Genomic DNA, 72,089 nt, shown 5'->3' on the forward strand with positions numbered 1-72,089 from the left:
ACACCGCAAGGGTGTGCCAGAAAGAGGAGAGTGACCAATATCAACCAGCATTTGTCGAAGCCAAATCAACTCACGAGCTGCAAGTGATGCCGCCACATATTCTGACTCAATCGTAGAAACTGCAACACAACGTTGTTTCTTGCTGGTCCAAGAAACAAGACAACCATTTATAAAGAAGCAATTTCCACTAGTAGATCGCATAGATAAATGTGAGCTTGCCCAGTCTGCATCTGTGTAACCCAAAAGAGAAAGAGATTGCATAGAATCCGATGTGAGTTGTCGTCGATAAACTAAACCAAAATCTGTAGTGCCTTTCAAGTATTTCAATACACGCTTTGCAGCAGACCAATGCTTAAGAGAAGGACATGCAAGATGTTGGCCAAGATAGTTAGCAGCAAACAGAATATCAGGATGAGTGTTCATGCCAACAAACTGAAGACATCCAATCAAGTTAGCATAAGGTTGATTTGTGACAAGTTGACCGCCATTGTCAGAAGTATTCTTCGTAGAGCTCGCAAGACAAGGTGTGTTGGCTGAATGTGCAGATTCCATACCAAATTTTTTAATAGTATCTGCAATAAACTTTGATTGTCGAAGGAATAAAATACCTTTTGTATGGTTCCGTTGGATTTGAATGCCAAGACAAGAGTGAATCTCTCCAAGATCCACCATATCGAATGCAGAAGACAATAAATTTTTCACTTGCTGAAGAAATCCCAAATCATTGGAAACAAGGATGGTATCATCCACATAAAGAGCAAGAATCACAAAACTGCTACCTTGGCGTTTTATGTGTAAGTTGGGGTCTGACGAGCAAGAGATGAATCCTTTAGAGGTGAGAAAAAGATCAAATTTTGTATACCAGGCTCGCGAAGCTTGTTTGAGACCATATAGTGCCTTATGGAGTTGAGCAACAAGGTCTTCTTTACCTGGAATAACAAACCCTTCTGGTTGTTCCATATAAATTTCCTCTTCCAAGTCACCATTAAGAAAATCAGTTCGCACATCCATTTGATGAGCTTCTAAATCAAATTGAACAGCAAATGCCAATAAAACTCGAACACTTGTAATGCGAACAACTGGTGAAAAAGTCTCTTGATAATCAACACCAGCTACTTGGGAGTAACCTTTTGCAACTAAACGCGCCTTGAACTTGTCAAAAGATCCATCTGCTTTTATCTGCTTCCATAGCCTCTTGCCATTGATCCTTTTGTGGTGAAGAGATAGCTTCATCATAAGTAACGGGATCTTCAGAAGTAGAAAAAGCATTATCATCAATATCGTCATCATAAACATGACATGAGCCATGTTCAAAATCAATAGGCACATCAACAAAAATATCAATATCATCATTGGCAACATTTGGAATGGATGGTTGTGAGGAGGAAAGTTGCTCTATAGGAAGAGTTTCATCTTCTGAAAGAAATGGAAAAGCCTGAAGCAATGATTTAGTATCATCAGAATCATCCATGGACCATGAGCCTCCCATAAGCTGTTCATTAAAAGTAGCATCACGATTCACAATTACTTTCTTGGAGGAAGGGTCATAGAATTTGTAGCCTTTGGAAGTGTCAGAATATCCAATAAAAATAACTTTAAGACCAGGAGCATCAAGCTTTGTTCGTGTTTCTTTGGGAACATGAATATAAGAAATACATCCAAAGGTTTGAAAATGAGATACAGAAGGAATGTCACCTGTCCATGATGTGATGGGTATCTTACCAGAGGGTGCAGTAGTAGGAAGATGATTCTGAATAAATGTTGCTGTCAAAGTAGCTTCAACCCAGAAAACACGAGATAAGCCAGAATGAATCAGCGTACATCTTACAGCATTGAGAATAGTGCGATTCTTTCGTTCAGCAACACCATTCTGTTGAGGAGAATATGGAATAGTGTGTTCATGATGAATTTCTGTGTCAGCACAGTAACTCACAAAGTCTCGAGAAACATATTCGCCTCCATTGTCTCTACGAAGCTTCTTAAGGCGACGACCAGTTTGAAGTTCCACAGCCTTGTGGAATTGTTTGAAAACAGATAAGGCTTCAGATTTTTGTCTAAGTAGAAATACAGTCGTATACCTTGAGAAATCATCAATGAAAGTAATGAAGTAGCGATATTGTGATCTCGAAGAAGGTAGAGGTCCACATATATCAATATGAACAAGATCCAATATGTCATGAGAATGAGTTGTATTTGAAAGAGAAAAGGGTTTGCGATTGTGTTTCCCAAGAGCACAAAATTCACAAATTCCCATATGAGGATGGGCTTTAAGATCCATGCCATGAACAAGATCACGACGTTGAAGATCAAGGAGTTTTGAGAAATCAGCATGAACAAAACGGTGATGCCATACTTTGCAATCATGATCACCTGGAGCAGTGACAATATTTGCTACAGCATCGTTGAGAGAGAGTTCAAATAAATTACCGTTTCGAGGAGCAGTGGCTATAGTCTGTCCATCTTTCTCAATTTGGCATTTGGTATAATCAAATCCAACAAACAGACCAAGATCAACAAGTCTAGCAACTGAAAGAAGATTACGTTGAAGATCTGGTACATGTAATACTCCTCGCAAAATTCGAGTGGAAGAAGATAAGGTACCAAGATATAAGTCTCCAATACCCTTTACTTGACAAGTAGTATCATCAGCAAGATAAACAACACGTTGAACTGGCAGTGGATGATAGTTATGGAGCCCCTTAGACTGATATGTCATATTTCCTGTAGCACCAGAATCGACAATAAAAAGTGATCCATCACGTACATGAAGTATTCTGTCTGGAGCAACTGAACATAGGATGCAGCTTGTTTCTGGTACAATGTTGTTTCGAGGTTCAGTAGCATATGCTCTATTCCGATCTGTGTCGAATCGACGCTTATAGCACATATGAGTGGGATGATCAGATCGTCCACAATATTCACAAGAAGAACAAGAAGAGTCTCTAGATAAACGTGGTTGTTTTGTGGTAATATTGTGTTCTTCATCATATTGACGTGCCCAACAATCATCTTCAGTATGGCCATTTCTGTTGCAGTAAGAACATTGCTTATTAGGAATTTGAGACGAGAGAAAATATTACCGCGACGGCCACCTCTGCTGTTTCCTCGTTGAAATGGACGCCTTCGAGCATAAAAAGCACGTTCCATCTGTTGTGACTCAGTCTCCTCTTGTGAAATCATAGCTGTATCGGGACCAGCATTTCGACGTTCTTGACGTTGAGAGTATTCAATTAAAGACATGCAAGCTTGGTCGAAATCAAGACATCCTTTATTAGAGAGAATAGTAACAATGTTATCATAAGAAGAGTCCTTCACCGTATCAAGGATAAGTGTAATCAGTTGCTTTTGTGGAACAGGATCACCGGCAGCAGCAAGTTGATTAATAATAGATTTGAAAGACTCAATATGTCCCGTCATGGCAATACCAACTTCATATTGTAACTTGTTAAGCAACCCTCTCAAATAAAGTATTTCTGTAACAGATTTCTTCTGAAAGTTTGCAATAAGGTACTTCCATACGTCATGGGAAGTAGGCAGTTCATACATATCAAGCAAAAGGGAATCAGTAAGACCAGAAAGAATATACCGACGAGCTGCTTTATCACGTCGTTGCCAATCCGTATAGGCAACATTCCATCTTCAAATATAGGTCCTTCAGTGATAAGCACGTTATCATTATCCGTATCAACAGGCTAAGGCGGACAAACACGATTTCCAAGAACAACATCGGAGAGTTCATCGCCTTCAAGAATTAACAACATCTTTGCTTTCCAGCCTGGAAATCCTTGACCTTGGAAAGGAGGAACAGAACGTTGGCCAGAAGGAAAGCCGTTGACGAGAATATTCATAGCCATATCTTGTTGCGAGAAGACGTATAAGATAAGATCGCAGAATCTGCACACCATATATGGTGAAGGCCGCAATTGAGAATGAGAGAGATATGAGTACTGCGTTCTGTCAACGATAAACGTAAGAAGGATGCTCAAGGAACGTCCAAAGATGTGAGAGACGTGACCCAAAAAAGACAGGGTAAAGGAGACGTTAATAATAATTGAGTCCTCAAAATAGAGTGGCGTGAGACGCAAGATTGACGGCCACAATACGAATAGCAAAAAGCTAAATCTTCTCGAAAAAGTTAACGCCAAAATAAGAAAAACGATCGCGGACGCTTCACGAAGAAGTAGGACGAAGAAAGCTGCGTCAAGCTCTATTGTAGTAAAAACAACATAACTTTCTGCTGCGAACTCCGATTGACGCAAACCTAGAACTCAAATCGAAGAGCTCGAGGAGACGAACAAGTTTTGGATGAAAAGTGCAGAACAACAAGAAAAATTGAGATGAAGTTCAGGGTGTCATTAACAAGAAAACGTAATCAACGATTAGATTGATTATAAATAAACGCCACATAAAACACTAATCATATTCTTCTTAACACAAAACAACCACAGTTAACAAGAATCAACGCTCAAAAATAAAATTTGTAACAATTTTGAATCTTACATGCGAATCGCATACACATACTGTTGTCACCATGAATTGAATCTGCGCGTGATCGTTACCGCTCCGATACCATGTTGAGATGTAGAGAGAAAGAGAGAGAGACGAGACAAGAGACACACCATATACGCTCCCAAAGAGTGATTCATATTGAGGACAAGATACAAATATATAGGTGAGACCAAGTTCAGTAGAGTGAGCCATATATAGCTCCAACATTCTCAACATGCAGGCAAAGTTTGGATGGAGTGACACTAGCGTCACAGCGCTTTTCAGGTGATCTATTACAATTAGTTTACTTTAATAAAACTCTAAATGTATAATGATCTGATAGATTTTTACACGACTGTATCGTATTTTTATGTTTTGTAGATTGCTTAAAGAGCACATACTACCAGCTGACAATGTGATGCTAGATTCCTGAGATGAAGCAAGAAAGATTTTGCAAAAGTTGGGGATGGATTACAATTCTATCCACGCTTGTCCTAATGACCGCATTCTTTTCAGAGGGGAATACATAGACATGGAGAAGTGTCCGAAATGTGATTCCGAAAGATATCGAGTAGATCTCCACGGGACAAAAATTCCACAAAAGGTTTTGCGACATTTTCCTCTGCTTCCTCGCATCAAGCATTTCTTCGAATGTAAGTCCATGGCCGCCCTAGCATCATGGCATAAGGAGAATAAATCTTCGGATGGTGTGCTACGAATTCCTGCAGATTGCGCAGCCTGGAAACATATACATGGAACATGGTCGGATTTTGCCAGGGAAGCTCGAAATTTGCGCTTAGGCTTGGCTATGGATGGCGTAAATCCATTTGGTCAAAGATCAACATCTTACAGTGTATGACCCGATGTCATCGTCAACTACAACATTCCCCCGTGGTTGACTACGAAGAAGGGGCATCTCTGGCTAAGCTTGATTGTGCCAGGGCGATATAAAGTGGGGAATATGGATGTGTATCTTCGTCCACTATTGGAAGAGCTACAACAATTGTGGATTGGCATAGAGGTGGTGGATATGAGCCGACACACAGGACGACGGAATGCTTTGATCAGAGGCATTCTAATGTGGACCATGCATGACTATCCCGGGCTAACAGAATGCTCAGGTGATCTATTGACACTCCTCACTCAGACACTGTAAATCTTGTTTTTTCCCATAGTTGATCTATTATCATGTGTATACATGCAGGGCTTCAAACAAGCGGATACAGAGCATGTGTCACATGTGGACCTAGGCTGAATGCACGTAGGGCGCCCTCATTGAAGAAGCAAATCTACGAAGGTCATCAAGCGTATCTTCCAGAGAATCATGTGTTACACGACGGCTTTTTGGGAAGAGAGCCACCAAGGATGTCTGCACAAGCATGGTTAGAGCAGAAGAAGATGTGAGATGACGGATTGCCTCCAGGGATGAAGAGACTATCTCTATGGTACGAGTTACGATACTGGCCCCGACTCCTGATCAATCACTTGCTCGATCCAATGCACATATTCAAGAATGTGGGTAATCTACTATGGGACCATCTGACCGGCAAGAAAGATACTTTGGGAGCCAGAGTCACTCGATTGGCATAAAATGTGTTAGGTACGTTCATAGTGGACTTTAATATCATTGCATAAAATGTGGACTTTAATATCATTGCTGCACATACTTTACAGTCTATTTTACCGGTTGCCATTGAGGGATGTTTGTCTCTCGACATCCGTAACACAATCTACAAACTTGCAAAGTTGGTGCAATGGATCTCACAAAAGGAGATCAACGTAGACTCCATACCATTCGCCAAAATAAATGCTGTGGAGCTTCTGTGCATGTTTGAGAAACATTTTCCTACTACCATGCTAACCATTCAAGTACATCTTCTTGTTCACATAGTTGATGAGGTGGAAATAGCTGGCACAGTTCATTCCAGATGGATGTTCTTCTTAGAACGTTTCATGAAAACGCTTAAGGGAGATGTGCGTCAAAAGGCACGTCCGGAGGGTAGCATGGAAGAAGATTGGTTGGTATCAGAGTCCCTAGTGTACATTGGAGAGTGGCTATACGGATTTGATAAAGCCCAGGACACGCTATGGCGAACCATAGATGATGAGCGCATATCTGGGATTGTCATGTGCAATCTCGGTGTTGAGAAGAAGATGACGGAAGATCTAGAGGCTAAAATCAACCGATTTTTCATGCTTCACAATCCAGTGATGCAAAAGTGGATTTCACAATATGAGGATGCAAAGCAAGAGCGACAAAGGGCACGAATCGAGTGGAGACGGGGAAGACGACCACCGATGCACTATCCCACGGTTCTGGAGAGCCTACCAACCTTCATGATCTTAAGATGGTTGCACAACCAATTGAAAAGCGCACAACAATGCGGTGACGAAGTGACTGAGGAAGAGTGGGAGTACTCTCGGGGTTGCGCGACCAAGGTAAGTTTGCAATGTACGACTAGCTAGTGACTTTATTTCTAAACGTTTGAACGGCCACTCATAATCTTTGTTTATTGTAGTATAAGTCATATATAGCAGCATGGTGTAAAGGTCGACATTTTAGGGTGGAACGAATCGACAAAAAGCGTTTTACTCAAGATTGTGGAATCATGGCAAAATTTGAACAGTCTAGTCGATGACGTTCCTCTTATGCAGATCCTGTGGTGGCGGAACTCACTTACTTCGGCACACTGCAAGAGATTTTGAGGATCGATTACAGAGGATTTTTTGTCGACTTGTTCGACGTGCAATGGTTCAAGATAATCATGGAGGGTCGCAACGCTACTGTGCGTAGAGAAGAGTCTGGTTTTCTTGAGGTGGATTCTACTAAGAAATGGACTGACCTAAGAGACACTTTCGTACTACCCGAGCATTGTGAACAAGTAAGTATGTAAATAGTTAACATCCCCCTTTTACAAGTTATGTGCTTGAAAGCTCTCATGTAAGTTATGTGGCTCTGGCAGGTAATATTTCATCCTACAAAGTCTACATCAAACTGGTGGTACGTCATAGAGGTAGCCCCTCATAGTGCAAGGACGTATGAAGGCTACCATGTGCCAATCACAACGGCATCAATGGAGGAGATCAGAGAAGATGCTCAATCAGAAGCCGCTGTGGTGGTGCTAGACGAGCATCAAGATGCTACTACTCTATATGGGGTGCATGCAGAGGAGCTACAAAATGAAACAGAGGATATGTGTTTAAACGGAGAGCTCTATATAGATATAGGAAGTTATGCTGAGTTATGCGAGGATGAGAGAGAGATCTCTTAAAGCCACAAATATTGTATTTGAACAATTTTGCTCTGTGTTGTAAAAGATCTTGCTCTCTAAGTACCTTCCATGGTGTATAATGCTCTTTTCTACTCGCGCTCACATCTTTTGATTCAAAAATTCTGAGTTTTCGACTTGCCTCTTCTATCACTCAATTCATTGCGTCATTGTATTTATATCCGTCATTACGTCATTGTATTTAATGGTCTTTGCGTCATTGTCTACTCTATTCATTCAATATTAAGTTTAAATATTCGTGTGTTTAATGCAGGTATGGATGATGAGGAGTTTCTTTCTTCTTTGTCACCGCAGCAGAGACAGTAGTACGTGGAGCGTCATCGCTCTGGCGCATCATCGTGCGTTCCTACTCCATCCGCATCTCCCTCTCTTTCGGAGCATTCGGCGCGCTCCGAAGCTTCGGCGCCGACGAGACGAGCTTCACACTCGTCTAGACACTGGCGCTCTAGTGGTGGCGGTGGCGGTTGTTGTAGGGATTCCGCCACCGATGCCTCCACACCGCCTCGTGTTCGACGAGGATCTTTACCCTCCCCTTCTTTGCCCGCCCCCACACCAGCCACAGCATCGCCATCTACGCCAGGTTTTGCACAGCTGACTGTTCCTAGCAGCTACATACCTCTACCTACTCCGCCGGGAGCCACCCCACTCGACACTCCTTGCTTTGGGGCCTAGACGCCGGTGGAGACACCTGACGTCCGTACCCCCATCGACACGCCGCTAGAGACCCCTGCCGGGACACCCAGGTTCACGCGTCACCGGCCAGCGGGCTTGCCTTACTCCGTCGACTTCAGCGGCGATATCATCATGGATGATGACGGAAAGAATGTGATCTCGCGCATGCGTGGTCTTTGCTCTCAGCTGTTTAGACACTACATACTAAACAAATGGAGTGAAGTACCAAGTGATTTTAAAAACAGAGTCATCAACATACTTCATGATGAGTTTCCCGTTCCAACACGGGATCAGCGCTTCAATGAAGACCTGAGGAAGATTCGAATGCGCGAATACTGCAAACACAAGCGTTCCAAAGTGCAAAAAGAAATCATGCATGGGTGGAACAGACCAGATTGGCTGGCCAAAGAAGATTGGAGGAATGCGAAGAAAGCAGCGCGTGAGAATCCCGACAAGTGGAAGCAACAAAAGGATGCAGCCAGAGCGCGAGTAGAGGCAGGGAGCTCGCACCACTTGGGGAGTGGTGGATGGGCATCATTTGAGGCCGATTTTGTAAGTGTTTTCGCATTGCTCTTTATGTTCGATAGTTTAGGGTTTATGAGTTTTTTAATTCTAACATAATGAAATCGCTGTATGTTTTGACAGTGGTCGATGACAGGACGTGATCCCACACCGTACGAGCGCAATTACACAGGTAGGAAGGGCTTAAACGCCCTGATGGACATTCTCAGTTCTCGTGGCGGCATGGTTAGTATTAGGGTTTACTCTTTCTATTTTTTGTATTGTTTTATAAATGTCGTTATATGTTTATACTTACTGAAAGCTGTCTTATTGTCTTTTTTTGCAGAATCCGACAGATACGCCGCTTGGACGCGATGAGACGTCTGACTAGACGACGTCAATTTAGCCGTAGCTATATAGCATTAGTTTAGGGTTTCTCATAGCTTATGTATCATGAGACGGATTTTATACGTCTTTTTGAACCATGTATATTATTACATTTGTCACCGTAGTTCATTTTGCCAATCAATTCTTTATGACTATGATGTTGTACAATTGTCATTATTACATTTGCCAATCAATTCATTTTGCCTATGATGTGTACAATTGTCAATTTTACGCTTGTCAATTTTGCAAACAATGCGTCTTGTGGATGACTATTTTGGGTCTATTATCTACCCTTGCACTTTTTTTAAAAAGTGAATCAAGTACAATATGGTTGATGGTTGGCAGGGCATTTAATGCCCTGTCACCAAAAAAAAATTCTCTCGAGCGTCGCTATAATCGTCGCTATTTATGGCTCTGGAGCGTCGCTATAGACTTCTGTGTAAACATTGCTATAACCGTCGCTATATAGCGATGCATATAGAGACGCTCTCGTAGCGACGGTTTTAGCGACGCCGGGGGTTATAAAAACCCAGTGTATTTCCGTCGCTAACAGCGTCACAAGAGCACACAACCTCTTGTAGTGGCAACCATATGTAACCTTCTTGCGAGATATTATGCAACATGATCTTCATAGCAAAATGGCCTCCACAAGACCCCTCATTATTTTCTTCTAGGATTTTGTAAATTTCCTCTTTCCAAGGTACACGATGCAGAACGAAAGCACCTTCTTTCATGTAAAGCACATCATCAAGAATTTTGTATTTCTTGGCTTTTTAGAAGACGGTAAACCTTCAGGTAGAACACCTGTCAATACAAAATCCACTTCCTTTGACAAGATTTCCCTCCCATGATATAAATGGGTATCCGTCTTTACCACAAACACACAAGTGATCATCTCTTGGGCTGCATCATGAGCTTCTTCATTTAGAGACCTCTCAATATGCTGCACACTCCATGCTTCAAGCTTTTTGAGCACCGCTTTCACTTTGAAGCATAAATTTTTCAATTTGGGGTTTTTATTCTTCCACATTCCCAACACTTGCTTCACAACCAACAAAGCACCTCCTTTGATTTGCAAGCGTCTAATTACCAATTGTAAGCAAATATGCAAACCGCCTTCAAGAGCCATGTATTCTACTTCATTGTTACTTTTGGCATCAAGTTTCATCCCTTGCTTCCTCATAAGCTTTCCTTGTGCATCATAAATAACAATGCCTCCTGAAGCAGCATCACGACTTCTTTGATAAGAACCATCAACATATAACAATGAAGCATTAGGGATGGCGAGAGTCCCAACTTCCTTCTTTCGCACCACCTCTTCTTTAACCAAAACTGGAGTATCCTTATAAGTGAGAAGATCTACCAAGGTAGCCCTAGTACTTTCCTCCACCAGAAAGGTGAAGTGAAAATCTTCAAGCTCAATAACCCATTTCATCATTGTTTTTGATATATTTGAATTATTGAATAGTTGTAGAAGCAATGAATAACTGATGAGCAAGGTGATTGACTTTTGCAGCAAATAGTGTTTGAATTGTCTGCAAGCATAAATCATACTGGTCATCAACAATTCAATTTGAAAAAATATCATTCATAAGGAGTCTTTACTCTGCTAGCATAATGAACATGCTTTATATACTGAGATTCCTTTTCCCTTTGCAATAACATAGCCCCGATAGCATCATCTCCCACTAATGGGTTAACATAAAACTCCTTTTCCCAATCAAGAGCCTGCATAATGGGAAGAGTACTAAAAACCTCTTTAACTCTATCAAAAACTCCTCACAATCATGAGATCATTCCAAGGGATCATTTTTTATTGTTTGCTGCAACGGATATAATAGGTGGGATGCCAAGGGTATGAAGCGAGAACTTTCTATAGGAAAGTGGCCAACTGTCTGGAATCTTTTGGAGATGACAGTAATAGCAAAGCCTCCACTTTCTCTGGATCTCCTTCAATCCCATTTTCTGAAATAACAAGCCCAAGAAGCTTCACCCGTGGCTGTGCCAAATGACATTTATAGGGTTTAGCTGACCCCTGGATTCATCATGCCTTACAAAAGTCATTTCAAGATTTTGAACATGCTCCTTTCTTGAACCGTATACACAAAAATCATCTCTGAATCCTTTAACAAACTTCCTAAGGAGCGGGGTAAGGACCCAAACTACTTTTCTTTCAAAGGCTCCTGGCCCATTTGTCAATGAAAAAGTAAGGCAACAAAAGCAGAAACAAGCCCATGGCGTGATAAAAGTAGTCTCTTTCCGTTCTTTGGAGCAAGGATAAGCTGAAAGTATCCTACATACCCATCACAGACACTTATCTCTCAAAAACAACCAGTGCATCTAACAATTGATCAATAAAAGGCAAAGGGTAAGGATCTTTCTTGTTCATCGCATTTAGTGGCTTGTAATCTACACAACTCTCCAACACCCATCTTTCTTTGGGGTGACTACTATAGGGCTCACCCATTCAGCATTATCCACTGGCACAACGAACCCTGCGTCCAAAAGCTTATCCACTTATTCCTTTAAAGCATTCATTTGTTCCTTACCCATCCTTCTTAATTTTTGACTTGTTGGCTTTGGCCCTTCAACTAGCTCAATCTTCACAGGATCCCCAACAAAACCCCTTAGCTGCTAATATGAGCTAATGAAAAGAGTTGAAAACTTGTCCAACATTGCTAAGTACTCCTTTCTTTCTCCTTGTGTCAGATCAGTACTGAACATATTCTGAATCAACTCTTTCTAGTCATAACCTGAAGAGCACAACTCCAATTGGGGCACTTTAAAGCTTGAAAGAATGCTTGGAAAATGACTGCCAAGAATCTGGAGATGACCAAATTTGAATCTACACACCGCTACATGAAAAATTAATGCGAACAAGGAGCTGTCCCAACATGACTACGTGTAGAGTAGGCAAGGTGGGGGCAAAAAATGCAACAAAAACCATCAAGGAGGCACAACAAGCTCAAAACTGCAAAATTCTGGAGTTTGGCTGAACGTTTTTTAGGTTGTATATGAGTTTTATTTATATACAAGGCTCACTTCAAAAAACTCACGCACGGGCACTTACAGTAGCCTGACAACTGTCACTAGACTAGCGACTTGCACTGCATGTACATGTTCTTGCTAAATCAAGATAAAAACCCACAAAAAGAAATCCACACACCTTTTTGACATCGGACGTCATGTTTGTATGTACAAATTTACAAAAAATAGGGTGTAAGAAATGCGCCCAACATAGTTTGCCACACCCTAGCCTGCTAGATCATTCATGATCATCAGCACAAAAGAAATCCTGTAAACCACATGAGGGGGTCTTCACTTCATCTTCATCATTAGCCACATGATCAGAAAATTCTTCAAAAGAAGGCTCATCCTCATGTTAGGAAATAAGACGTAGCTAAATAGATAATTGAGTAGATTACTTAATGGAGAGAGACAGATTTATATACACGAGATTATAGAGGAGAGAGAGAGAGAGAGTACACATGATATACGTGGTTTACCCAATGTGGGCTACGTCCACGGGAAAGCAGCCACTCAATGGCTTTAGTACTTCAAAACAAGAAGTAGTTTACAAAGGGATTATACCCTTAATGGAGCTCCCGCCTTGCTTCACTCTCACCACCTCACACTCACCCTGTTGCATCAACCTCACACTATGAAATGTGTGTAGAAATGGCCTCCTTTTATAGGCCAAAAGGGCTTCCCGCTCTTATGAGAGACAGCCATGTGTAGCCGCCCTTGTGCGAATAAGTCCAAATCGGACCCTCCAATCCGCCCATGTGTGGCCGCCCTTGAGAAGACAAGTCCGCTTTTGAATTCGGCCACCGGCCATTGACTTCCGACCACCGGCCACCGGCCATTGACTTCCAACCACTGGCCATCGGCCATTGACTACCGGCCACCGGCCAACCGACCGGTTGTTTTCCAAACACTTTCCGGCCGCCGTCCGGCCATAATATTCCGTCGAAAAAGAATATTCCGGCGAAACAAAAAGTCTCGAGGGCCTCCGCCCCCGAGGCCTTTAAAGTTGCCCCTGATTCTTGTCTGTGAAAATTTTGGTTTCCGGTGAGTGATTTTCCTTCACGCACGATGGCTTCTCCTCATAATGGTGGCCTTACAAATGTGCGCTTTTACCACAGAAAATTACAAGGGTAAATCAGGCTCCATACTTAACAATCTCCCACTTGGAGACTGATCTCCAAACCAAACCTGTGACTGCTTTCCATTCTGGCTTCTTATCCTTGAATGCCGATTGAAGATGAGCAAAAGCTCAACTTCTCCTTGTTGACCACCTTTGTAAACATGTCTGCAGGATTTTCACTTGTATGCACCTTTCCTAGCTTTAGTTGTCCCTCTTCCAAAAGAGTGCGTATGAAGTGATATCTCACCTCAATGTGCTTTGTCCTTGAATAAAAGGTTGAGTTCTTCGCAAGATGGATAGCGCTTTGGCTATCACTATACAAGACACAATTGTCTTGTTTGAATCCAAGCTCTTCTAAGAATCTGTGAAGCCACATAATTTCTTTGCTTGCCTCCGTCATTGCTACATACTCTGCTTCCGTGGTAGAAAGTGAAACCACTTTCTGCAGCTTTGAAGCCCAGCTTACTGCTGTGCCTCCAACCGTGAACACATAGCCAGTAGTGCTCCTTCGAGTATCTTTGTCACGTGCCATATCTGCATCAGCATACCCTTCTAGAAAAATATCAGTTCCTCCAAAATACAAAGCATTTGTTGTTGTCCCTTTTGGATACCTAAGTATCCACTTCACAGCTTGTCAATGCTCTTTACCTGGGTTGTCCATGAACCTACTCACAACTCCTAGTGCATGTGCAATGTGTGGCCTTGTCCAGACCATAGCTTACATTAGAGAACCTACCACTGCAGCATATGGAACTTTAGACATATAGGCTATCTCCTATTGTGTCTTTGGACACATATCCTTCGTTAGTTTAAAATGACCAGCCAAAGGTGTAGAAACTGGTTTTGCATTTTGCATTGCAAACCTTTCTAGTACCTTCTTGATGTAATCTTCTTGAGATAGATTTATTGTCTTCTTCGTCCTGTCCCTTGATATTTTCATACCAAGTATCCTCTTTGCAACACCTAAATCTTTCATTGAAAAAGATTTGGACAGCTCCTCTTTTAGGTATTTGATGTCTTGCATGTTAGCACTTGCAATCAACATGTCATCAACATACAACATTAGGATGATGAATTTCCCATCTCCCAAATTCTCCGTGTAGACGCAGTGATCCGAGTTGCATCTTGTGAATCCATGATCCAACATCCATCGATCAAACTTCAAGTACCATTGTCTTGATGCTTGCTTTAAACCATACAAGCTCTTCTTTAATCTGCAAACCATTTTCTCCTTACCTTTTACTTCATACCCCTTTGGTTGAAGCATGTAGATTTCCTCCTCTAAGTCACCGTGAGGGAATGCCGTATTTACATCCATTTGCTAGAGATTTAGATCATGAGCAGCCACAAGGCTTAAGACAAGCCTAATTGAGTTCATTTTTACAACAGGAGAAAATATTTCATTGAAGTCAATACCTTTCTTTTGAGAAAAACCTTTTACCACACGCCTAGACTTGTACCTTTTCTTCCCACCTTCTTCTTCTTTTAGCTTGTACACCCATTTGTTTTGAAGTGCCCGCTTACCTTTAGGCAACTCAACCAACTCCCATGTTTGGTTGCGATGTAGTGAGTCCATCTCCACTTGCATGCTCTTCGTCCATTCTTCTTTGGATTCATGTTGCATAGCTTCTTCATATGATTCCGGCTCTCCAGAATCTAAGATCAAGAGATGGTTGAAGGAAGGAACAAACCTTTCTGGAGGTCTACTTGCTCTTGTAGATCTTCGGGGAATAGGTTGAGGCTCCTCATTTGGTTGACGTTGTTGCACATTGTCACCGTTTGCAGTCCTTGAGTCTTCACCGTCCTCAAGCTCCATGTACTCATCACCTATTTCTTTTGTTTGTTTTCTTTCCAAGTAATCTTTGTACATATTTTGTTCGTTAAAAATTACATCCCTACTCCTTAAGATTTTACCATGTTCAGGATTCCATAGGCGATACCCAAAGTCTCCTTCTCCATAGACAATGAAGAAACACTTTTTGGACTTTGCATCTAACTTTGATCTTAGGCTTCTATCTATGTGCATGAAAGCCTCACACCCAAACACTTTGAGAAATGCATAATTCATCGGTTTACCTGTCCATGTCTGTTGTGGAACTCCCCCATCCAATGCCGTTGAGGGTGACCGATTGATTAAGTACACAGACGTACTTACAGCTTCCGCCCAAAGCTCAAGCGGTAGGCCTGCATGTAGCCGCATGCTTCGTGCTCGTTCCATGATTGTCCTGTTCATCCTTTCCGAAATCCCATTTTGTTGAGGTGTCCATGGGGTTGTCCTTTGCCTCCAAATGCCATTGCTAGCACAAAAGCTTTCAAAAGCTTGGCTGCAATATTCGCCTCCATTGTCGGATCTGAGGCATTTAACCTTGGTACCTATTTCATTCTCCACAAAGGCTTTCCACCTTTGAAATATGGAAAATACATCGGATTTATTCTTCATGACATAAACCCATGTTTTTCTAGTCGCATCGTCTATGAATGTTACATAGTACAATGAGCCACCATGTGATGGTGTACTTGCAGGACCCCAAACATCAGAATGAACCAACTCAAGTTTTTTATTTTTTCTTTCATTTCCTGATTTTTGAAATTTTACCCTCTTTTGTTTACCATAAACACAATCTTCACAGAACTCTAAGTCAACTTCTGTAGTTGCCGCACAAGCTGAAGGTTGCGTGCTAACAGTACACAAGTAAAGTGTACCGACTTTTTCACCCTTGGCAACCACCAAAGATCCCTTTGAGATCTTCCACCGTTTGTTTCCGAATGCAATGTTGTGACCTTCATCGTCCAATTGTCCTGTAGAGATCAAATTTTTGCGAAGAGAAGGAACATGCCTAACATCTTTAAGCTTCCATTCATTTCCTTTTAGCAGTTTTGACAGAAACTGTACCTTTGCCGACAATTTCACAAGCTTCATCATCTCCCAAGTATACATACCCAAAATTATCTTTGGTGTAGTCTTGGAAATGTTGCTTGTGTGGTGTCGCATGGAATGAAGCCCCGGAATCTACTTTCCAGGAATTAGACACATTGTCTAATGAGAGAATTAGAGCATCTTGCTCTACTTTACTTGCCACATTGGCCTCCGATGTTGGCTTGTTGTCTTGAGACTCTGTCTCCTTCTTCTTCTTGGACCAGCAATCCTTCTTGACGTGGCCCTTCTTGCCGCAGTTCCAACATTCAAGAAATGACTTTGTGCGTGACTTGCTCCGCCTTGAGCGATCACGACCCTTTTGGTTTTTGAACCTCTCCTTAAGCCTTCCTCTTGTTTCCACTGATAGTGCAGCACTTGATGATTCTCCTGTGCTTCTCCTTCGCATTTCCTTGCTTAGGAGAACACCCACAACATCATCAAACTTAAGAGTATTTGTGCCAGAGATAGAATTACTTACAACCATCACAAGGCTGTCCCAACTATCCGGTAGAGATGATAGTATAAGGAGAGCTCGCACTTCGTCATCGAAATTGATTTTCACTGATCGAAGTTGACTTATGTTTGTGTTAAAGTCGTTTAGGTGTTCTGCAATTGAACCATTCTCTGCCATCTTTAGATTGAACAAGCGCTTCATAAGAAATACCTTATTGGACGCCGATGGTTTCTCGTAGAAGTTGTCAAGTGACTTCATCAAGTCCTCCGTGGTCTTCATCTCCGAAACATTGAAGGCCACCGTTGACGCCAAGCTTAACCGGATTGTTCCCAGTGCCTTTCGATCAAGGACAATCCATGCTTTATCTGCCATTGTTGCGGGCTTCTTTGCAAGACCGCCTAGTGGCAAATAGAGGTCCTTCTGGTAGAGATAGTCTTCAATCTGCATCTTCCAATGTTGATCGTTTTTGACGTTGAACTTCTCAATCTTGAGCTTCCCTTCCTCCGCAGTAACTCCCACTCAATTCAAGGAATTCTTTCCTTGAGATAATTTAGCTACGAGAAAACCTTGATCTGATACCAGTTGTTAGGAAATAAGACGTAGCTAAATAGATAATTGAGTAGATTACTTAATGGAGAGAGACAGATTTATATACACGAGATTATAGAGTAGAGAGAGAGAGAGAGAGAGAGTACACACGATATACGTGGTTCACCCAATGTGGGCTACGTCCACGGGAAAGCAACCACTCAATGGCTTTAGTTCTTCAAAACAAGAAGTAGTTTACAAAGGGATTATACCCTTAATGGAGCTCCCGCCTTGCTTCACTCTCACCACCTCACACTCACCTTGTTGCATCCACTTCACACTATGAAATGTGTGTAGAAATGGCCTCCTTTTATAGGCCAAAAGGGCTACCCTCTCTTATGAGAGACAGCCATGTGTAGCCGCCCTTGTGCGAATAAGTCCAAATCGGACCCTCCAATCCGCCCATGTGTGGCCGCCCTTGAGAAGACAAGTCCGCTTTTGAATTCGGCCACCGGCCATTGAATTCGGCCACCGGCCACCGACCATTGACTTCCGACCACCGGCCATCGGCCATTGACTACCGGCCACCGGCCAACCGACCGGTTTTTTTCCGACCACTTTCCGGCCGCCGTCCGGCCATAATATTCCAGCGAAAAGGAATATTCCGGCGAAAAAAAAAGTCTCAGGGGCCTCCGCCCCCGAGGCCTTTAAAGTTGCCCCTGATTCTTGTCCGTGAAAATTTTGATTTCCGGTGAGTGATTTTCCTTCACGCACGATGGATTCTCCTCATAATGGGGGCCTTACAAATGTGCGCTTTTACCACAGAAAATTACAAGGGTAAATCACGCTCCATACTTAACACCTCAATGACAATCATCAACCTTGTAATATACTTCTTCAACCTATAGCCATTCATAGGTGCTTTATGTTGGGTACCATCCATGTCAGGAAGCTGATATGTGCCATTTGGAAACCTGTTTAAGACCAATAAAGGACCTTTCCACTTGATTTGAAATTTCTTTTGAAAAGTTCTATCAAGCTTACTATTGTAACGCAACACCATGTCACCCTTTTTGATGTCCTTGTCCTTCTCCTTCTCATTTTCCTTTGCTTGATTCTTCTTCAACGCCTTCTCATAATGCTCAAAATCCAACAACCTATCCAACTGTACACATTGCAAATATAGAAGCCTTTCCTTGAATGCATCATTGGGATCTTCTTCAAGATTTATCATCATCTTCAAATCTAGTATCTCCACCTCAATAGGAAATAAAGCCTCTTTTCCAAAAACTAGATGGAAGGGAGAGAAACCAGTACTTGATTTGATGCCAATCCTGTAAGCCCATAGAGCACAAGGTATCTCTAAATCTCAAGTCTTCACATTGTTTCTTGTCATCTTTGTAAGCATCCATATGAGCTCTCCATTAAACCTTTCATTCATGCCATTGCATTGGGGATAATATGGATTAGTAAACCTACGATGCACATGAAGCTTCCACATAGATAATCCACCAGCTCTCCCCTAAAACCTGGACCCTTGTCAAGAAGTAACTCCAATTGCATGCCAAATTTGCAGAAAATATATTCATATATAAATAAGGAAACATCTTTACTCATGATGTGCTTAACAGCTTTGGCTTCGGCCCACTTGGATAGATAGTCAAGAACATTAAGTAGTAACATTTGCCTCTAGCTATCATAGGTAGAGTACCTATTGCATCAATACCCCACTTCTCAGACACATCATGAGCCACAATGGTGCCTCTAATTTATGATTTGAGAACCCTATTTTCCATGCTTTGACACTCCTTACAAGACTTGCACCAATGATGAACATCACGTTGAATGCTTGGCCACACATACCCCTCCTGCAAGACTTTCTGCAAAGTGATCTTTGAAGCAAAGTGACCACCATAAAAACCCTCATGATTGACCTCTAAAACTTTGTAGATTTCCTCTTTACAAGGCACTTTTCTCATCACAAGATCAGCCCCCTTCATATACAGGGCATCAACAAGTAGCGCATACATTTTGGTACGGCGTAGGAAGGCATATTTTTTTGACTTCTCCAACTCAAATGGAAGCATACCTGTTTGTAGAAATTTTTTCCTCCCTCTCTAAATATTCCCTTCCCAATTAAAGAGGAGAATCAACCCTTACCACATACAATTTCCCAATTCAAGCTTGTGCTTCTTCATTTTGAGACTTGTCCACATGCCTTAAACTCCAAGCTTCAAAATGCTTAAGCAGATTCTTCACTTGAAAACACATATTTTTCATCCTTGGATTCTTACTTTGCCACACCACAAGTACTTGCTTAACCACCAAAAGAGCATCACCTCTTACCCTCACACAATGAATGCCAAGCTCAAGGCAAAGGTTGAGACCTTTCTCCAAAGTAGCATACTCAACTTCATTGTTTCTTCGTGTTGTAAGCTCGAATCTCCTTTTAGTTACCAAAGCACCTTGAGGATCATAAATTACAACACCTCCTGAAGCTCCACTATGCGCTTTCCTGTAAGAGCCATCAAAAAACAATAGATAGGCATTGTCTATGTCAAGAGCTTCCGTGTGTTGCTTCTTCACTGCATCCTCCTTAAGAAGAAGAGGGATTTCCTTATAAGTAAGAAAATCAGCCAATGTAGCCCTTGTACTCTCCTCAAAAAAAAAGAGAATTGGAAATCGTGTAGCTCCACAATCCACTTCATGATCCTCTTTGACAAAGTAGGGCTATTCACCAATTGAGGTAGAAGAGTGTAGCTAGTGAGGAATGTGAATTTTTTAGGGAGAAGGTAGTGCCTAAACCTTTTACATGCATAAATCACACATTTCACTAGAGTGTAGCTAGTGAGGAATGTGAATGTTTTAGGGAGAAGGTTGCTTTGTATCTTTAGGTCATGGGAGGAGGAGACAAGCCTTTACTTTGTCACGATCCGCTTCAAATCCCATTCTCTGAGATCAGATGCCCCAAAAACTTCACTCTTGGTTGAGCAAGATGACCCTTCTTTGGGTTGAGTTGACCTCTACTTTCATCATATTGCTTCAATGCCATCCCAATCTTTACACAATGATACTTTCTAGAGCTATAAACACAAAAGTCATCAATAAGATCCTTCACAAACTCGCCAAGAAAGGGAGAGAACACCTTATTGACCTGCTTTTGATACCACACACAACCGTTTATAAGACCAAAAGGAAGCATACAATAACAAAAGCATCCCCATGGTGTGATAAATGTGGTCTTCAATCGATCTTCTAAAGCCAAGGTGAGCTGGAAATATCCAGAGAATCCATCACATACACTATACCTCTCATGGCCTGCAATAGAATCAAGTATGTCATCTATGAAAGAAAGGTATGGATCTCTCTTCATGGATGCATTTAGGGGCTTAAAATCAACACATATGCTCCACTTTCCATTATTATTGGGTGTGAAAACAACAAGACTCACCCATTCTACAGTAGTCACGGGACATATGAAACCTTCTTCAAGAAGCTTGTCTACCTCTTCCTTTAAAGCATTAAGTTGTACCTGTCCCATTCTTGTTAGCTTTTGGCGTATGGTCTGAGATCCTTCCTTGATTTGAATATGAATTTACTCTCCCTTAAAGCCTCTAATTTCCTCATAAGAAGTGATGGGAAATTGTTGTATCATATGTAGGTACTCACCCTTCTCATGACTAGTCAAGTCGGGAGACAACATACCTTGTATCAGCTCCTGTTTGACATTAGGTTGCATTAGCTCTTCAATTTTCTCATAAGGACCAGAGATACCCTCATTCTCCATAAGTACAAGAAATCTTTGTTTCTCATCATGCTCTTCTTCAAGAAACAAGGAGGAAACATCTAGATCGCTATCGCTACTATCTTCCACTTCACTACCCTCATCCCCATTGTATTCTTCTTCACTTGAGTACTCTTGTTCATCACTTTTATCATGAAAATCAGCATCCAAATATTTATTTCTAGCCATGTCAAACCTCTTCTTATCACCCCTTCTATTGTAGAGAGTGATGGTACCATGTCCCCAATCCTATACAGCTTTGGTTGCCTGTAACCATGGTCTTCCAAGGATGAGAGGGAAAGCACCAATACCCGCGGGCATAACATGGAAATTGACCAGAACTTTAACATCAAATACATCCACCTCCAAGTCCTTTACAACTCCCAAGCACCTCACCCTTGATTGGTTGGCAAGATTTATGCGAAAACCTGAATTCTTCACCATGTTGAGTCCCAACTTTGATAGACAAGCTTGAGTAATAACACACACCTGTGCACCTCCATCAATATAAGCCTCTCCAATGCACTTCCTCTTATTCCATGCATCCATAGTAGGGCATATATTAGGTAGTTCATTCAAAGATAGGACTCTCTTTGACCCCCTTGCAGGCTCCTTCTTCATGGGGTTGACTACGTGCTTCCATTGCCTCTTTAACTTGGGACACATCTCCATGAGTTGCCAAAGTAACATCAGCCTTTCTACCCACCAAATCAGCGCTTAAACTATAATTTGGTTTCCCTTCTCCCAAAGTAAAGTCGGATGCATTGTAATGTTTCCTGGGTTTTCTCTTCTTCTCCTTACCTATACATGTTTCAACCTGTTTCCCTCTTTTATGGGTGGGACTTGCATCACTCATATCATGATCTCTCGTAACCCTCTTACCTATAGGCATGAAAATAGCTCCCGAATCATCCTCTTTCTTCTCCAAATGGATTATGCTTACCACTTTTGTTTTGCCCTTATCTTCAGCTATCAAACCGCTTGGCCCTGCTTCCCCTTTAATGTCAATACCATAATCTTGAGCTTGAGAAGGAATTTGTAGAGGAAGAGGAAACATTTAATCACCCATTCTATTTGGCTTGTCACATTGAGGGCTTTTATGACCCCATTCACCACAATTGTAACATTGAAACATATCCCCTCTTCCAGCCATGCCTCTTCCTCTACCACTTGTAAAACCCTCATTGCTTCCATAACCACGTCCATATCCATAGCTTTGAGCTCTTCCACCTCCCATTATATGCACACTAAGATTCTTCATAAGACCTACAACCTCTTGCATCTCCTTGCGAAAAGCATTCACATCATGAGAAGCTTGTTGATCATAACCTCGATCCCTAATGAGGACCCTTGGTTTCTCTACCGCTTTCACTTCAACCTTTGGCTCGACATTGATTCCAAGTTGATGAAGACACTCTACTTTTCACTCTTTATTCTTTGCATTACAACCGCCTCCTCAAAGGTCCTTGGCTGCTTAAGCTCTACCTTCAACCGCCTCCTCAAAGGTCCTTGGTTGTTTAAGCTCTACCTTCAAGAGTAGGTTACTCCTCAAGCTTGCAAGAAACCTGTCCTTCTTCAACATGACTGGAGGAATTTCAGACCCTAAATATGTACAGCACTTTGTCCATAATGCATTGAATGGATTCACAAAGTCTTCTATGGTCTGGCCTTCACCCTGTACCAAGCCTTGAATAGACTGCCATACCTTTTGTGGGTCTTCCACCTGTTGAAAGTGTGTAGGAAATGCATGCCTTACCATTTCATAAGTCATAACTTGAAGAGGTTGGGCTGATTTTAGCTCTCTTTTGTAGCCTTCCAACCATTCTCTAACATCTCCCTGTAAACAGATGTATAAGATTCGTATCACCAACGCTGGGTCTTGCTTGTCAGCAAGAAGGCAAGCAAACTCCATTCTCTCAATAAAACCTTTGGAACTTTCATTTGATTTCCCACTAAAGTCCGGAAAATTAAACACAATGTCTTCCAAAACCTATAAATTGAAGGTAACTTGAAGCGATTCCTCGGTGGGGGGCACCAAAACACTATTGGGAAACAAGCAAACTGAAACACCTCTATAGCGATGTCACCCAAGAGCGTTGAAAGAGAACTAAAAGACACCAAAAGCTTTGAAAAATCCCTTGAAACAACAAAAGTCCAGCAAGAGTAGTCTCTTTGGGAATTTACTGGCTGTCGCCCAGCCAAGAGACTATGTCACATAGGAGCAAAACCCTACCAAAGCATGGATTTACAGCACACGCTGACCAATGCATATGAATACAAGGAACTCCCCTTTCACCATTGAACACCACAAACCCACAACTTCAACATCAATTCCACAATTTATATTTATGCATGCCCTCCCAATCTGCCTGCACACAATTTGCCACTAGGCTGCCATAGCCATAACCGTGCAGAGAACTAGTCGTAACTTGAAGAGCACAACTCCAATTGGGGCACTTAAAGCTTGAAATAAATCTTGGAAAATGGCTGGAGAGAAAGTTGAAGATGAAAAAATTTGAATCTACACGCCACTACATGAAAAATTGATGCGAACAGGGAGCTGTCCCAACACGATGATGGGGGCTTTTCACAAGCCAAGCTCCCATACCCCTCTTCTCTTGTCCCCACCCCATGAAAACCCCCTCTTAGGGAGGGAGTGATAAAAGACATTGGAAAAAGTAAGAAAAAAATAAAGTATGATTATGTAAATATATGAGAAAGGTAAAATAGGCCACCTCATGCCTATGGGGCAGCCCATCCCCACCTTGCCTCCTTTTTCTTCGCTGTTGCCCCGTCGTGTGTCCCTTTTCCTCTCCTCCACTCAAAAGGTCAACCCCCTCTCTCTTCCCCTTGTCCTTTCTCCTTTCTCTCTCCCCTCACCAATAATGCATTCTAACTCGCCAATAATGCACCCTTATTCACATGCAACTTACCCTATCTTCCAAAATAGTATACCCCACCCCCCCTTTCTCTCTCCTATCATATCCCATGACCCAAATACCCCCCCCTCTCTCTAAAGGGCGCCATGTCTCTTGTCTTGTAGCTAAATAACGACCCCCACACTCACACACACACTCAGTTTCACTAAAAAAGGTGCCCACAGACCCATCCCCACCCGGTGGTTACCTGATTTTTCTTGTGTTTACACACATCTGCACACAGATTCACCTCTGAACACACTCCTCTCTCTCCCCTCTTGTAATTACTTTATTCTCCATGTCACCTCTCACGTTTTTTCATCAACCCATCTCTCTCTCTTAGTCTCTCTCTCATGAGACTGCTGTTCTGGCACATATACACACAGCCAGACAAGTGGGGGCCATAGTCACATGGCCTATGTAGATAAAGATTTATTCATTTCTAAATTCTAGAATTTCTCCCCCCCCTCCTCCCCTGTATAAAGAGGGGTCACCATCACACAAAAACACACAACATCACCAAAGAACACACTATGCACTGTGTGTGCCTAGTGCACACACACACACCCACACCATCACCATCACCGCAATCACCATGCTTGTCTTGTGCATGACCTCTACACCCTTGGCTATGGAAGATGAAGGGCAACTAAATGAAGGATGATGGCCATAATCCTCGTGCGAGTCTTCGCCATCAACTCCCACCTATCCGCCATGTGCTCTACCACTCTCTCCCTTCTCATTCCCCTACCCTATGCTCCCCATTTCATCGCCTAATTCTCTAAATAAAGCTTGAGGTTTTGTGAGTATGTTTTCTTGCAATGTTTTGCCCATGTGAGGTGTGCGGAATCACCACCTAGTCTTGTGTTTTGGAGTGAGATTGTGTATGTGTGAAGGGTGTGCGGATTCTCCATCCTTTTGTGATGCCTAAGTACTAAGCTGCTATACCCCCTCCCTCACTCTCTCTCTCTCTCTCACTTGATCTCATTCCCTTTCCTTTTCATCATTACTCCCAAGCATCCATCTCTCTTCGAAGAAAACTTTGTTATGGTGGTGTGTTCTTTGCGTCCTAGCCGCTGAAGCTAGGTGGTGCCACCTGTTTGCTTTACCATGACAGGCTCGAGGCGCGCCATTCGTTCCCCGGTGTTTTAGAGGCCATCGGGGTTCGGGGTTCGCTTTGCTCCCGTCATTTGGTGCCCCCACTGAGGATCTTTTCATGAAACCCTTCAGTTTACAAGACTGAAACCCTTAAACTATTGTGAATGGATGAATGGCTAGCAAGATTCGCTAATTGGACGACAGAAGAAGAAGAGCTCCAAGCACAACTAGACGAACTCCGCATCTCCATCGAAGCTCGAGTGCCAGGCGTAACGGTAATCGATTTGCAGTGGGAGAGTCAACCAACACGCCAAACCCAGTGGATATACATAGGCCAAGTGCCAAGAAGAAGAAAGAGAAGGTCGAAACCATGTCCGCAACCTACAACCAACCCACAACAACAAAATGGAAGGAGCTCTAAACAATAGAGAATCAACACTACTCTACTTTGAGAATCGGGTAACTCAAGTCACCGAGGTAATTATCATAGTCAGTTTTCAAGTCGCACCTGATGCCGCAGCACAAATAACGGAAGCATTGGCTCACACTCTCACTAGAGAAACTAGGGATCTACTGAGTTTGTTTCAAGAAAGAACACCACCCTCTCCCACAAGCTTGGACAGTGACTAAGCACCTCTAAGCTTCACATGAATCAGTACAACCTACCTCAAGACAGATCACATATACCAACACGTGTACGCTCAATCAAGGTAATACTGGATTTGAAGGCTCACTACCAGCACGTCATTGACACCATGTCGGGTGGGGAGAGGTTTTTGGAGGTTCTGGCATCAGATCAACCATTTGTCTTACCTTTGGTACAAGGCAATGTACCGTTTGAAGTTTTAATCTATGTCCTAGTATAAGAGGGTATACACACCTCCTTGTAAAGAAGAAAAAAACTTTTGCAAGTTAAGCAGTGTGTCTTTCTAGCTCTCTCTCAGTAATCATGACAAGTGTAGCATTTCCAACATTTAAAGGAAAGAAGGGGGAGGATTTGGTAACAGACTTCCTAGATGACTTTGAAGTAGCATGTGTAGTGAGAAACAAAGATACGGATGAATCCCGGGTTAGAATCTTTAAGCATCTCATGAAGCTAGAAGCTAGATCATGGTACAATGCACTTCCACAAGCAACCAAGGATGACTGGGAACCCTTAAAAACCGCTTTTAAGAGGTGCTTTGGGGGAGGTACCACTTCAGAAAAGTTGTGGGACAAGTTGAGAGACTTGAAGCAGGAGGATCTTTTAGAATATGCCACCTATGAGTCCAAATTTGTGGATTTGTGGGATCTGTGGGTTGAGTCACTGGCTAAGGGGGAAGCTGCACCCGATTTCCTAAAAAAAGATCGGTTCACGCATGGCTTATGGCCGCTTCTCAAGGAGAAGGTGAAAGGTAGATTCCCGGCTACATACGAGTTAGCCGTTGAGATTGTTCGCCTTAAAGACAAGAAGCTGCGAATGAAAGCCAAAGAAACCGAGTCAACAGAATCAGGAACATCGCGTCGACCAGCAACTATGACAACCACCATTCCACCACCACCACCGGCTCTTGGGGTAAGAGATGACCAACAAGATATGTTGGCCCATATTACTGACCAACTGCAGAATTTGTCTATCCACTTAATACAACAAGGGAGGAGTCAAGAAAGAGATCAAGACCCTGGAAGAGCACGACGACAAAACAGGGAGAATCATTGCTACAACTGCAGAGAAGACGTTCACGGTATGTACTACTGTCCCAAACCACGACAAAACTATAATAGAGGAGGTAGGAGGAACCAATTGTCACCCCCTAGAGAAAGAACACCCCCACCCCGAGCACCACCCCCACCAACACAAATTCTACGTCCACCCCAGACACCACTACAAGCATCCATCCCACCTCTTCCACCAGCCCCACCACCTGATCGCCCTGTAAACATCATAAGGCTAGAAGAGAAAGGAAAAGCCATAGTAGTGGATCCACCCAGAGCAAAGGAGAGGGACAAGGGTAAGGAGAAGGTAACCTTTTTAGAACCACTTGAAGCCATGACTGTGAAAAGAGCTAGGAGGGAGAAAGCTACACAATCAAATGATGAGAGAAGCATGAGAGGAGAAACTAGCAAGAGGCCATCCAGGCCACGACGAAAATTGGGCATCACCGACTTCCAGCTAGGGGAAAGTTCTAAGCCCTATGATCTAACATTGGATGTGGCAGAGCAAGGACCGAAGATTACATGGCCACAGCTGCTACATCGTGCACCAAAAGTAAGGCGACAATGGTCTAAAATGGTAAGTACAAGATGCTCCAAAACAAAGGTAGCCGGAGCAATTTCGGGATGCAACATGGATGACATCCTTCCAATTGTCGACGTAAACATAAAAGGAAAGAGGGTTGGAAACACCTACATTGATGGAGGTGCACAAATCTGTGTAATGAGCGAAGCTATGATGCTTCGATTAGGGCTCGAGGTTGACAGGCCTTCTCCATGCAAGGCAAAGATGGCAAACAATGCAAAAGTAGAGTATGTGGGTGTGGTAAGTGCCGTGTAAATCAAAGCTTTCAACACTGAGGTAGAGGTAGATGTTTTTGTAATGCCTACTAAGGGGGAGGGCTATCCACTAATTTTGGGAAGGCCATGGTTGATGGCCATGAAGGAAAAACAGGACTGGGGTACTGGCCTTCTACGCATGACCGGTAAGAAAGGGGAGACAATCTACTACAACATGAGGATTGGCAAGCAGAAGCAAATGAATATAGAAACATCGGCAGATGAAACCACTAGCGAATCTTCCAGTTCTGAGGAGGAGACCACATCCACCGACGAAAGTGACAGTTCCATTGATGTGATGGGTATCATTATGAAGGATCCACAAAGGGTAAGCACAACTGGTGATCCATCACCAAAAGGGCAACCCAATGAAGAGGAGAGCAAATCACCTGGCCTAGGAGGAAGTAGGTTGAAGGGTATGTTGTCTACGGAATTAACACTTGAGGAGAAAGATAGTTTTTTGCAAATGTTGATGGGATTTCCTAACCTGTTCATTGACAACTATGAAAGAATCACAAGCATTACAGTGGTGGAACATCATATTAAGCTGAAGGAAGGGGTAAAACCAGTTGTGCAAAAGCTACGACGACTCGGGGTCATACAAGAAAAGGCACTCTTGGCCGAGGTAAGGAAACTGCTGGAGGCGGGATTCATCTATCCTGTAGAAAACTCAGAATGGGTGTCACCTGTAGTGGTGACGCCTAAAAAGAATGGTAAGTGGAGGGTCTGTGTTGACTACAAACCACTAAATGCAGCTACAAAGAGAGACCACTTTCCTCTCCCTTTCTTGGATGAAATTCTGAATGAAGTAGCGGGTTTTGAATGCTATACCGTCTGTGATGGTTATTCTGGATACTTTCAAATACTCATAGCCTTGGAAGATCAGCTAAAAACCACTTTTATCATGCCATGGGGTTGTTTTGCATACAGGGTTATGCCATTTGGTCTCACAAATGCACCTGCCACATTCAAAGATATGTCACATATGTTTTTCAACCGTTCTTTGGAACATCCATAAGAGTGTTCATTGATTATTTTTGTATATATAGCTCCCGTATTTCACATTTAGAAAAGGTAACTGAAGGTTTGGCCAGGTTGCAGAGCCTAGGTGGGCAAATAAATGTGGATAAATGCCACATTGGGGAGAGTAAAGTCATTCTACTAGGCCATGAAATTTCAGCAAAAGGTATCAACGCCGACCCAAGTAAGGTGTCCACACTCATAGCCCTACCTTCACCAACGACCGCACGTCAACTGGTCTCTTTTCTACAGAAGGTGAGGTACTTAAGTAGATTCATACATCTACTATCACAACTTGTTCTACCACTGCAACAACTCACTCAAAGATCAACTTTCACTTGGGACGAGGAAAGCGAACATCACTACAACAAGGTAAAGGAGGTCTTAGCCACTTTGCCAACTATCTCACCACCTAAGTGGGATGAAAAATTCTATGTCACCTCAAGTGTTGGTGATGACTCATTGGGGGCTGTGCTACTCCAAAAGGATACGACGACATCTTTCATGAGGCCAATCTACTTCTCTAGTCGAATGATGACAGCAGGAGAGAAAGGTTTCACCCATGTGGAACACTTAGTTCTAGCTCTTAGATTTGCAACTACAAAGTTTAGGTCATATTTGCTGCCTAAGCAATTTGTGATTCTAACCACGGATGAAATATTTCCCTATGTTGTACAACACATGGATGTGTCTGCTAGGATTACTAAATGGCTAGTTCGTCTTCAAGAGTTTGACTACACGATACAGGTAGAAAGCACAACAAGGGCAAGTTTGGGGGGACTCATGACCTACCAAGTCTTTGAAAGGAAGGAGAAGCAATCTAAGGAAGGAGAAGTCCGATTACCTCCAGTACCACCGATGGTAGAAGGAGCATACTCTCTCTACTTTGATGGAGCCTACAAGCGAGCGTCCAACAAAGCAGCTACAGGCATAGTGGTCTTTGATGACAAAGGGACAAAGGTATTTTCGTTGGGCCAATTGTTAGATTCACATTCTAACAATGAAGCTGAGTATGCAGCACTAAACAAGGGTCTACAATGGTGCGTTTCGCAAGGTGTACAATGCCTTAATGTATTTGGGGATGCTCTACTTCTGGTAAGGCAAGTAAATGGAGCATGGACATGCAAGAATCCTAGTTTAAGGACTCACTTAAGTGGTGTAAAAACCTTGTTGGGTAAGTTTGAAGAAGTTCAAATACACCATATCCCAAGGGCTCAAAACCAAGAAGCAGATGCCCTAGCAAGTGAAAGACTACAGGAAGTGGTGGTTGGAGCAATAAAACTAAAGCTCCCTCTATTTCAAGGCAGTGATGCCTTGCCTGACATCATGCATTTTTTGGAAATAGGGGAATGCCCATCAGATTTAACAAAGGGACAGAAGCAATGGCTGACGCGGAAGGCCACAAGGTATTGACTCATCAATGATGGTTTGTACTGTAAGGGTAAGGACCAAATACTCAGGAAGGTCCCTCTCTCTCACGAAATCACGGGAGTAATTGCTAGCTGTCACGACGGGGTTTGTGGTGGTCACTTTGCCCTAGACATAACAAATAGGAAAATCTTGCAGGCAGGCTTCATATGGCCTAGCCTCAACCGTGATGTACACCACTGGTGCAAAACATGTAAGTTGTGTCAAAAGGCCGGCACTAGGTCACTTATGCCTGAACCACAGACACCTATTCTCTCATATGGCCCATTTGAAAAATGGGGTATCGATGCCATTGGGCCATTACCTAGGGCCAACTCAAGAAAATTCAACATTATCATGGGGGTCGACTACATGAGTAGATGGGCAGAGGCTACAGCCACCACTAGAATCACATCAGTAGAGGTAGCTAAATTTATCTACGAGCACATATGCTATAGGTTTGTCACACCTTTAGAGATCATCTCTGATAGAGGGCCAGGTTTCAGAGCAGACTTGGTAGGAGAATTAATGCAAAAACTCGGCATTACAAGGAGGCACTCTTCACCATATTACCCTCAATGTAATGGCCTAGTTGAAAAGGTAAATGGAATGGTTTCTAAAATTATTACCAAGCAGGTAAACAATCATCCTGGAGACTGGGATAAGTATCTACTACCAGCTTTATGGGCCTACAGAACTTCATTTCGTACATCCTTGGGATTCACACCGTATCATCTAGTATTTGGTAAGGAAGCAATCTTGCCCATTAAAGTGCAACTACAAAGTCTCAGAGTAATGGCAAGCCAACTTCAATAGCCCAACATGCATTTGAGAGATCACATCATCAACTTGGAACGACTGCAGCTGGACAGAGAAGAAGCAATAAAGTATTATGCAACACAAGCAGAGCATAGACGGCTTAGCTTTAACGAGCATCTCCAGAAAAAAGAATTGAAGAAAGGAATGTTGGTCCTCCGCTACGACAATCGCTTCGACACGCGCAAGGATAAGAAACTTCTACTCCGATGGGAAGGTCCTTTCATCCTCAGGAAAAAGTATGCCAATGGAAGCTACCAGCTTATGGACGCTGATGGAAAACTTCATAAAACCAAGGTAAATGGTTGGTGACTTAAACCTTATTTTCTTCGATTTGACCAGGCTCCACCTATTGACATTCTAGATGAGGACACACCATCAGCCGCCACCTCCGACGATAATGATCAAACAGATGAGCTAGAGACATGAATGCCTCTAGCCAAAAGGGGAGGGCTAATGATGGGGGCTTTTCACAAGCCAAGCTCCCATACCCCTCTTCTCTCGTCCCCACCCCATGAAAACCCCCTCTTAGGGAGGGAGTGATAAAAGACATTGGAAAAAGTAAGAAAAAAATAAAGTATGAATATGTAAATATATGAGAAATGTAAAATAGGCCACCTCATGCCTGCGCGGCAGCCCATCCCCACCTTGCCTCCTTTTTCTTCACTGTTGCCCCGCCGTGTGTCCCTTTTCCTCTCCTCCACTCAAAAGGTCAACCCCCTCTCTCTTCCCCTTGTCCTTTCTCCTTTTTATCTCCCCTCAAGCTACCCCACCTCTCACCAATAATGCATTCTAACTCGCCAATAATGCACCCTTATTCACATGCAACTTACCCTATCTTCCAAAATAGTATACCCCACCCCCCCTTTCTCTCTCCTATCATATCCCATGACCCAAATACCCCCCCCTCTCTCTAAAGGGCGCCATGTCTCTTGTCTTGTAGATAAATAACGACCCCCACACTCACACACACACTCAGTTTCACTAAAAAAGGTGCCCACAGACCCATCCCCACCCGGTGGTTACCTGATTTTTCTTGTGTTTACACACATCTGCACACAGATTCACCTCTCAACACACTCCTCTCTCTCCCCTCTTGTAATTACTTTATTCTCCATGTCACCTCTCACTTTTTTTCATCAACCCATCTCTCTCTCTTAGTCTCTCTCTCATGAGACTGCTATTCTGGCACATATATACACAACCAGACAAGTGGGGGCCATAGTCACATGGCCTATGTAGATAAAGATTTCTTCATTTCTAAATTCTAGAATTTCTCCCCCCCCTCCTCCCCTATATAAAGAGGGGTCACCATCACACAAAAACACACAACATCACCAAAGAACACACTATGCACTGTGTGTGCCTAGTGCACACACACACACCCACACCATCACCATCACCGCAATCACCATGCTTGTCTTGAGCATGACCTCTACACCCTTGGCTATGGAAGATGAAGGGCAACTAAATGAAGGATGATGGCCATAATCCTCGTGCGAGTCTTCGCCATCAACTCCCACCTATCCGCCATGTGCTCTACCACTCTCTCCCTTCTCATTCCCCTACCCTATGCTCCCCATTTCATCGCCTAATTCTCTAAATAAAGCTTGAGGTTTTGTGAGTATGTTTTCTTGCAATGTTTTGCCCATGTGAGGTGTGCGGAATCGCCACCTAGTCTTGTGCTTTGGAGTGAGCTTGTGTATGTGTGAAGGGTGTGCGGATTCGCCATCCTTTTGTGATGCCTAAGTACTAAGCCGCTATACCTCCTCCCTCACTCTCTCTCTCTCTCTCTCTCTCACTTGATCTCATTCCCTTTCCTTTTCATCACTACTCCCAAGCATCCATCTCTCTTGGAAGAAAACTTTGTTATGGTGGTGTGTTGTTTGCGTCCTAGCCGCTGAAGCTAAGTGGTGCCCCCTGTTTGCTTTACCATGACAGGCTCGAGGCACGCCATTTGGTCCCCGGTGTTTTAGAGGCCATCGGGGTTTGGGGTTCGCTTTGCTCCCGTCAACGACTACGCGTAGAGTAGGCAAGGCGGGGGCAAAAACTGCAACAAAAACCATCAAGGAGACACAACGAGCTCAAACCTGAAAATATCTAGAGTTTGGCTGAAATTGTTTTAGTTTGTACATGAGTTTTAGTTATATATAAGTCTCACTTCAAAAAACTCACTCACGGGCACTGACAGTAGCTTGACAGCTGTCACTATACTAGCGACTTGCAGTTGATGTCCATGTGCTTGCTACAGCAAGCTAAAAAACCCACAAAAAGAAAGCCCACACACCCTTTTGACATCGGGCGTCATGTCTATATGTACAAATCGATAAAAAAACATTGTGTAAAGAATGCGTCCAACAACGTAAACACATTACAGTATTTCATAGATTTTGGTGTCGCCGACTCGTGGCCTAATTTCATCATAAGTAGGAATTTACACTTTGAATAAAAAACTAAGCATAGGCGGGGTGTTGGGGCATCATTGCTAAGCATTTAGGTGCATTATGGGTCGAAAATGACTAGATCAAAAATCCACTGCTGTTACTAATTGCAATTTTGGCACTTGAACTAAAGTGGGGTTTGAGACCATAAGCATATGTGCTTAGGTATTATAAACATGTCCTAGAAGTTTCATTACATTTGGATGTCATTTGATGTTGTAACGGATGTGATTTGTTTGTCGATGAGCGATTGGCTTTTGGTGATTTCAGTCACTTGAGTGTAGCTTGAGTTAGATACGAGTTGTTAGTTGTTTTCCGACATATTGACAACCTCTTGCAGCCTCTATGCACTAGTGGAGTCAGCTTTGTCCCGTGGATTGACTTTTTAATCGTTGTTATCACTAAAACAAGAAGAAGATAAGATAGTGAGATTAGACACACGTCCCACATTTGGCACAGCTGCTGGGGATCAAAGAGACCTAAACTACGAAAAAAACATGAGCGTCTTGTGAAGTTATCCTTTAACTTCCTCTAGGATCTCCTAGAGTAAAAACTTTCTTTTTAGAAATCGCATAGCTTAAGATTCACGTCTTTTACTGTGTAGAGGTAGCTTGGAAGTAATCGTACTTGTCGAGTGCCTTTAGGATTGTAGGATTGTAAAATCAGATTAGGATTTTGAGACTGGTTGATAGACAAGACAAGCATGAAGATCAATGGTCAGGAAACCATTAAAAAAAAAAGAGTGTTTGTGGACACTTTCCACAACCCCATTGCATGAGAACCTAGGAGTAGGGTAAGTAGGATCCGAGGTGGATTTCAAAATATTGCTCTCTCCAAAAGAATCATTGTGAGTTGTATTTGAAGTTGCAATATTTCAGGTCTACGGCTAGAAATAGCACGAAAAGACTCCAAATCACTCAATTTGACTGGAGAATATACTTAAAATTTGTATGCACCAGTGGGTAAGTTCAAGGACACTTTGAGGTAAATTTTCAAGAGTTTGCAAAACCTCATATTATTTAATTTTTCTTGATATTTTAGGCCAAATTAAGTTTTGACTTGATTCATAGGCTTAAAATAACTCATAAAAAGATGACCCATGAAAAAGTGCAAAAAATTGTTCATTTTGGGCATAAAGTAAATAATCGTGATTATTTACTTTCAGCTGAGATTTGACCAAGGTTGATACCATTGACTCGTTACATGTGTACAAACAACTTTTGTAAAGGCACATTGGATTTGGATCACCAAACTAGCAAAAATCTGGATAAAAATTAAAGTTTTTACTGACTTTTGAATACTTGAGTGTAAATGGAAAAAAAATAGTCCAAACTTGATGAAATTTGATTCATACGCTTATATTGATGCGATAGACATGTGCACATGCTCAGTTGACCAAAAAGATGCAAAAAGTTACCAGTTGTAAATAATCATGATTATTCACATCTTGCTTCAAATTTTTTTAGCTTTTTTGACTAGGTAAGCATACCACTAGTTTTATCATGTTGTAATAAGCCCACAAACCAAATTTGGTAAGATTTGGATCATGGATTGAAAATTGTGACCAAATTTACAAAGTTAGTCTACAGAGAGAAAACTGATGACGATTTGATCAAACATAGTCCAAACTTGATGAAACTTGGCTAGAGACCTTAAGTTGAAGTGCTTAACACATCTGTGTCAAGATTGGGGCAAAAACTTGCAAAAAATTAACCAGAGTAAATAATCGAGATTATTCACATCTTGCTTCAAAATTTGGTATTCTTGCACAATTGGGCATATCATAAGGTCAAGCATACCAAGTAGACCACACAAATTAATTTTGGTAAAATTTGGATCTCAAAAGTGAGACTTAAGCAAGATTATTGAAATCAGAGTCTGTGGACACGAAAACAGTTGATAAACTTGAATAGATTTTGTCCAAACTTTTTGTAACTTGTCCAAGGACCTTAACAGGTTGTATACTTGGCAAATCAAGCCAGAAGAGCAAAAAACTGACAAAATTAAATAATCACGATTATTTACCACTGCTACACAGAGCCACCCATTTTGACTTTTGAGCTTGTACAGTGTTAGACCCCAACATAATACAAGGCCAGCGGGAAAGTTTGGGTGCAATCGGATCCAAATGGTACATGATTACTCAGTTTCCAGGTTTGCAGATTAATCCTTTGATTTTTGCCAAAGTCGAGCTTAAAAATCTGAACTACGGACTAAATTAGCTTGATTTGCAGTGATACACATAGACCAATCATAATAGCTAGCAAAAACTATATTGTCGTTATAGAAGAATAGCTAACTTGATCAAAGTTGTACATGAATCAGGTTGCAAAAGAATCGGTAGCTTAGACAGAAAGTGCAATCCAGTCAAGTGGCAGAAATTGACAATAAGTCAATCCAAAGGTAAGTACTTTATCTAGGGCTTCACAAGTGTTTATGAACCTTAGATTTGGTCGTGTAGTAGAAAATCAAGGCATACTTGGAGAAACCTCCAGTAGAGTATCCACTAAAGAAAGCATGAATCAAGGCAATTCCTAGCACACTATCCCTGAAGAAGTCTCAGACACTTTTTTGATTCGACATCTGAAATGTCTTCCTATTCGACTCACTCGAAAACCGGAAGGACAATGCGCTATAAGCATATACTCTCTTTTTATAAGACTAATCCCCATGGAGCTCAGGTTTACCTGGATCCTAACGAAGAGTATGTTATTCGCATTCATGACCATGGTATCGAGTTTGAAAAAGAGATTAGGGAAAACAAACAAGGAAAAATGTACATGGATCAAAACGGAACCCAATATTTACAAGTCGAATATCCTCACGTGATAGACAAATGGGGTTTAGAAGTAAATACCATAATTCCAGATATGGCTACAAAATCAGGACCACCAAATTTAGAATTTGAGGGATACGATCAAGTTGTTTTGAAGCCCTTGAAACGGCTTAGTATTGATAATCCTAGGATCGGAGTCTATTGTTGGGAGGATAGAAACGACGTAAAAGATCTTTTAATGTGGAGGTTGCATATCAGAACTGACGGCCATGAAGATTATCTATATCTTTAATATCAAGAATAAGGGATCAATAGACCTACCAACCTATTTGTTTAGGGATTGTTATAACAACAACTTTGTTATGGCGACTCGTGAGGAGGTAGAACAAACCAAATATCATGGGTATTATGTAAGGGATTGGATATTGTGCGAAGGACCAGAAGCAATTCCAAGAGATGAACATCGTTAGAGATCTTCCAAGAGTAATATTAAGAAACTAGAAACCACCTCATCACGAAGAAAACCAGGTGACACTAAGGCCATTCAAGGGCTACGTGAGTCACTATTTCCAACAGACTAGTTTGAATGACTCGGAATAGCACCAAGTGCCAGGAGACCGGGAGTTGAATCAAATAGATGCGTCAGACCAGCTAATTTTTAAAAATGGGTCAGAAAATATAGTGGATCAGGGGATCCATACCACCATACTTAGCAGGCTTTAATCAAGTGCTAAGAGTAGAACGCTTATTTGATTTCCATACTCAATTCGAGGGGTTTGGAATGACATTAGAAGGAAAAGCATTAACATGGCTCCAAAATATTCTACCAAGGTTAATAATGGACTTAAACACATTAGCTCAAGGATTTATAGTTGTTTGTTCCAAAACGGGGATCAAACACAATACGATAGCTCAAATCTACAGCTTTAAACAGAAACATGGTGAGTCTGTTAGGGATTGTGCGACTCGAATGAAGCAATATATTGTCAGATGCCCAGGGCTAGAGATACCTATAGAAGAACAACTAGTTTCATTTTTTCTAGAGGGATTTGTAAACAAAGAACTTCATGCTATATTCTATAGCAAGAAGCATACAACCCTAGAAGAGTGTGTATCAGATGCTATTGACTTAGGAGATAGTTGTGATATTCTCAATGAAAAAGATGTCCCTAAGGATAACAAAGTGAGAAAAGAGCATCCATTAAACTATCACAAGTGGGAACGGCTATTGTAGCACTGCTTTCATCCATAGAAGACATGCTCAAAAGGACGAATGGCATGATGAACAACATGAAAAAAGCACCTATGAGGGGACCAGGACAAGGGATAACTCAATAGGGACAACCAATTAGACCGTTGAAATGGTGTGCAATCGAGGGTAAATGGAACAACCATGAGACCAATAAGTACTATTTTCGACCAAAGTATGATGGGAATGCTCAGTACATGCCCACGAGGCCACAAGGAAAATCCATGTACAGATCTAGTCTGGCGTGGTGCAGCTCAAAGACTAGATCTGTACATGGATTCAAACTGTATTGGGTCAACAACCCAATACACTCCTGTGATGATTCGGAGAATACAAAAACTTCCTCTCAAAAGACCAAAAGAAGTAGAAGAAACAGATATGATATGAGAAGGTAGAAATAAAAGATTGAAATCGAAGATAAAGGAAAGAAGCTATTCCAGAAAAAGGTGAAAGAAACTAAAACCGAAATCAAAGAAACAATCGTAAAATCTGAAGGATCAATTTTGCTTATCCAAGATTGGGAAAACAATTATCTGTACTTGACGCAAGTGGGATCTATAACAAGGTTTAATCTAAAAGATCACACTTATAGAGATATCATGAAAATTCCCATACAAGAGTTTGATTCAGTCTCCTTGGCTGAAACTAAGCTTCCATTGTGGTTGAACAAAGACACTCCTTTTTGGATGTGCAGAGCTTCAAAAAATGAAAGTTTAAAATGAGAAGAATGTATTTTAGAAAGGGATTGCACCAACAAAGCCTATGTGCTTGAACCCTTTCCAGAGCATTTGTTTGATCCATTTGAGTGGACTCGAATTTTAGCGACAATGGATGTATGTGTGAATACGTCTATGCCTACTTAATTTTCCAATGAGGACGGCTATGACATAATTCCCATCCAAATGATTTCAATCCTCCACATTGAAGATGAAATTGAGGAACCCAAGGACTTGATGAAAGCTCAACAAGCCTTTTTAGACCTCTACTATGATGCAACAGATGAGTTAGAGAAACACTCAGCTACCTCGAAAGATTCAGGGTCAGACTCAAGAACATGTGAGAGCTAAGGTACTCATGAAAGGAGGGGAGAAAAAGTTTTTTGAATTTCCTAACCAGAAACCAAGAAGAGAAAAAAGGTATAGACAAAAAAGGGACACAAAAAACATGAAAGCTAGAACTCTGCCATCAATTTCCAGTAGAACAAAGTTCCAGATGCAGATAGACGCACTTGATTCTGTCAAGGACAAAATCACTGGCAGATATTCTTAAAGAAAAACCCAAAATGTCAAAAACATTGAGAAAAACAAGGAAGGGTACTCAAGCAAAACCGAAAAAACAAGAAAAGGAGTCAACCATGACATGAGTTGAGCGAAAAAAGAAGTATCAAGAGTTGAAAAAAGCTTTAAAGGAGATGTATACAACTGAAATGGAAACCACAAAAGAGGATGGTAGAGATGTAATGAGTGTTCCATCCCATTACAAAATGTATACTCTCTAAGATCGAAAAATTATTATCGAACAACCTGTTAGAGAACTACAAAAACAAGACGAGTCCTACGAAGGGCCTGAAAACGCAAAAAAGATAAATTTTACTGAGCGAAGAGAAGAGCCTAGGCCTACCTACATTGCAAATGACCTAGCAGAAGAAGAAAAGGAGCTTTTGTTAAGCTTGCTAAAAGAATACTGGGATATTTTTGCTTGGTCTTACAAGGATCTCAAGGGTGTTGATCCCGAAATCTATCAACATACCATACCATGAGAGATGATGCCAAACCAAGTAGACAAAATCCATACACATATAATGAAACATTTTCAAGAAGATTAAAGAAGAGATTGAAAAACTAAAGGAAGCCGAATTCATTTATAAAATTGAACACACAGATTAGGTGTCTCGAATTGTGGTAGTGCCCAAGAAGAATTGAAAATTACGAGTGTGTGTCAATCTCAAGAAAGTGAATGTAGCTACCAATAGAGACAACTTTTCTCTTCCAATCATTGAGCATGTGTTAGAACGAGTTACAGTTAAAGAAGCTTACAGCTTCTTAGATGGATTTTCGGGATACAACCAATTTTTGGTTGACCCAAAAGATCAACATAAAACTGCTTTTGCAACGGTATGAAGTCTTTTTGCCTATCGGGTTCTGCCCTTTGGGTTAACTAATGCTCCTGCCACATTTCAAAGATTGATGAGTCATGCTTTTAGAGAATATCTTAGGAAATTATTGGAAGTATATATGGATGATCTATGCGTACATTCATCAATAACTGCTGATCATTTTGAACATGTGAAGAAGGTATTCCAAAAATGTAGACTTTATAGGATTTTCTTAAATCTTGAAAAGTGCATATTCATGGGTAGACAAGTTTCACAAGAACAGAATAATAGAGATAGGCAGCAAAAGATAGAGAAAGAGATCTTTGTATTGATGGATTTTTGTAGAGTTTTGATACAACAGAGGAGCAATAAAATATATGGGCGCACTCCGTTTATGGAGCTCGAACCTCCCGACCACCCCCGAGCTTCAGTTCGCTTGCATGCAGCGTCTCACTCGCACTCGCACTCACACTCGCACTCGTAGAAGAATAGATCGGTGAATGATCCCCAAACGCACCACCCGTCATGCTTTTACCCTTCTTTTTCTCGAAAAGCCTGCGACTTCTCAAAATAGTCACTTTTGAAGCGTTCTGTCAACTCGATTTTCCCACCAAGTATACGTGCGAGAATAAGATAAGAACGTGATCGCTAAGCGATCCGTGAAGGTTAGATTTCTATCATGACACTTTGCACAGATCCTGTTTCAAACATTGATTTTTGCATCGCCTACAAAATAGCCAAAAGAACATACTCGTGTAACCAATTCAACATGATAATCAAAGTAAACAAACATAATTATATACCTTCATAATCTCAATTGCAATAGTCTATCATAAAGAAACAAATCCACTTCTTGGTTGATAGCAGGGAGAGCTGTATGATGTTGTATGTCTGTCTATCCCTGTGTATACTACTCTGCTGCTTCCTTCTGTTTGTTTTCATCATAACTTTTTAAAACGAACTCAGAACAGAGCAATCCAGGTACTTAAAACGACGGGAATAGATCTGGTCTACAACGCATCGCGAACAGAATTGCGAAAAACGTCTTTCTTTGGCTAAAAATGCAAATTTTAGGTTGCAACTCATTTTTAGGTCTCCATTACTTTTTCAACTTATTTTAAGCTTACCCATGCATTTTAAGCTAAAACACATAAATATAAAATACTAATATTAATAAAAATCTCAATTTTACTGTTCATAGACGGACTATCTGTTATTCATTAATCTTTATCAAATACGTCTTTAGTGTATTATTTAAAAAAATAATATATATTTTCTCTTAATATCTCAAACTCATTCATATAAGCTCTATTTAATAGACTATGCAACAATCTTTCAAATCGTGCTAAATGAAAAATATGCCCTATTATATTCTTTTCGACTTTAAAAACTTCAAAGATTAGTCCTATTACAATAAGTAGGAACTTACACTTCAAAAATAAAAAACTAAGCATAGGCGGGGTATTAGGACATCATTGCCAAGCATTTAGGTGCATTCTAAGTCAAAAACGACTAGGTAAAAATTCCATTGTTGTTAATAATGGTGATTTTGGCACTTGACCTGTAATAGGACTAGTCTTTGAAGTTCTTAAAGTCGAAAAGAATGTCGCAGGACATATCTTTCGTTAGCACGATTTGAAAGATTGTTGAATAGTCTATTAAATAGAGCTTATACGAATGAGTTCAGATATTAAGAGATAACATATATTCTTTTTTTTTAAAATAATACACTAAAGACGGATTTGATAAAGATTAATGAATAACAGATAGTCTGTCTATGAATAATAAAATTGAGATTTTTATTAATATCAATGTTTTATATTTATGTGTTTTAGCTTAAAATGCATGGGTAGGCTTAAAATAAGTTGTAAAAGTAGTGGAGACCCAAAAATAAAGGTTTTAAGAGTCGCGACCTAAAAGTTGCGTTTTTAGTCAAACAGAGACGTTTTTCGTAATTCTGTCCGCGTTGCCTTGTAGCCCAGACCTATTTTCGTCGTTTTGAGTATCTGGATTTCTCTGTTCTGAGTTCGTTTGTAGAAGTTATGATGAAAACAAACAAAAGGCAGTAGTAGTGTAGTATACACAGGAACAGACAGACATACAACATCATATAGCTCTCGCTGCTATCAACCAAGAAGTGGATTGTTTCTTCATGATAGAGTATGGCAATTGAGATTATGAAGGTATATAATTATGTTTTTTTACTTTGATTATCATGTTGAATTGGTTGCACGAGTATGTTCTTTTGGCTATTTTTTAGGCGATGGAGAAACCAATGTGTGAAACAGGATCTGTGCAAAGTGTCATGATAGAAATCTAACCTTCACGGATCGCTTAGCGATCACGTTCTTATATTATTCTCGCAGGTATACTTGGTGCAAAAATCGTGCAGGCTTTTCGAGGAAAAGAATGATAAAAGCACGACGGGTGGTGCGTTTGGGAATCATTCACCGATCTCTTCTTCTGCGAGTGTGAGTGAGAGTGCGAGTGCGAGTGCGAGTGAGACGCTGCATGCAAGCGAACTGAAGCTCGGGGGTGGTCGGGAGGTTCGAGCTCCGTACAATGGAGTGCGCCCATATATTTTGCTCCTCTGTTGTATCAAACACTATCAATACAAAGATCTCTTTCTCTATCTTTTGCTATCGATCTCTATTATTCGGTTCCCGTGACATGACCTAAAGTGGGGTTTGAGACCATAAGCATGTGTTCTTGGGTCTTATAAACATGTCCTAGAAGTTTCATTACATTTGGATCTCAATTGATGCTATAACGGGTGTGATTTGTTTGTTGCCGATGAGCGATTGGCTTTTGGTGATTTCAGTCACTTGAGTGTAGCTTGAGTTAGATGGGAGTTGTTAGTTGTTTTTCTAGAGATTGACAACCTCTTGTAGCCTGTATGCACTAGTAAAGTCAGCTTCGTCCCATGGATTAACAATTTAATCATGGTTCTCGCTAAAACAACAATAAGATAGGATAGTGAGGTTAGACACACATCCCACAAGCATTGAAAGAGCAGGCTTCTACTCTTGTGTGCTTTGTTGCTCTTTCTAGCTTCTCCTTGCTCTTCCTAAAAAATCTTTACGATCTATCTATTGACCATGTTCAATAATGAACTTGATGTCATTAGACATATGTCAAAAGCAACGGACATAAATACAAGTTGGAGCTGCTTAAATACAGACTTCACTAAGGTCTATGTGAACTAGTAATAATGCTCCAAAGTAGAGGGGTTTAGGCAACAATGAAGCTCAGAATCTGACATGTGATGCAAGTGACGTACTATCACTTCAAAGGAGAGTTTTTGTTGATGTTTTTCCAGCTTCGTGTCAGCCACATTTGTAAGATATAATTTTAAAACATAAATGTTGTTAGAGGAGAGGGTAAACTATCAAAATCATGTCATGACCCTAATCCATAAACAATGGACATAATTTATAGCAAACAACAATATATTATGATTGCAATCCATACATTGCACAATAGAGAGGAGAACACCCAAAGAGAGAGATAGAGATAGGCGAACAGGCCAAGAGTTTAAGAGACGCTCATCACAAGAACTGTACCTTGTTATGTGTGTTAGAGAATACACGTAAACGATTGGAGTGTACATGTGAATAAACCATCTTGTGTGAGGTACGCTCAACACAAGTCGTGGACATTGTTGTAATGTTGATTGATAGTTTAATCAATCTAGTCCCTGTTAAAGTGTGTGGAATGGACAACAAAACCATCAACGAACAATTTAACAATCTCAAAATTGTGGTCAAACGTTGTACATATTTACATCCAGGAAAACACCAAGTCATCTAGTGATGAGTAGCGTATCCACAAACCAGAAATTATAAGGGAAAGGCGTGTCATGCTGAGATGAAGAGGGCATAGGTATGCATCTCTCCACTCTTAGGTAGACAAACGTAACCCTCACATTTCTATGTAGTAAGAACAATGATGTGACTTAATCTAATAAACATTAGCGGACAACTTAACAATCTCAGATACAGGCCAAATATCGCATGTATCTACATCCAAGACAACACCAAGTCATCTAGTGATTAACAATGACATGTCTTTAGAGTTTGAAGCACAAGAGTAAATAGTGCATCACATTCTCTGTTTGACAAGGAGAACTCTTGTGTTTCTACGTGGTGTAAATGATGATTTGAGTTGATCTAAAATTAAGAAACCTATAGTTCGTACTACAGTGAGAGGTGTCGCATCATGCCCACTTCACTCCATGAGTTGACCACTAAATTCTAACTCAGGTCTATGGTGAGAGATATACTACTACACCACACAAGTGACAATCTAAGTCTGTCCTAAAACTCGTCCTTGTAGTGATCCAAGTGGATTCACAAGACAAAAAAAAGTGACTAGACTCTACTCACTTCTCGAGTGAGCCGTGTTGAGATGCAGAGAGAAAGAGAGAGAGAGACGAGAAAAGAGACACACCATATACGCTCCCAAAGACTGATTCATATTGAGGACAAGATACAAATATATAGGTGAGACCAAGTTGAGTAGAGTGAGCCATATATAGCTCCAACACCCCCACTCAAACAAAGGTCTCTAGCTTTGGATGAAAAAACCCTTGGGGAGTTCAAGGGAAAAACCCAAGCCCCTATACAATGTGAAAATATGAACCAATGATGATGATGTGAAAGTGAATTGTGCATCTATGTACAAATATTCAAGTGGCTTAGGGATCACAATGTGCAAATGTGGAGTGTGCATAGTGCATGGTACCTAAAAGATTACAATGTCATATGTACAAAGCTATTACAATAGCAAAGAAGCTAATCTAGAAAGAGTGAGGTCGAAGCAACTCCAAGCTCCGAGCGCAAGAGGATGAAACGTGACTCGTTGAGGCCTTTGGTCAAAATGTCTGCAATCATCTGGTCACTTGGACAGTGTTCAACCATAATGGTTTCCTTGCGTACTTCATACCTGACATAATGATAATGGACAGCAATATGCTTTGACTTATTATGTTGAACATAGTCTTTTCATGACTAATAGCACTTTGGTTCTCACACCGCAAGGGTGTGCTAGAAAGAGAAGAGTGACCAATATCAACCAGCATTTGTCGAAACCAAATCAACTCACGAGCTGCAAGTGATGCCGCAACATATTCTGACTCACTAGTAGAAACTGCAACACAACGTTGTTTCTTGCTAGTCCAAGAAACAAGACAACCATTTATAAAGAAGCAATTTCCACTAGTAGATCGCATAGATAAATGTGAGCTTGCCCAGTCTGCATCTGTGTAACCCAAAAGAGAAAGAGATTGCATAGAATCCGATGTGAGTTGTCGTCGATAGACTAAACCAAAATCTTTAGTGCCTTTCAAGTATTTCAACACACGCTTTGCAGCAGACCAATGATTAAGAGAAGGACATGCAAGATGTTGTCCAAGATAATTAGCAGCAAACAGAATATCAGAACGAGTGTTCATGCCAACAAACTGAAGACATCCAATCAAGTTAGCATAAGGTTGATTTGTGACAAGTTGACCGCCATTGTCAGAAGTGTTCTTCGTAGAGCTCGCAAGACAAGGTGTGTTGGCTGAATGTGCAGATTCCATACCAAATTTTTGAATAGTATCTGCAATAAACTTTGACTGTCGAAGAAATAAAATACCTTTTGTACGGTTCCAATGGATTTGAATGCCAAGACACGAGTGAATCTCTCCAAGATCCACCATATCAAATGAAGAAGACAATAACTTTTTCACTTGCTGAAGAAATCCCAAATCATTGGAAACAAGGATGGTATCATCCACATAAAGAGCAAGAATCACAAAACTGCTACCTTGGCGTTTTATGTATAAGTTGGGGTCTGACGAGCAAGAGATGAATCCTTTAGAGGTGAGAAAAAGATCAAATTTTGTATACCAGGCTCGCGAATCTTGATTGAGACCATATAGTGCCTTATGGAGTTGAGCAACAAGGTCTTCTTTACCTGGAATAACAAACCCTTCTGGTTGTTCCATATAAATTTCCTCTTCCAAGTCACCATTAAGAAAAGCAGCTCGCACATCCATTTGATGAGCTTCTAAATCAAATTGAACAGCAAATGCCAATAAAACTCAAACACTTGTAATTCGAACAACTGGTGAAAAAGTCTCTTGATAATCAACACCAGCTACTTGGGAGTAACCTTTTGCAACTAAACGCGCCTTGAACTTGTCAAAAGATCTATCTGCTTTTACTTTTGTCTTTTACACCCACTTATATTTAATAGCTGTACGACCAGGAGGTAATTCAGCTAGTATCCATGTACCTTTAGAGATAAGAGAATCGTACTCTGCTTCCATAGCCTCTTGCCATTGATCCTTTTGTGGTGAAGAGATAGCTTCATCATAAGTAATGGGATCTTCGGAAGTAGAAAAAGAATTATCAGCAATATCGTCATCATAAACATGACATGAGCCATGTTCAAAATCAATAGGCAGATCAACAAAAATATCAATATCATCATTGGTAACATTCGGAATGGATGGTTGTGAAGAGAAAAGTTGCTCTATAGGAAGAGTTTCATCTTCTGAAACAAATGGAAAAGCTTGAAGCAATGATTTAGTATCATCAGAATCATCCATGGACCATGAGCCTCCCATAAGCTGTTCGTGAAAAGTAGCATCACGATTCACAATTACTTTCTTGGAGGAAGGGTCATTGAATTTGTAGCCTTTGGAAGTGTCATAATATCCAATAAAAATAACTTTAAGACCAGGAGCATCAAGCTTTGTTCGTGTTTCTTTGGGAACATGAATATAAGTAATACATCCAAAGGTTCAAAAATGAGATACAGAAGGAATGTCACCTGTCCATGCTGTGATGGGTATCTTACCAGAGGGTGCAGTAGTAGGAAGATGATTCAGAATAAATACTGCTATCAAAGTAGCTTCAGCCCAAAAAACACGAGATAAGCGAGAATGAATCAGCATACATCTTACAGCATTGAGAATAGTGCGATTCTTTTGTTCAGCAACACCGTTCTGTTGAGGCGAATATGGAATAGTGTGTTCATGATGAATTCCACTGTCAGCACAGTGACTCACAAACTCTCGAGAAACATATTCGCCTCCATTGTCACTACGAAGCTTCTTAAGACGATGACCAGTTTGAAGTTCCGTAGCCTTGTGGAATTGTTTGAAAATAGATAAGGCTTCAGATTTTTTTCCAAGTGGAAATACAGTCGTATACCTTGAGAAATCATCAATGAAAGTAATGAAGTAGCGATATTGTGATCTCGAAGAAGGTAGAGATCCACATATATCAGTATCAACAAGATCCAATATGTCATGAGAATGAGTTATATTTGAAAGCGGAAAGGGTTTGCGATTGTGTTTCCCAAGAGCACAAAATTCACAAATTCCCATATGAGGATGGGCTTTAAGATCCATGCCATGAACAAGATCACGACGTTGAAGATCAAGGAGTTTTGAGAAATCAGCATGAACAAAACGGTGATGCCATACTTTGCAATCATGATCACCTGGAGTAGTGACAACATTTGCTAAAGCATCATTGAGAGAGAGTTCAAACAAATTACCATTTCGAGGAGCAGTGGCTATAGTCTGTCCATCTTTCTCAATTCGGCATTTGGTATGATCAAATCCAACAAACAGACCAAGATCAACAAGTCTAGAAACTGAAAGAAGATTACGTTGAAGATCTGGTACATGTAATACTCCTCGCAAAATTCGAGTGGAAGAAGATAAGGTACCAAGATATAAGTCTCCAATACCCTTTACTTGACAAGTAGTATCATCAGCAAGATAAACAACACGTTGAACTGGCAGTGGATGATAGTTATGGAGCCACTTAGACTGATATGTCATATTTCCTGTAGCACCAGAATCGACAATAAAAAGTGATCCATCGCGTACATGAAGTATTCTGTCTGGAGCAACCGAACATAGGACGCAGCTTGTTTCTGGTACAATGTTGTTTCGATGTTCAGTAGCATATGCTCTATTGCGATCTGTGTCGAATCGACGCTTATAGCACATATGAGTGGGATGATATGATCGTTCATAATATTCACAAGAAGAAGAAGAAGAGTCTCTAGATAAATGTGGTTGTTTTGTGATAATATTGTGTTCTTCATCATATTGACGTGCCCAACAATCATCTTCAGTATGGCCATTTCTGTTGCAGTAAGAACATTGCTTATTAGGAAATTTGAGACGAGAGAAAATATTACCGCGACGGCCACCTCTGTGGTTTCCTCATTGAAATGGACGCCTTCGAGCATAAACAGCCCGTTCCATCTGTTGTGACTCAGTCTCCTCGTGTGAAATCATAGCTGTATAATGACTAGCATTACGACGTTCTTGACGTTGAGAGTATTCAATTAAAGACATGCAGGCTTGGTCGAAATCAAGACCATCTTTATTAGAGAGAATAGTAACAATGTTATCATAAGAAGAGTCCTTCACTGTATCAAGGAGAAGTGTAATCAATTGCTTTTGTGGAACAGGATCACCGGCAGCAGCAAGTTGATTAATGATAGATTTGAAAGATTCAATATGTCCCGTCATGGCAGTACCAACTTCATATTGTAACTTGTTAAGCAACCCTCTGAAAGTTTGCAATAAGGTACTTCCATACGTCGTGGGAAGTAGGCAGTTCGTACATATCAAGAAAAAGGGAATCAGTAAGAGCAGAAAGAATATACCGACAAGCTGCTTTATCACGTCGTTGCCAATCCGTATAGGCAACATTCCAATCTTCAAATATAGGTCCTTCAGTGATAAGCACGTTATCATTATCTGTATCAACAGGCTAAGGCGGACAAACACGATTTCCAAGAACAACATCGGAGAGTTCATCGCCTTCAAGAATTAACAACATCTTTTCTTTCCAGCCTGGAAAACCTTGATCTTGGAAAGGAGGAACAAAACGCTGGCTAGAAGGAAAGCCGTTGACGAGAATATTCATAGCCATATCTTCTTGCGAGAAGACGTATAAGATAAGATCGCAGAATTTGCACACCATATATGGTGAAGGCCGCAATTGAGAATGAGAGAGATATGAGGACTGCGTTCTGTCAATGATAAAAAATTAAACGTAAGAAGGATGCTCAAGGAACTTCCAAAGATGTGAGAGACGTCACCCAAATGGGGCAGGGTAAAGGAGACGTTAATAATAAAAGAGTCCTCAAAATAGAGTGGCGTGAGACGCAAGATTGACGGCCACAATATGAATAGAAAAAAGCTAAATCTTCTCGAAAAAGTTAACGCCAAAATAAGAAAAACGATTGCGGACGCTTCACGAAGAAGTAGGACGAAGAAAGCTGCGTCAAGCTCAATTGCAGTAAAAACAACATAACTTTCTGTTGGAAACTCCGATTGACGCAAACCTAGAACTCAAATCGAAGAGCTCGAGGAGACGAACAAGTTTTGGATGAAAAGTACCATTGCGCTATGCTCCATTGCGCTTTTCCCGTTTCTCCAAATTTTGAGCAGAACAGCAAGAAAAATTGAGATGAAGTTCAGGGTGTCATCAACAAGAAAACGTAATCAACGATTAGATTGATTAACAATAAATGTCACACAAAAAACTAATCATATTCTTCTTAACACAAAACAACCACAGTTAACAAGAATCAATGCTCAAAAATAAAATTTAAAGTAATTTTTGAATCTTACATGCAAATCGCATACACATACTGTTTTGTCACCATGAATTGAATCGGCACATGATCGTTACTGCTCTGATACCATGTTGAGATGCAGAGAGAAAGAGAGAGAGAGACGAGACAAGAGACACACCATATACGCTCCCAAAGACTGATTCATATTGAGGACAAGATACAAATATATAGGTGAGACCAAGTTGAGTAGAGTGAGCCATATATAGCTCCAACAAGCCGCCAGGTGGCTACACACCACGAAGTGGTCTATAACCTACAAGCCAACTTTGTGGTGAGAGAAAAACTACAACACCACACGAGTCTGGCACAACAAAGAAAAACAAGTTAGTACACATTTAAACAAGTTTAAAAGGATACCTCAATAGTCTCTAGCTGTATATAGCTCTACAGTTGTAGTTGCTGGTTTTGATCGAAACTGGCAACTGCTTTATATAGAGAATTTTTTTGATCAAAATATCTTGCAATCAAAAAGAAAAAATACAGATATTCGGTGATTATTTGGGATTTCAGCATATAATGATGTTTTATACGTTTTTTTTTTGTACGGGTGTATAAATGAAACCTAGATCACATTATATTCGTTCTTGTTGCAAAACTTGGTTTTGGGGACATCAGCCCACGACACACACATCCAAAGCTGCCAAAATGTGTTCCTATCCTAGAGGTTCTAATTCTTCTTCTTCTAGAAAGGGCTTTGGATGTAGTCTATGTCTTCTAGAACTCTTTCTAAAACTTGTTCCTTGCCCTTTAAGTTTCCACATTCTAAAGCTCTGTACATTCATAATTGTTTGGACTTACCTAACCATGCTGTAAGTCCTGATCCTACTAATGTAGTTAAGTCAAACTCCTAAACTGGTGTTTTAAATACATCCTTGTTATTGTGGTCCTTTAGGTTAGTCTTGGTTTTTTCTTCAATGTTTATTAGGTAGGTATGATCATATCCCCAATCCTGAACCATTCTTAGCTGTCTCATGAATGGTCTTCCTAATATGACATCTTAGTTGTTCTTTTTTCCAAAATCAACTATAGCAAATGCATGCTCATATTCAATTCCAAAACAGGTAACAATTACGTTCTCTAGAAGCCCCAAGGGTTTCTCCATATCCCCATATGCAAGCTGTAGTTTCAACGTTGTTGCTCTTAAAGCCGGTTTTCCCCATTTTTCCATGTTTGTTTTGTAGCAATGGCTACCCCAACTCCATTGTCAAGAATTACCATGGTGGTGACACTTTGAAATTCCGCAAGAAGAGTTGTGTTGCCATCTTCTCCTTCACAATATTCTTTGACTTTGTTTAGCGGTACCAACCCTGTGAGGTGCATCTTTTTGAGTTCCTTGATCCCCTCTTGAATTTGTGATAAAGGATCCTTTACACCAAAAATTTCCAAACAACTTCATATTATAATCCACATGTTTGTTTGTATCTGTAGAGCAGCTCAATTAGCATTATTGTGCTTTTTACATGTATTGATAATATGTGTATCAACTCCTCAATGTGGATGACTTTCTTGGAAGAGAGTCTCTGAGATGGGATGGCAACAACATCTGATCTGAGATGGGATGGAAACAACATCTGATCTTGCCTTGTGCTCTCCCATATAGAAAGGTAGTGTCCTTAGTGATTGAGACTAGTTGTCCATAGATTGTACAAGTCCTTGGTCTCCCTAATATGATTGGTGTTTCTAGATTAATCTGAGATATATCCTCAAATTCCCCTATGGATGGAAAAAACACTCCTCTTTCATCACTAGCCTAGTTTACCTGTTTGCTTAGCTCACTCTCTTCGTTGGGCCCTCTAACTTGTTTCCACAATTCTTGAAGACCATCTATTTCTTTACAACCCTCTATTATAGATAAGTGAAATTCCTCAAAAGAGTTATCTGTGGTATCCAATACTATCCTTGGTCCTAATGTTGGGTCCTTGAGCTTTGGTCGATGCTCGTGACTAGGATCTCATTTTATCCAATACTATCCTTGGTTCTAATGTCAGGTCCTTGAACTTTGATTGATTCTCGTGACTAGTATCTCGTTCTATCTGCTCTTGGTTTAGTGGATTATTTGTGTTGGTGGGACAAGGGCCCCATCCATATGTTTTCCAACTGATGGTTCCAACAAATCTTGGGATGTGTGACTCATTTTTTGACACATTTCAAGCCTTTTCTTTTCAAGTTCTGCATAGGGATATGTAATCCACCTTTGCTCTTGGGTTTGGTTGTTTTGAAGTCGTTCTTCGTACTCTTTAACGAGGGCATGTAATGGCTCTTCGTACTCTTCATACTCTTTAACGAGGGCATCTAATGGCTCATTGATTTTTTCTACTAGTATGGATCCTCCCAAACTAGCATTCTTGGGATTTTTGACTAGGTCTAACATTGGTGATACCTCAAGGGTTCCCCTTCCCTTGTTTTTTTCTCCTTCTAGTTTTCTCAGTTTTTCTTTGATCTGTTTCAACTGAGAAAGTTTGTTCTCGCTCCTTTCTAGAACTTATTTGAGCTTTCCTAGCTCTCCATGTGTTCTGTTGATTTTTTTACTCAATACTAGGTGTATCATTTTTTGGTTCTCCAATGATGTGTTCAGCTACTGCTTTTTGAGCTTGGGCTCTCATGATCACCTAGATTGGTATCCCTACTTCTTTTTCTGACCCACTACTAAATAGTATTGTCTTTAGTATATTCAATGCTACTTTTTCTCCCTTGTTTGCATTCTTTAGGAAATCAGGGGTCAAATGAATCATTCCACATTCTGGGCAATATGCATTTACCATAATGCTTCTGTTGTGAGGATAGTCTCTCATCAAGTAGTCTTCGCCACACTTGTAGCATGGACCCTTGGGTTGTTGAGGTTCTCCTTGAGTAGCCCTCTACAGATAAGCAGGTCTTGATAATCCTCCACGCGCTATGAATAGAAATGTACATTCATCCAGGTTGTATCTACCTTCTCCTCCTAGAGCATGCGCAATAGCTGCTAGTCCTACCGATGCAATCATGCTCCATGGTTGTAGCATTTTTGGTTTTGAAGGTGGATAGTATCCTATGTTGGCATATATCCACTAGGCTCTTCATAATATGTTGGGATTGGAACTAAGGCTTTCTCCCTAGGTTCTTCTACTAATGATGCATATCTAAATTCTATCGGTCTCTTCCTTGGCAGTGGAGTTGTTGTCCCAAGACAAATTGTGGTCTTTCCACTCCTATTGGCTTTGAAAAAATCCATGTTCATTAGGAGAAATATGAACCCCAAAAGGTCCTTGTAAGGATTTCTAATTTTAGGTATTCAAGGCTAAAAATGTGCGTTGTTAAGGGGACAAGGGAAATGATTGAAGGTAGCTTTATAGGAATTTTTAATGGCCCTTAGAGGCTTTTTCTAAACAAATAAAGACACTACAAGAGGCTGTGTGCTCTTGTGACGCTGTTAGCGACAGAAATACACTGGGTTTTTATAACCCCCGGCGTCGCTAAAACCGTCTCTATATGCGTCGCTATAGGCGTCCCTATATGCGTCGCTATATAGAGACGCTCATAGCGACGGTCATAGTGATGGTTATAGCGACGTTTACACAGAATTCTATAGCGACGCTCATAGCGACGCTACAGAGCCATAAATAGCGACAGTTATAGCGACGCCCAAGAGAATTTTTTTTTGGTGATAGGGCATTGAATGCCCTGCCACCCATCAACCATATTGTACTTGATTCACTTTTTAAAAAAAGTGCAAGGGTAGATAATAGACCCAAAATAGTCACCCACAAGACGCATTGTTTGCAAAATTGACAAGCGTAAAATTGACAATTGTACACATCATAGGCAAAATGAATTGATTGGAAAATGTAATAATGACAATTGTACAACATCATAGGCATAAAGAATTGATTGGAAAAATGAACTGCGGTGACAAATGTAATAATATACATGGTTAAAAAAGACGTATAAAATCCGTCTCATGATACATAAGCTATGAGAAACCCTAAACTAATGCTATCTAGCTACGGCTAAACTGACGTCGTCTAGTCAGACGTCTCATCGCGTCCAAGCGGCGTATCTGTCAGATTCTACAAAAAAAGACAATAAGACAGCTTTCAGTAAGTATAAACATATAACGACCTTTATAAAACAATACAAAAAATAGAAAAGAGTAAACCCTAATACTAACCATGCCGCCGCGAGAGTTGAGGATGTCCATCAGGGAGTTTAAGCCCTTCATGCCTGCGTACTCGCGCTCGTACGGTGTGGGATCACGTCCTGTCATCGACCACTGTCAAACATACAAAGATTTCATTATGTTAGAATTAAAAAACTCATAAACCCTAAACTATCGAACATAAAGAGCAATGCGAAAACACTTACAAAATCGGCCTCAAATGATGCCCATCCACCGCTCCCCAAGTGGTGCGAGCTCCCTGCCTCTACTCGTGCTCTGGCTGCATCCTTTTGTTGCTTCCACTTGTCGGGATTCTCGCGCGCTGCTTTCTTCGCATTCTTCCAATCTTCTTTGGCCAGCCAATCTGGCCTGTTCCACCCATGCTTGATTGCCTTTTGCACTTCGGAACGCTTGTGTTTGCAGTATTCGCGCATTCGAATCTTCCTTAGGTCTTCATTGAAGCGCTGGTCCCGTGTTGGAACGAGAAACTCATTATGAAGTATGCTGATGACTCTGTTTTTTAAATCACTTGGTACGTCACTCCATTTGTTTAGTATGTAGTGTCTAAACAGCTGAGAGCAAAGACCACGCATGCGCGAGATCACCTTCTTGCCATCATCATCCATGATGATGCTGCCGCTGAAGTCGACGGAGTAAGGCAAGCCCTCTGGCCGTTGACGCGTGAACCTGGGTGTTCCGACAGGGGTCTCTAGCGGTGTGTCAATGGGGGTACGGACATCAGGTGTCTCCACTGGCGTCTGGGCCCCGAAGCGAGGAGTGTCGAGTGGGGTGGCTCCTGGTGGAGTAGGTAGAGGTGTGTAGCTGCTAGGAACAGTCAACCGCGCAAAACCTGGCGTAGATGGCGATGCTGTGGCTGGTGTGGGGGCGGGAAAAGAAGGGGAGGGTAAAGAGCCTCGTCGAACACGAGGCGGTGTGGAGGCATCGGCGGCGGAATCCCCACAACAACCGTCACCGCCACCACTACAGCGCCGGTGTCTAGACGAGTGTGAAGATCGTCTCGTTGACGCTGAAGCTTCGGAGCGCGCCGAATGCTCCGAAAGAGAGGGAGATGCGGATGGAGTAGGGACGCGCGATGATGCGCCAGAGCGATGATGCTCCACGTACCACTGTCTGTACTGCGGTGACAAAGAAGAAAGAAACTCCTCATCATCCATAGCTGCATTAAACACACGAATATTTAAACTTAATATTGAAAGAATAGAGTAGACAATGACGCAAAGACCATTAAATACAATGACGTAATTGTTAGGAAATAAGACGTAGCTAAATAGATAATTGAGTAGATTGCTTAATGGAGAGAGACAGATTTATATACACGAGATTATAGAGTAGAGAGAGAGAGGGTACACACGATATACGTGGTTCACCCAATGTGGGCTACATCCACGGGAAAGCAGCCACTCAATGGCTTTAGTACTTCAAAACAAGAAGTAGTTTACAAAGGGATTATACCCTTAATGGAGCTCCCGCCTTGCTTCACTCTCACCACCTCACACTCACCTTGTTGCTTCAACTTCACACTATGAAATGTGTGTAGAAATGGCCTCCTTTTATAGGCCAAAAGGGCTGCCCTCTCTTATGAGAGACAGCCATGTGTAGCCGCCCTTGTGCGAATAAGTCCAAATCGGACCCTCCAATCCGCCCATGTGTGGCCGCCCTTGAGAAGACAAGTCCGCTTTTGAATTCGGCCACCGGCCATTGAATTCGGCCACCGGCCACCGGCCATTGACTTCCGACCACCGGCCACCAGCCATTGACTTCCGACCACCGGCCATCGGCCATTGACTACCGGCCACCAGCCAACCGACCGGTTGTTTTCCGACCACTTTCCGGCCGCCGTCCGGCCATAATATTCCGGTGAAAAAGAATATTCCAGCGAAAAAAGATGCCCCTGATTCTTGTCCGTGAAAATTTTGGTTTCCGGTGAGTGATTTTCCTTCACGCACGATGGCTTCTCCTCATAATGGGGGCCTTAGAACTGTGCGCTTTTACCACAGAAAATTACAAGGGTAAATCAGGCTCCATACTTAACAGTAATGACGCCAGTGGGGGTCCGCAAAGATCGAATGGTCTCTTTTACTTTGCGTTCTTGGCCTCCTGTGAAAATCCATGGTGCTTTAGGGAGTTTTATTGATCCATCAGACGCTGTTTGCGGCCAATATTGCTCCATACGATCCACATTTCTAAGGTCAACTCTGGCTCCCAAAGTATCTTTCTTGCCGGTCAGATGATCCCATAGTAGATTACCCACATTCTTGAATATGTGTATTAGATCGAGCAAGTGATTGATCATGAGTCGGGGCCAGTAGGGTAACTCGTACCATAGAGATAGTCTCTTCATCCCTGGAGGCAATCCGTCATCGCACATCTCCTTCTGCTCTAACCATGCTTGTGCAGACATCCTTGGTGGCTCTCTTCCCAAAAATCCGTCGCGTAACACATGATTCTCTGGAAGATACGCTTGATGACCTTCGTAGATTTGCTTCTTCAGTGAGGGCGCCCTACGTGCATTCAGTCTAGGTCCACATGTGACACATGCTCTGTATCCGCTTGTTTGAAGCCCTGTATGTATACACATGATAATAGATCAACTATGGGAAAAAACAAGATTTACAGTGTCTGAGTGAGGAGTGTCAATAGATCACCTAAGCATTCTGTTAGCCCGGGATAGTCATGCATGGTCCACATGAGAATGCCTCTGATCAAAGCATTCCGTCGTCCTGTGTGTCGGCTCATATCCACCACCTCTATGCCAATCCACAATTGTTGTAGCTCTTCCAATAGTGGACGAAGATACTTTGCCATAGGTGCCCCTTCTTCGTAGTCAACCACGGGGGGAATGTTGTAGTTGACGATGACAACGGGCCATACACTGTAAGATGTTGATCTTTGACCAAATGGATTTACGCCATCCATAGCCATGGTCCACATTAGAATGCCTCTGATCAAAGCATTCCGTCGTCCTGTGTGTCGGCTCATATCCACCACCTCTATGCCAATCCACAATTGTTGTATCTCTTCCAATAGTGGACGAAGATACACATCCATATTCCCCACTTTATATCGCCCTGGCACAATCAAGCTTAGCCATAGGTGCCCCTTCTTCGTAGTCAACCACGGGGGAATGTTGTAGTTGAGGATGACAACGGGCCATACACTGTAAGATGTTGATCTTTGACCAAATGGATTTACGCCATCCATAGCCAGGCCTAAGCGCAAATTTCGAGCTTCCCTGGCAAAATCCGACCATGTTCCATCTATATGTTTCCAGGCTGCGCAATCTGCAGGAATTCGTAGCACACCATCCGAAGATTTATTCTCCTCATGCCATGATGCTAGGGCGGCCATGGACTTACATTCGAAGAAATGCTTCATGCGAGGAAGCAGAGGAAAATATCGCAAAACCTTTTGTGGAATTTTTGTCCCGTGGAGATCTACTCGATATCTTTCAGAATCACATTTCGGACACTTCTCCATGTCTATGTATTCCCCTCTGAAAAGAATGCAGTCATTAGGATAAGCGTGGATAGAATTGTAATCCATCCCCAAGTTTCGCAAAATCTTTCTTGCTTCATCTCGAGAATCTGGCATCACATTGTCAGCTGGTAGTATGTGCTCTTTAAGCAATCTACACAACATAAAAATACGATACAGTCGTGTAAAAATCTATCAGATCATTATACATTTAGAGTTTTATTAAAGTAAACTAATTGTAATAGATCACCTGAAAAGCGCTGTGACGCTAGTGTCACTCCATCCAAACTTTGCCTGCATGTTGAGAAGAACCAGGAGTGCTTTCAATCTAGACATACGTGCTCCATTATACAATGGCGTATCGGCTTCACTTTTCATATAATCATAGATAAGCCTTTCTGAATCCATGATCGTCTTGATCATTTCATCAATCTCGGGCTCAAACATTGCCTCGTTGGGAATGTGCTCTGCATGATCATCCCCCGAGCTATCAGAGGCTACATCTTGTGGCCTCACATATGCTGCTTGACCAAAGCGCCTGCGAACACGTCTATTGGGTTGCAAGATTGCTGCTTGTTGGCCAGCGTCAGAGTCCGACGAGTTATAATTGGCAACAACTCGATCTATAATAGATGGATCGAACTCGCCAAATTCGCAAACGTGCTGCAAAGAAACACGTCTTGTCCGTCGCACAACATGCTTGCATTGATTACAAGGACATAAGACCCTCGTTGAGAGATAGGTGTTTCGGTTGGACGGTCCCACATCCTCGTCACTACTCATAATGAGGATAAAAATCTTATAACCTGGAAAACAAATTTAATATTCTATTGGCATTCTTCGTCTTATCTCTCTCTCTCTCTCTACCTCACATTCTCTAGTCATGTCCAATCCCCGCACACCTCGGTCTAGAGGTACACGGAGATCAGAACCATCGGGTTATAATCTCGTCTTTATTGGTCAATACCTATATTTGTGGGTACAAGAAATCTACAGACCCACGTCTACATGATACTGCATGTAGTGGACAAAACCCCTTTGCCTCTTCTCTAGCTGTAGCACTTCACAGGATCTTAACATCTTTTCACATTAGATCTTTTCACTGTTCGTTTAACTCTAAACCCTAAACCGTAAGTCATTCTTGCATGGACTCGATCTAACGTAAATAAGAGTAAATCTAAATAAACGTAAATCTAACTAAAAATAAACCTAAATCTAATTTAACGTAAGTCTACATCTAACCTAATCTTTAACGTCTTTTGGGATAGTTTCCTACGACGTTACAACTCTCTTCTTCTTGTGTGTGTGTGTGTGTGTGGGTAAACCTAAATAAACCTAAGTCTAATCTAATATAACATAAATCTAAATCTAACGTAAATTATGTTATATTAAAAACAAAGAACTAAACTAACAGGGATTATAAGAACCTTAAAACTGATTTAACACATAATTTTTCACATAACTCGGCAAGAGTTGGCATTCTCATCACTAAAGATTTGAGAGTTAACTTCCGGCGGTGACGTTGCCTCATCTCCATCCACATCTGACAACAGCAATTGGCCCTTTGGACCTTTCTTGCTCTTGTTACTAACTTTGAAGTTGCTGTTGAATGACTAGAGGTTGTCTAGATGGTCATTGTCGGGGATGTAGTTACTCTTGCCGCCCTGAAGATCCACCTTCTTCCCTATCTTCTGAAGACATTTCATCAGTACTTTTGGATCGACGGAGCCCACCATGAGTGAAGGCAGCAATACCCTATATTCCATTGAGGGCTTTCTTCACCCGCTTCATGTAGGCATCGCAGTCTATGGAGACCTAAATCTAATCTAATATAACGTAAATCTAAATCTAGCGTAAATAAATGTAAATCTAACTAAAAATAAACCTAAATCTAATCTAATTTAACTTAAATAAACCTAAATCTAATTTAACGTAAGTCTACATCTAACCTAATCTTTAACGTCTTTTAGGATAGTTTCGTACGACGTTATAACTCTCTTCTTCTTGTGTGTGTGCGCGTGTGTGGATGTGTGTGCCAATAAAAAGAGATAAATGGTATAACCTTTCTATCACCCATGCCAAGTATGATAGATTGGTTATGCCATTTCCCTCTTGAATAATAGGTCTTGAGTTCAACTCCTCGTCGGCTAGATCTTTAGGTCTTTTAATTTTAATTAGTTTCCTACGACGTTAAATTAGTTTCTCTCTCTTTCTCTCTCAATGTGTGTGCTTTTTTTTGTTTATGCATGTTTTCTCTCTCTTTTCCTCTCTCAATGTGTGCGTTTTTTATTTATGCATGTTCTCTCTCTCTTTTCCTCTCTCAATGTGTGCGTTTTTTGTTTATGCATGCTCTCTCTCTCTTTTCCTCTCTCAATGTGTGTGTGCATTCTTTGTTTATGCATGTGTGTGTGCGTTTTTATTTATGTTTGTACTCTTTCTCTCTCTCTCTCTCTCTCTCTCTCTCTCTCTCTCTCTCTCTCTCAAAAACACTATGTGTGTGTGTGTGTGTGTGTGTAAGAGAGAGAGAGAGAGAGAGAGGGAGAGAGAAAGAGGGGAAGGGAACATGAGAGTGAGGAGAGGGAAGGAGCATACCTAGCTCTCCTTCCTCTCCTTGTGTGTGTGTGTGTGTGTGTGTGGAGAAGAAAGAGAGAGAGAGAGAGAGAGAGAGAGAGAGAGGGAGAGGGAGAGCGTTACTTGCTCCTTGCTTGAGGGCGCCGAAAAACTCAGATCTGAGATCTGAGTTTTTGGGCGCTCTCTGTTATTTTTTTTAGCCTAGCCGGCGTCGCTATGAGCGTCTCAAATTTACAAGTAAATTTGCGATGCTCATAGCGACGCCGGGAAATTTTTCTTTTGAGCGTCACTGTGTGAGCGTCGCTAATATGAGTAGCCTCTTGTAGTGAGACTAGTGGAGGGAGATAGCTACACTCTCTCTACCTTTTTAGATATGAGAAGGGAGAGTGGGGATATGACAATAAGTATTGCCCTATCCACATCCTTGCGACATAAAAAACGTGCATAACCCCTAGCCCAAAAAGTCACTTTTTTCAAAACTCTCAAATAGACCCCATTTCTACCTAAAACTATCCCGCAACATATATATATATAATAAAAATAAAGTTTCATGGTCATTTTCTCTGTACAACAGCTTGAAAATACATTTTTAAGCTCTTTTTTAATCTCCCTCCAAATCTCCAACTACCTCCCCCCTCCTCCGTACCCCCAGTCCCCTCCTCCCTCTTACCCACATACAACTACTTCTCTCCATCCTTGCAACATCATCAAAATGTCCATTATCCTAACCCAAAAAATCACTTTGTTTCAAAACTCTCAAATAGATTCTATTTCTACTAAAAAGTATCCTCCAACACAAATATATACATTAAAAAAAAAATTCATGGTTATTTTCTCAATACACTAGCTTTATCTCTCCTTCTTTCTCTCTCTCACTTTACAACACACTTATCCGTATTCCTCTCCCCCTCTCATACCTCTCCCTTACTTTCAGCACAGTGAACCATTTTAATATCTTTCCTCCTCTCTCATCCTCTGTTAGCAGCGGCTAACATAGGCTACACCGATTATGCATCAAGCGGGAGATATGCTATGGATGTGCATAATATTTCCTACTCACATTGTGTAAGGTACTGGGCTCATTGGGAGTTCCAAAGATGTATATGCGAGTTAGAGGGCTCAAACTTAAACCCATAGTAGAAGGGATTGTGGTGCAAGTCTTTATAAGGAAGCCTTTATGCAAGGAGGCTCCATTTTTTAGTATCCACTTTTTGAGAGCTCTCTCTCGCTTGAGTGTTCACTCTATGGATGGCCTAGCCTTGAGCTTAATACCCGTGCTTAAGAGGCTAGTTCTTGTTGGAGCTATATATGGCTCACTCTACTGAACTTGGTCTCACCTATATATCTGTATGTTGTCCTCAATATGAATCAGTCTTTGGGAGCGTATATGGTGTGTCTCTTGTCTCGTCTCTCTCTCTTTCTCTCTACATCTCAACATGGTATCAGATCGGTAACGATCACGCGCCGATTCAATTCATGGTGACACAACAGTATGTGTATACGATTCGCATGTAAGATTCAAAATTGCTACAAATTTTATTTTTGAGTGTGATTCTTGCTAACTCTGGTTGTTTTGTGTTAAGAAGAATATGATTAGTGTTTTATGTGGCGTTTATTTCTAATCAAGCTAATCATTGATTACGTTTTCTTGTTGATGACACCCTGAACTTCATCTCAATTTTTCTTGCTATTCTGCTCAAAATTTGGAGAAACGGGAAAAGCGCAATGGAGCGTAGCACAATGGCACTTTTCATCCAAAACTTGTTCGTCTCCTCGAGCTCTTCGATATGAGTTCTAGGTTTGCGTCAATCGGAGTTTGCAGCAGAAAGTTATGCTGTTTTTACTACAATTGAGCTTGACGCAGCTTTCTTCGTCCTACTTCTTTGTGAAGCGTCCGCGATCGTTTTTCTTATTTTGGCGTTAACTTTTTCGAGAAGATTTATCTTTTTTCTATTCGTATTGTGGCCGTCAATCTTGCGTCTCACGCCACTCTATTTTGAGGACTCGTTTATTATTAACGTCTCCTTTACCCTGCCTTTTTTGGGTGACGTCTCTCACATCTTTGGACGTTCCTTGAGCATCCTTCTTACGTTTATCATTGACAGAACGCAGTACTCATATCTCTCTCATTCTCAATTGCGGACTTCACCATATATGGTGTGCAGATTCTGCGATCTTATCTTATACGTATTCTCGCAACAAGATATGGCTTTGAATATTCTCATCAACGGCTTTCCTTCTGGCCAGCGTTCTGTTCCTCCTTTCCAAGGTCAAGGATTTCCAGGCTGGAAAGCAAAGATGTTGTTAATTCTTGAAGGTGATGAACTCTCCGATGTTGTTCTTGGAAATCGTGTTTGTCTGCCTCAGCCTGCTGGTACGGATAATGATAACGTGCTTATCACTGAAGGACCTATATTTGAATATTGGAATGTTGCCTATACGGATTGGCAACCACGTGATAAAGCAGCTTGTCGGTATATTCTTTCTGCTCTTACTGGTTCCCTTTTGCTTGATATGTATGAACTGCCTACTTCCCACGACGTATCGAAGTATCTTATTGCAAACTTTCAGAAGAAATATGTTACAGAAATACTTTATTTGAGAGGGTTTCTTAACAAGTTACAATATGAAGTTGGTACTGCCATGACGGGACATATTGAATCTTTCAAATCTATTATTAATCAACTTGCTATTGCCGGTGGTCCTGTTCCACAAAAGCGACTGATTACACTTCTCCTTGATACGGTGAAGGACTCTTCTTATGATAACATTGTTACTATTCTCTCTAGTAAAGATGGTCTTGATTTCGACCAAGCTTGCATGTCTTTAATTGAATACTCTCAACGTCAAGAACGTCGGAATGCTGGTCACGATACAGCTATGATTTCACAAGAGGAGACTAAGTGACAATAGATGGAACGTGCTTTTTATGCTCGAACGCGTTCATTTCAACGAGGAAACCGCAGAGGTGGCCGTCGCGGTAATATTTTCTCTCGTCTCAGATTTCCTAATAAGCAATGTTCTTACTGCAACAGAAATGGCCATACTGAAGATGATTGTTGGGCACGTCAATATGATGAAGAACACAATATTACCACAAAACAACCACGTTTATCTAGAGACTCTTCTTCTTCTTCTTGTGAATATTGTGGACGATCTGATCATCCCACTCATATGTGCTATAAGCGTCGATTCGACACAGATCGGAATAGAGCATATGCTACTGAACATCGAAACAACATTGTACCAGAAACAAGCTATGTCCTATGTTCAGTTGCTCCAGACAGAATACTTCATGTACGTGATGGATCACTTTTTATTGTCGATTCTGGTGCTACAGGAAATATGACATATTAGTCTAAGTGGCTCCATAACTATCATCCACTACAAGTTCAACGTGTTGTTTATCTGGCTGATGATACTACTTGTCAAGTAAAGGGTATTGGAGACTTATATCTTGGTACCTTATCTTCTTCCACTCGAATTTTGCGAGGAGTATTACATGTACCAGATCTTCAACGTAATCCTCTTTTAGTTGCTAGACTTGTTGATCTTGGTCTGTTTGTTGGATTTGATTATACCAAATGCCGAATTGAGAAAGATGGACAGACTATAGCCACTGCTCCTTGAAACGGTAATTTGTTTGAACTCCCTCTCAATGATGCTGTAGCAAATATTGTCACTGCTCTAGGTGATCATAATTGCAAAGTATGGCATCACCGTTTTGTTCATGCTGATTTCTCGAATCTCCTTGATTCTTAACGTCGTGATCTTGTTCATGGCATGGATCTTAAAGTCCATCCCCATATGGGAATTTGTGAATTTTGTGCTCTTGGGAAACACAATCGTAAACCCTTTCCACTTTCAAATACAACTCATTCTCATGACATATTTGATCTTGTTCATACTGATATATGTGGACCTCTACCTTCTTCGAGATCACAATATCGCTACTTCATTACTTTCATTGATGATTTCTCAAGGTATTGTTGGAGCTATATATGGCTCACTCTACTCAACTTGGTCTCACCTATATATTTGTATCTTGTCCTCAATATGAATCAGTCTTTGGGAGCGTATATGGTGTGTCTCTTGTCTCGTCTCTCTCTCTTTCTCTCTACATCTCAACATGGTATCAGAGCAGTAACGATCATGCGCCGATTCAATTCATGGTGACAAAACAGTATGTGAATGCGATTTGCATGTAAGATTCAAAAACTGCTATAAATTTTATTTTTCAGCATTGATTCTTGTTAATTGTGGTTGTTTTGTGTTAAGAAGAATATGATTAGTGTTTTGTGTGACGTTTATTGCTAATCAATCTAATTGTTGATTACATTTTCTTGTTGATGACACCCTGAACTTCATCTCAATTTTTCTTGCTGTTCTGCTTAAAATTTGGAGAAACGAGAAAAGCGCAATGGAGCGTAGCGCAATGGCACTATTCATCCAAAACTTGTTCGTCTCCTCGAGCTCTTCGATTTGAGTTCTAGGTTTGCGTCAATCGGAGTTCGCAGCAAAAAGTTATGCTGTTTTTACTGCAATTGAGCTTGACGCAGCTTTCTTCGTCCTACTTCTTCGTGAAGCGTCCGCGATCGTTTTTCTTATTTTGGCATTAACTTTTTCGAGAAGATTTAGCTTTTTGCTATTCATATTGTGGCCGTCAATCTTGCGTCTCACGCCACTCTATTTTGAGGACTCTTTTATTATTAACGTCTCCTTTACCCTGCCCTTTTTGGGTGACGTCTCTCACATCTTTGGAAGTTCCTTGAGCATCCTTCTTACGTTTATCGTTGACAGAATGCAGTCCTCATATCTCTCTCATTCTCAGTTGCGACCTTCACCATATATGGTGTGCAAATTCTGCGATCTTATCTTATACGTCTTCTCGCAACAAGATATGGCTATGAATATTCTCGTCAACGGCTTCCCTTCTGGCCAGCGTTCTGTTCCTCCTTTCCAAGGTCAAGGTTTTCCAGGCTGGAAAGCAAAGATGTTGTTAATTCTTGAAGGCGATGAACTCTCCGATGTTGTTCTTGGAAATCGTGTTTGTCCGCCTCAACCTGTTGATACGGATAATGATAACGTGCTTATCACTGAAGGACCTATATTTGAAGATTGGAATGTTGCCTATATGGATTGGCAACGACGTGATAAAGCAGCTCGTCGGTATATTCTTTCTGCTCTTACTGATTCCCTTTTGCTTGATATGTACGAACTGCCTACTTCCCACGACGTATGGAAGTACCTTATTGCAAACTTTCAGAAGAAATCTGTCACAGAAATACTTTATTTGAGAGGGTTGCTTAACAAGTTACAATATGAAGTTGGTACTGCCATGACGGGACATATTGAATCTTTCAAATCTATTATTCATCAACTTGCTGCTGCCGGTGATCCTGTTCCACAAAAGCAACTGATTACACTTCTCCTTGATACGGTGAAGGACTCTTCTTATCATAACATTGTTACTATTCTCTCTAATAAAGATGGTCTTAATTTCGACCAAGCCTGCATGTCTTTAATTGAATACTCTCAACGTCAAGAACGTCGTAATTCTAGTCATGATACAGCTATGATTTCACACGAGGAGACTGAGTCACAACAGATGGAACGGGCTTTTTATGCTCGAAGGCGTCCGTTTCAACGAGGAAATCGCAGAGGTGGCCGTCGCGGTAATATTTTCTCTCGTCTCAGATTTCCTAATAAGCAATGTTCTTACTGCAACAGAAATGGCCATACTGAAGATGATTGTTGGGCACGTCAATATGATGAAGAACACAATATTACCACAAAACAACCACGTTTATCTAGAGACTCTTATTCTTCTTCTTGTGAATATTGTGGACGATCTGATCATCCCACTCATATGTGCTATAAGCGTCGATTCGACACAGATCGGAATAGAGCATATGCTACTGAACATCGAAACAACATTGTACCAGAAACAAGCTGTGTCCTATGTTCCGTTGCTCCAGACAGAATACTTCATGTACGAGATGGATCACTTTTTATTGTCGATTCTGGTGCTACAGGAAATATGACATATCAGTCTAAGTGGCTCCATAACTATCATCCACTGCCAGTTCAACGTGTTGTTTATCTTGCTGATGATACTACTTGTCAAGTAAAGGGTATTGGAGACTTATATCTTGGTACCTTATCTTCTTCCACTCGAATTTTGCGAGGAGTATTACATGTACCAGATCTTCAACGTAATCTTCTTTCAGTTGCTAGACTTGTTGATCTTGGTCTGTTTGTTGGATTTGATCATACCAAATGCCGAATTGAGAAAGATGGACAGACTATAGCCACTGCTCCTCGAAATGGTAATTTCTTTGAACTCTCTCTCAACGATGCTGTAGCAAATGTTGTCACTACTCCAGGTGATCATGATTGCAAAGTATGGCATCACCGTTTTGTTCATGCTGATTTCTCAAAACTCCTTGATCTTCAACGTCGTGATCTTGTTCATGGCATGGATCTTAAAGCCCATCCTCATATGGGAATTTGTGAATTTTGTGCTCTTGGGAAACACAATCGCAAACCCTTTTCTCTTTCAAATACAACTCATTCTCATGACATATTGGATCTTGTTCATATTGATATATGTGGACCTCTACCTTCTTCGAGATCACAATATCGCTACTTCATTACTTTCATTGATGATTTCTCAAGGTATACGACTATATTTCTACTTAGACAAAAATCTGAAGCCTTATCTGTTTTCAAACAATTCCACAAGGCTGCGGAACTTCAAACTGGTCGTCGCCTTAAGAAGCTTCATAGTGACAATGGAGGCGAATATGTTTCTCGAGAGTTTATGAGTTACTGTGCTGACAGTGGAATTCATCATGAATACACTATTCCATATTCGCCTCAACAGAACGGAGTTGCTGAACGAAAGAATCGCACTATTCTCAACGCTGTAAGATGTATGCTGATTCATTCTGGCTTATCTCGTGTTTTTTGGGCTGAAGCTACTTTGACAACAACATTTATTTAGAATCATCTTCCTACTACTGCACCCTCTGGTAAGATACCCATCACAGCATGGATAGGTGACATTCCTTCTGTATCTCATTTTCGAACCTTTGGATGTATTGCTTATATTCATGTTCCCAAAGAAACACGAACAAAGCTTGATGCTCCTGGTCTTAAAGTTATTTTTATTGGATATTCTGACACTTCCAAAGGCTACAAATTCTATGACCCTTCCTCCAAGAAAGTAACTGTGAATCGTGATGCTACTTTTAACGAACAGCTTATGGGAGGCTCATGGTCCATGGATGATTCTGATGATACTAAATCATTGCTTCAGGCTTTTCCATTTCTTTCAAAAGATGAAACACTTCCTATAGAGCAACTTTCCTCCTCACAACCATCCATTCCAAATGTTACCAATGATGATATTGATATTTTTGTTGATCTGCTTATTGATTTTGAACATGGCTCATGTCATGTTTATGATGACGATATTGCTGATAATGCTTTTTCTACTTCCGAAGATCCCATTACTTATGATGAAGCTATCTCTTCACCACAAAAGGATCAATGGCAAGAGGCTATGGAAGCAGAGTACGATTCTCTTATCTCTAAAGTTACATGGATACTAACTGAATTACCTCTTGGTCGTACAACTATTAAATGTAAGTGGGTGTATAAGACAAAAGTAAAAGTAGATGGATCTTTTGACAAGTTCAAGGCGCGTTTAGTTGCAAAAGGTTATTCCCAAGTAGCTAGTGTTGATTATCAAGAGAATTTTTCACCAGTTGTTCGCATTACAAGTGTTCGAGTTTTATTGGCATTTGCTGTTCAATTTGATTTAGAAGCTCATCAAATGGATGTGCGAACTGCTTTTCTTAATGGTGACTTGGAAGAGGAAATTTATATGGAACAACCAGAAGGGTTTGTTATTCCAGGTAAAGAAGACCTTGTTGCTCAACTCCATAAGGCATTATATGGTCTCAAACAAGCTTCGCGAGCCTGGTATACAAAATTTGATCTTTTTCTCACCTCTAAAGGATTCATCTCTTGCTCGTCAGACCCCAACTTATACATGAAACGCCAAGGTAGCAGTTTTGTGATTCTTGCTCTTTATGTGGATGATACCATCCTTGTTTCCAATGATTTGGGATTTCTTCAACAAGTGAACAAGTTATTGTCTTCTTCATTTGATATGGTGGATCTTGGAGAGATTCACTCGTGTCTTGGCATTCAAATCCAACCGAACCCTACAAACGGTATTTTATTCCTTCGACAGTGAAAGTTTATTGCAGATACTATTCAAAAATTTGGTATGGAATCTGCACATTCAGCCAACACACCTTGTCTTGCAAGCTCTACGAAGAACACCTCTGACAATGGCGGTCAACTTGTCACAAATCAACCTTATGCTAACTTGATTGGATGCCTTCAGTTTGTTGGCATGAACACTCGTCCTGATATTCTGTTTGCTGCTAATTATCTTGGAAAACATCTTGCATGTCCTTCTCTTAGGCATTGGTCTGCTGCAAAGCATGTGTTGAAATACTTGAAAGGCACTACAGATTTTGGTTTAGTCTATCGACGACAACTCACATCGGATTCTATGCAATCTCTTTCTCTTTTGGGTTACACAGATGCAGACTGGGCAAGCTCACATTTATCTATGCGATCTACTAGTGAAAATTGCTTCTTTATAAATGGTTGTCTTGTTTCCTGGACTAGCAAGAAACAACGTTGTGTTGCAGTTTCTACGACTGAGTCAGAATATGTTGCGGCATCACTTGCAGCTCGTGAGTTGATTTGGCTTCGACAAATGCTGGTTGATATTGGTCACTCTCCTCTTTCTAGCACACCCTTGCGGTGTGACAACCAAAGTGCTATTAGTCTTGCAAAAGACTATGTTCAACATAATAAGTCAAAGCACATTGCTGTCCATTATCATTATGTCAGGTATGAAGTACGCAAAGGAACCATTATGGTTGAACACTGTCCAAGTGACCAGATGCTTGCAGACATTTTGACCAAAGGCCTCAACGAGTCACTTTTCATCCTCTTGCGCTCGGAGCTTGGAGTTGCTTCGACCTCACTCTTTCTAGATTAGCTTCTTTGCTATTGTAATAGCTTCGTACATATGACATTGTAATCTTTTAGGTATTATGCACTATGCACACTCCACATTTGCACATTGTGATCTCTAAGTCACTTGAATATTTGTACATAGATGCACAATTCACTTTCACATCATCATCGCTGGTTCATATTTTCACATTGTATAGGGGCTTGGGTTTTTCCCTTGAACTCCCCAAGGGTTTTTTCATCCAAAGCTAGAGACCTTTGTTTGAGTGGGGGTGTTGGAGCTATATATGGCTCACTCTACTCAACTTGGTCTCACCTATATATTTGTATCTTGTCCTCAATATAAATCAGTCTTTGGGAGCGTATATGGTGTGTCTCTTGTCTCGTCTCTCTCTCTTTCTCTCTACATCTCAACAGGTATACGACTGTATTTCTACTTAGACAAAAATCTGAAGCCTTATCTGTTTTCAAACAATTCCACAAGGCTGCGGAACTTCAAATTGGTCGTCGCCTTAAGAAGCTTCGTAGTGACAATGGAGGCGAATATGTTTCTCGAGAGTTTGTGAGTTACTGTGCTGACAGTGGAATTCATCATGAACACACTATTCCAAATTTGCCTCAACACAACGGTGTTGCTGAACGAAAGAATCACACTATTCTCAATGTTGTAAGATGTATGCTGATTCATTCTAGCTTATCTCGTGTTTTCTGGGCTAAAGCTACTTTGACAGCAACATTTATTCAGAATCATCTTCCTACTACTGCACCCTCTGGTAAGATACCCATCACAGCATGGACAGGTGACATTCCTTCTATATCTCATTTTCGAACCTTTGGATGTATTACTTATATTCATGTTCCCAAAGAAACACCAACAAAGCTTGATGCTTCTGGTCTTAAAGTTATTTTTATTGGATATTCTGACACTTCCAAAGGCTACAAATTCTATGACCCTTCCTCCAAGAAAGTAATTGTGAATCGTGATGCTACTTTTAACGAACAGCTTATGGGAGGCTCATGGTCCATGGATGATTCTGATGATACTAAATCATTGCTTTAGGCTTTTCCATTTCTTTCAGAAGATGAAAATCTTCCTATAGAGCAACTTTCCTCTTCACAACCATCCATTCCGAATGTTGCCAATGATGATATTGATATTTTTGTTGATCTGCCTATTGATTTTGAACATGGCTCATGTCATGTTTATGATGACGATATTGATGATAATGCTTTTTCTACTTCTGAAGATCCCGTTACTTATGATGAAGCTATCTCTTCACCACAAAAGGATCAATGGCAAGAGGCTATGGTAGCAGAGTACGATTCTCTTATCTCTAAAGGTACATGGATACTAACTGAATTACCTCCTGGTCGTACAACTATTAAATGTAAGTGGGTGTCTAAGACAAAAGTAAAAGCAGATGGATCTTTTGACAAGTTCAAGGCGCGTTTAGTTGCAAAAGGTTACTCCCAAGTAGGTGGTGTTGATTATCAAGAGACTTTTTCACCAGTTGTTCGGATTACAAGTGTTCGAGTTTTATTCGAATTTGTTGTTCAATTTGATTTAGAAGCACTACAAGAGGTTGTGTGCTCTTGTGACGCTGTTAGCGACGGAAATACACTGGGTTTTTATAACCCCCGGCGTCGCTAATAACGTCGCTATAGGCGTCGCTATATAGAGACGCTCATAGCGACAGTTATAGCGACGTTTACACAGAAGTCTATAGCGACGCTCATAGCGACGCTACAGAGCCATAAATAGCGACGGTTATAGCGACGCCCGAGAGAAATTTTTTTTGGTGACAGGGCATTGAATGCCTTGCCACCCATCAACCATATTGTACTTGATTCACTTTTTAAAAAAAGTGCAAGGGTAGATAATAGACCCAAAATAGTCACCCACAAGACGCATTGTTTGCAAAATTGACAAGCGTAAAATTGACAATTGTACACATCATAGGCAAAATGAATTGATTGGAAAATGTAATAATGACAATTGTACAACATCATAGGCATCAAGAATTGATTGGCAAAATGAACTGCGGTGACAAATGTAATAATATACATGGTTCAAAAAGACGTATAAAATTTGTCTCATGATACATAAGCTATGAGAAACCCTAAACTAATGCTATCTAGCTACAGCTAAACTGACGTCGTCTAGTCAGACGTCTCATCGCGTCCAAGCGGCGTATCTGTCGGATTCTGCAAAAAAAGACAATAAGACAGCTTTCAGTAAGTATAAACATATAACGACATTTATAAAACAATACAAAAGAAAAGAGTAAACCCTAATATTAACCATGCCGCCGCGAGAACTGAGAATGTCCATCAGGGCGTTTAAGCCCTTCCTACCTGCGTACTCGCGCTCGTAAGGTGTGGGATCACGTCCTGTCATCGACCACTGTCAAAACATACAAAGATTTCATTATGTTAGAATAAAAAAACTCATAAACCCTAAACTATCGAACATAAAGAGCAATGCGAAAACACTTACAAAATCGGCCTCAAATGATGCCCATCCACCGCTCCCCAAGTGGTGCGAGCTTCCTGCCTCTACTCGCGCTCTGGCTGCATCCTTTTGTTGCTTCCACTTGTCGGGATTCTCGCGCGCTGCTTTCTTCGCATTCTTCCAATCTTCTTTGGCCAGCCAATCTGGCCTGTTCCACCCATGCTTGATTGCTTTTTTCACTTCGGAACACTTGTGTTTGCAGTATTCGCGCATTCGAATCTTCATCAGGTCTTCATTCAAGCGCTGGTCCCGTGTTGGAACCGGAAACTCATTATGAAGTATGCTGATGACTCTGTTTTTTAAATCACTTGGTACTTCACTCCATTTGTTTAGTATGTAGTGTCTAAACAGCTGAGAGCAAAGACCACGCATGCGCGAGATCACCTTCTTGCCATCATCATCCATGATGATGCTGCCGCTGAAGTCGACGGAGTAAGGCAAGCCCTCTGGCCGTTGACGCGTGAACCTGGGTGTCCCGGCAGGGGTCTCTAGCGGCGTGTAGATGTGGGTACGGACGTTAGGTGTCTCCACCGGCGTCTGGGCCCCGAAGCAAGGAGTGTCGAGTGGGGTGGCTCCTGGCGGAGTAGGTAGATGTGTGTAGCTGCTAGGAACAGTCAGCCGTGCAAAACCTGGTGTAGATGGCGATGCTGTGGCTGGTGTGGGGGCGGGCAAAGAAGGGGAGGGTAAAGAGCCTCGTCGAACACGAGGCGGTGTGGAGGCATCGGTGGCGGAATCCCCACAACAACCGTCACCGCCACCACTAGAGCGCTGGTGTCTAGATGAGTGTGAAGCTCGTCTCGTCGAGGCCGAAGCTTCGGAGCGCGCCGAATGCTCCGAAAGAGAGGGAGATGCGGATGGAGTAGGAATGCGCGATGATGCGCCAGAGTGATGACGCTCCACGTACCAATGTCTCTACTGCGGTGACAAAGAAGAAAGAAACTCCTCATCATCCATACCTGCATTAAACACACGAATATTTAAACTTAATATTGAATGAATAGAGTAGACAATGACGCAAAGACCATTAAATACAATGACGTAATGACGCATATAAATACAATGACGCAATGAATTGAGTGATAGAAGAGGCAAGTCGATGTGAGCGCGAGTAGAAAAGAGAATTATACACCATGGAA

The sequence above is a fragment of the Adiantum capillus-veneris genome, chromosome 10 (assembly GCF_014529385.1).
Source record: "Adiantum capillus-veneris isolate H3 chromosome 10, ASM1452938v2, whole genome shotgun sequence".
In the NCBI taxonomy this organism is placed as follows: Eukaryota; Viridiplantae; Streptophyta; class Polypodiopsida; order Polypodiales; family Pteridaceae; genus Adiantum; species Adiantum capillus-veneris.